The following is a 72,089-nucleotide window of genomic DNA, read 5'->3' as shown; positions in this document are numbered from 1 at the left end:
CTCAAAAGCGACAGAATGATCTGTGTTCGTTTCCAAGGCAAACCATTCGATATTACGGTAATCCAGGCCTATGCTCCAACCAGTAATGCTGAAGAAGCTGAAGTTGAACAGTTCTATGAAGACCTACAAGACCTTTTAGAACTAACACCCAAAACACTTCTATAGAAAAGCAATAAATCTGATCAGTCTCTAACACCTTGGTACATTGATGAAGGGGTAAGGAAGTCATTTTAAATAGACAAGTTCATTTTGAACAGAAGAGGAGGGGCAACGACACCTACTGGTCTGTAGTATGTATTGGGTGTGGCAACCTGCAGATTAAGAGCAGCCAGAATCCCCTGACTGGGTGCTCTGCCATGCTGAGAGATCTCTTTGGCTAACATACCTGTAGACACATCTCACGAGGATTTTGAGCATTTCCGGTATTGTTTGGAGCCAAGACACTGCCTCAGGGATTGAGCAATTACCTGATTCCACGTGACAATGAAATGTAGCCGGACACTATGTTCCTTCCCCCAAGGCCTCCATTTGCCTTTTGTCTGTGGTAAAACCTTGGACCAAGAATGAGTTTAATATAACTACAGAAAAATTAATAAACATAACCAAATAAAACCAATTAATTAAAATAAGTAAGTACAAATGGGCTTCCCTGGTGGCTAAGCCAGTAAAGAATCTGCCCACAATGCGGGAGACTTGGGTTTGATCCCTGGGTTGGGAAGATCCCCTAGAGGAGGGCATGGCAACTCACTCCAGTATTCTTGCTTGAAGAATCCCCATGGACAGAGGAGCCTGGCAGGCCACAGTCCATGGGGTCGCAAAGAGTCGGACATAAAAATAAAACTGTATACAATCTAAATTTTTTAGAAAAGGAGTAAGTTTAATCAGAGAAGTAAGAAAATAAAGGAAAACCACCAAGGGAGACCAGATAATAATAGTTTAGTCATTAAGCAAAGTCAAGGACCTTTATTCCTTCTCAAGGACTGTAGATAAAATTCTGAGCCATATCCTGTGAACTGTCTTGTAGATACTGAAACTCCCGCCAGGTGGAAGAAGTTAACTGCATGATGCCCAGACTGCAGGCATGACATAAAGCTGCCACAACGCCGAGACTTGGCATCAAGAAAATGAAAACAAAAGAGAGCCTGGAACTGAAGATTAGTTGTACTTAAAACAATCAAAATGACTCTGGTCAGACCACCACGTGACCAATTTCAAGAGGACTGTCAGAGCTGACTGTACTGTTTCTACATGTGGCCCCTCCCTCCATCTATAAAAGCTTTTGCCCCCGATTGTCAGTGGGGTGGATTCTGCCTTTGGACAGGCATCTGCCCTCCCCCTCCCTCCATTGCTGGCTTTGCTGGGAAAGACAGCCTGAAATAAAGTAATAATCTGAAATAAAGTAAACTTTCCTTTCCACCAGCCTTACCTCTTTATTGGCTTCTGAATGGTGAGCAATTAAACCCCACTTTCAGTTATACCAGGACTGGGGTTTCTCTCATAGAACTACTCCTTTAAAAGATGTATAAGTTTTCTGGCTATTCGCATTTGAGTAATTCCATGGGTTAATCACCAAGTCAGAAGAATGATGAGGGGCTTTCCTAGTGGTCCAGTGGCTAACACAATGCGTTCCCAATGCAGGGGGCCGGGGTTCGATCCCTGGTCAGGCAACTAGATCTCACATGCCATAACTAAGAGTTTGCAGGCCACAATTAAGATTCTGCATGGCACTATGACCCAGCAAACAGGCAAATAAATAATTTTTTTAAAAGAATGATAAATCATGGCCCCTGAATCTAGACTTTGATCTTGGTATACAGGGTCTTAGCAACAGGACCTCCCAGTCCTCAGCTCAGAGACTTCAGCTTCACTTTTGCCTTGGAGCCATTGTGAACACCCGGCATGGGGCTTGGCACAGCTGGCTGCTCCGATCCCTCGGCTGCATCCCATTGGAAGGCCCTTTACATAGGGAGGCTGTCTTTTTAGTAGGCAGGTAGGAAGGGCTTGGGAGGGGTTGTATTTCCTGCCTCCCTGTCTTTATTCCCACTCACTTTAGCTTTGACATGAATAGATGAGCTTTTTCAGTCTTGCAAAGCATGTGATCATCAGACTCTGCATCAGCTTGGATTGCTGGCTACAGGCTGTCTTTCTCAGCAAAGCTGTAGGCACTTAAGTTCAGAGGTCAGGCTGCCTGGATTCAAGGCAGGGCTCTAGCCCTGTCCAGCTTTATGATCTTGGGCAAATTCTTTTGCACCTCAGTTCCTCAAATGTAAAATGGGAAATAACAATGGTACCCATTTCTTTGTGTTCTTATGAAGATTAAATGAGTTAATGTGTGTGAAGTACTTAGAGCCTGGCACATGATGAATCCTTCAGAAATGTTAGCTTTTATTCTTGATTATTCTTTCTGCAGACTTTTATCTCTTTGGCTCAAGGCTTGGGAAAATAGCCAACACACACAACCTCCTGACATCTCTTTACCAAGTCCCCTGAACTCCTGCCTATGTTAAACACATGGTCTGAGATTCAGGAGCCCTTGGCCTTGCAGCTGCATTACAAGGAATGCTTACCTCTTAGCCTCCTGGGAATGGAAAATCCCAGGTCCCAACAGTCGGAAAATCTGATCTGTACCTCACCTCAGCTTGGTCAGTTCTGTGTGTCAGGGACATCACTAGCAACACTCCACTTCTTATAACAATCAGAACTTCACTTGCAAGTGACGAATCTTGACAGAAGCGGGCTTTGGGTAGGAGGAAGGAATTTGTTGGATTACAGGAGGCCTCGAGCATGGTTAGATCCTGGCATTAAAACAATGTCATCTAGGGAGTTCTCTGCTGGTCTAGTGGTTAGGATTTAGCTTTCACAACTATAGCCCAGGTTCAATCCCTGCCTGGGGAACTGAAATCCTGCAAGCTGCACAGCACAGTCAAACAACAATAACCAAAAAAATCCCAGTGTCTTCTGGTGCCTCTGTCTCTTGTCCTCACTCCGTTTTTCAGCTCTGCCTTCCTCTGTGCTGGTGGCAAGATCAGGCTGTCCCTGTCCATGAAGTGGAAGATCTGTGCTTAGAATTTCCCAGATTTGGAACCTTAGCAGCAAGCATCCTCTATTCCCCTGGAATTCCAGAAAAGCTTGGGATTGACTGCCTTTTTTTTTTTTTTTTTTTGAAAAGAAGCAACATTTTATTCATAGGGATTGACTGCCTTTAACTTCTCCAGCTAGAGGTGTGTTCCTTAACCTTAGTAACATCCCAGAATGACATCATATGTGGCCTCAGAGGACTGAAACTGCACAACCAGGAAAGGGAGGAAAAGCTTGATCTTTACCAGCCATTTATTCGGTGGTGGGTATCTCATATCTTCTCATGGTGAAGATGATCCCTTTTGGGGAAGGAGACTAAATCCCATGGTGGTCTCCAGCTTCCTCCAAGCTGGGAGCAGAGGGGCTCCTTCTCTTGTCCATGGCCAGCCCCTCTGCCTGTGCCCCTGGTCCCATTCTTCTATCTTCCTGAAGACAGAGCATCACCAAATAGCTTCCTCTCTGTTTTCATTTGTTTATTTTATTGCTGCGCTGGGCCTTCGTCACTGCTCAGGCTTTCTCTAGTTGTGGTGAGTGGGGGCTACCCTTCACTGCCGTGCTCAGGCTTCTCAGTGTGGCGGCTTCTCTTGCTGCAGAGAACAGACTATGCATTTGGGCTTCAGTAGCTGTGGTGTGTGGACCCACTCACTGGGGCTCCCAGGCTCCAGAGCACGTGGGCTCAGTGGTTGTGGCATAGGAACTTGGTCGCCCTGCAGCATGTGGAATCTTCCTGGATCGGGGTCAAACCCATATCCCCTGCACTGGCAGGTGGATTCCTGACCGCTGGACCACCAGGGAAGTCTTCTTCTTTCTGATATTGTTACGCTGTCCGTTTCTCCCCTATTTTCTCCTGAGCCTCCAAACATGCTTGAGTCTCTCTTACTTAAAAAAAAAAATTCTCCTCTTTTTAGGAAATCGTTGTTTACCATCTCCACCTCCTCCCCTTTCACTCACACCTCAACTAAATGCAATCAGTTTTCTCTTGCTGCCATCTAGTGAAGTTGCTCTTTCTAAGCTTACCAATTACTTCCCCCAAGACAAATCCAGTCCTCAGCCAGCCTGACCTGTCTCCCAATCAGCCCTGCTCTCCTTCCTGAAATCCTCACCCCACTTGGTTTTCATCATTTTCTTCATTCCCGGTTCTCCTCCTCCCTTTCCTGGTTGCTCCTTTCCTGCACTCACTGGTTAGGTTTTATGAAAAGAGGAGGCCAATCGCCCTTTCATTCCCAGCTATAGTTTCAAGGGCCATTTTTTTTCATCAGTGATTTCCAATCTCCAGGGCCTAGGTGTCTCCGTATGTCAATTTCTGTGCCTTGACACACAGCCTGAACAGAGCAGCCATCCACATAGAGTGGGTTTCCTCAAAGGCTGGTGCCTGAGGAATGACAAGGCAGTACCCAGACCTGGAACTCTGTCCCAAGCCACTCACAAAGGCAAATGCCCAAAAGTAAGAGGAGGAGAAATTCCCTAGTGGTCCAGTGGTGAGGACTCTGAATTTCCAATCCTGGGTGCCCAGGTTCATTCTCTGGTCGGGGAACTAAGATCCCACAAAATGTGTGACATGGCCTCCCAAAAAAAGTAACAGGAGGGGTGGTTATCCCACCCTTGCTGTATCCTGATGACAGTTCAGCCACATAGCACCCGTCTTCTCTCCTTGTCACACTCCACTCATGAAACCCTGTTCCTCATGTCTGCATGTGGGACAGCCACGTTGGAGTGGGAAGAGCATGCTATTTGAAATTCCAGATTTGCGTTTGTGGCTTGCTTCTTTTTCTCTTTTTTGATCAGGCTTCAGTCTCCAGAAAATCATCGGCTGTGGTTGGGTACATTCCTGAACTTCTGTAGGTGCTCAGGTGACTTTCAGGAATGGGAGCTATGGTGCAGATTCAGAGAAAGTAGGGTGTCAGGAGAATTCATCTTAGGGGGCCCCAAAGCAGGTCCCTGGAGAACAGGAATATGACGCTGGGTATGCTCCTAGCACTGAAGCCTCTTACACCAGATGGTCTTTCACGGGTGTGTGGCCACCATCACATCCAAGTGGTTCACAGTAGCATCTGGCTCAGGCCCAGATCCCATGTGCAATCAGCTGCAGTAAGGTTGGCAGGCCTAGCCTCACTGGATTTACGTGACCCACATCCCACTGATTTCATGAAGCAAGATCAGCTGAGGTCTGCCAGCCCTGGGAAATGGCAGACAGAGGTGCAGGCCCTCAGCGTCAAGGTTCTTGTGTCTTCCTCATTGTGTCTCCATTTCCTTCCAGTGTTTGACAAACGAAGGGTTTGGACCAGTCGATCTTCAAAGGTGTTTCCAACTTTGACTTTCCAGGAATATATTATTATTACAGTTTGGCTGCACATCAGCTCTTACAAAATGACATGTCACATCTCTGCTCGAAGGTTTCAAGTTGAGTGATTTATTAACCAGAGAGCAGCTGCAGGAAACAGAAACCTATTTTAAGCAGAAAAGGCTTTGATACAGGGAATCAGATGTTTAAAAAACATAGTTTTGGAGGGCTGGAGGAGTGGGCTCCAGGAATGAGTCCCAGAAAGAGACCCCAGAAGAGCTGCTGATCGGTGCAATCATGAAGTTGGGACAGGAGGCCGCTTCTAGAATTCTTGCGTTAAAGAACACACCAAGTAAAAAGACAACCCATGGAAGGAAAGTATTTGCAAATCATATATCTATCAAGGGACTCATAACCAGAATACATAAAGAAGTCTTTATAAATCAACAATAAAAAAAATCCAAATTAAAAATGAGCAAAGGATTTGAATAGATATTTCTTAAAAAAAACCTTTTTATTTATTTATGCTTATCTTTGGCTGTGCTGGGTCTTCACTGCTTTGTGCAGGCTTTCTCTAGTTGCGATGCGCAGGCTTCTCATTTCGGGGGCTTCTCTTGTTGCAGAGCATAGGTTCTGGGTGCACAGGCTTCAGCAGCTGCAGCACACAGGCTCAGTAGTTGTAGCAAGCAGGCTTAGTCACCCTGAGGCATGTGGAGTCTTTCTGGATCAGGGGTCAAATGGTGTCCACTGCATTGGCAGGTGGAATCTTATCCACTGCACCACCAGGGAAGTCCTGAATAGATATTTCTTCAAAAAAAGATATACAAATAGCCAAGGAGTACATGAAAAGATGTCAACATTATTAGTCATTAGGGAAATGTAAATAAAAATCACAGCGAGGTACCACTTCATACCCAGTAGGATGGTTATGATGAAAAAGACAACAACAAGTATTGACAAGGATGTGGAGAAATTGCTGTATTGCTGGTGGGTAAAATGATATAGCCTCTGTGAAAACAGGATGATGGTTCCTCAAAAAATAAACATAGATTTCCATCTGATCCAGCAAGTCCACTTCTGGGGTACATACCGAAAAGAACCGAGAGCAGGGTTGAACAGATGTCTGTGTACCCATATTCATAGCAGCATTATACACAATAGCCAAAAAGTGGAAACAAACTAAATGTCTATCAACTGGTGAAAGGATAAACAAAATGTGGTGTATCCATACAATACCTTTACGATATCCAATGGAGTATCACTCAGCCAAAAAGACTCAAAAAAGAAATGAAGAAATGATAGGTGCTACAGGTGGATGAGCCTTGAAAACCTATGCCAAGTGAAAGAAGTCATACACAAAAAGCCACCTAATGTGACTATATGAAATGTCCAGAATAGGCAAATTCATAGAGAGAGTAGACTAGCTGTTGCCAGGCCTGGAAAGAGGGGGAAAATGGGACTGACTAACAGCAAGCTTCTTCGGGGGGTGATGGCAATGATCGGGAATTAGTAATGATAGTTGTACAACTTTCTGAACACATTTAAAATCTGAGTTGCACACTTTAAAATGGTGAATTTCAGACCTTCCTTGGCAGTCCAGTTAAGCCTCTGTGCTTATACTGCAGGGGCCTTCGGTCCCATCCCTGGTCAGGGAACTAAGATCCCGCATGCTGTGAAAAAAAAAAAAAAGTAAAGTGGTGAATTTCATGTTAGGTGAGTAATATCTCCATCGAGAAATAGGATGGTTAACAAATACACACGGTACTGTGGCTGCAACCCGAGGGTCAGGGGTCAGAAAGCTACCTATGCTGCTGCCACTGCCGCTTCCCAACCTCCTGAAGCTAGTGCTGGGACCTTAGGATGCTCTGTAGTTACTAAAGGTTGCCACAAACACGAAGCAACAACCACACAGCTGGGAGATGGCCTTCGCCTTACTTTCTCCTCCCAGCTCTTATATAAGTGGATGCAATTTATAGACCCTAATTTGCATGTAAAATGTTAACTGCAAGGGATTCTGGGAAGTGCAGCATTTAACTCTGTGGCTTTGGCAGTATGAGAAAAAGATTGGAATGCATGCTGACAACCAACTCACCACATTTACACAAATTCACCCTTTGACCATTAAGGAGTCTAAACACCCTTTCTAGAAGGAGAGATCCAGAATTCCATTAGTCCTGTATCCAGCTCTGGGTGATAGTCATTCTAGCTCAGTTACAATCCTGCCTCGTCAATCTGTAACCTAGGGCTTCCCTGGTGGTCCAGTGGTTAAGAGTTTGCCTTGTAAAGCAGGGGTAAGAGGTTCGATCCCTGGTCTGGGAAGATCCCACATGCTGCAGGGCAATGAAGCCCATGTGCCACAACTACTGACCCCGTGCTCTAGAGCCCATGCTTTGCAACAAGAGAAGCCTCTGCAATGAGAAGACCCCCACACCACAGTGAAGTGTAACCCCTGCTCACTGCAACTAGAGAAAGCCTGTGTGTAACAACAAAGAGCCAGCACAGCCAGAAATCAACTTGAAAAAAGCTGTAACCTAAAGACTAACTAATCAAGTTACCAACACACTTGATGATACTAGGCAAAATGTGGTGCGAGTTGGGGGGAGAGAAATGGGTGGATATCTATAAATAAATAAATATGTATATATATATGCCAGAGAAAGGTAAAAATGTGAAATGCTAATATAGTCCTCACTTCTCTACCTTTCATGAATTCTTTACATTCATAAATATCTTTACTACTTATGAAGTTCCTTTTCCCACAGTCAGTACCTCAGCTGGATGAGGCTCTTTATCTGGTCTGGTGACCCAAGTCTTCATTTCTAAGGGACTTAAGCCCTCACTGGAATAGCCTTTTAACCCTGAATCCTGAATACAGCAGTACTAGAAGTAGCCCTGGTGGCTCAGTTGGTAAAAAATCTGCCTGCAATGAAGGAGACTGCTTGCAATGCAGGAGATCAGGGTTCAATCTCTAGGTCAGGAAGACCTCCTGGAGAAGGAAATGACAACCCACTCTACTATTCTTGCCTAGGAAATCCCATGGACAGAGGAGCCTGGCAGGCCCCAGTCCATGGGGTAACAAGAGTTGGACATGACTTAGCAACTAAACCATCAGAAGTAGCCCAGAGGGCCCTTTAAATTCTAGACATAATCCTTCCTGCCCTCACTGAGCAACAACAAACCTATCTCTCTTGATAATCAGGATCAATGACTCCATCTAACACAGCTGTCCTTTTTAGACTATTAGTTCAGTGGATGAGGAGCCCAGATTTGCCAAAAAACTTACAGTTCAGTGGACTCTGTTATTAGCCCTGGTGGAAGTATTTCTCCTCTGGGTATTAAGACATCTAAACTAACAAAGACCAAAGTCACAGGGGCAAGAAGCAACTTTCGCGAAGGGGTTATAGGTAGATCACTGCTTCAGAACATATACCTCATTCTATAGGACAGAACTTCCTTCACAAGGTCTTGTCTTTAATAGTGCCATAAATGAGTCTTTAGTAAGCCATTTAACTGTTGTGTGAGGCCAGCTGCTTTGGGATGATCCCACGGGTCTTAGCCCATTGCCTCACTTGATGAGAGGTGGTGTTATGAGGAATACATGATGAATAGACATTCAGTAAGTTCATGGATAGTAAGGATGATGATGATGCTAAGCATGGTAATAATAAGTGTAAAGAATGATACTAGCTAATGTATATAGCCCTTACTACAGGCTGTGCATGCTACGTGCTAAGTTGCTTCAGTCAAGTCCGACTCTTTGCGACCCTGTGGACCATAGCCCAGTGGTTGACTCCTCTGTCCATGGGGATTCTCCAGGCAAGAATACTGGAGTGGGCTGCCATGCCCTCCTCTGGAAGATCTTCCCAACCCGGGACTGAATCCATGTCTTTTCTGTCTTCTGCATTGGCAGGTGGGTTCTTGACCATTAGCGCTGTCTGGGAAACCTACAAGCAAGGCATTGCTATTTGCATTCATTAATCCTCATAGTCCCAAATGAAGAAGTGGAGATAGAAAGAGTTAACAATATGCCCAAGGTCATAAACTACTCTCCTGGAGAAGGAAATGGTAACCCACTCTGATATTCTTACCTGGAAAATCCTATGGTCAGGGGAGCCTGATGGGCTATAGTCCATGGGGCTACAGAGAGTTGGATACAACTGAGTGATTGAACATGCATGAGCGTAAGCTATTTAAGTAAATGGTGGAGTTAGAATTCCAACCCTGGCTCTATCCTCTTAACCACTATGCTTGTCAAAGTTAACAAATAATCAAATTTAGAATAATTGGGGTGGGAGGTCTTTGGTTTGATAATAATTGGTATTTTTCTCATTTAGGATTTTTTCTTTATATTTGAAGCTTGGCATACATGGAAACAATTCATATCTTGAGTGTCTTTTCCAGTGAGGACAAATCCCTGACTACTCTGTGATGGAAGGGAGCTGATCTGATATTAAGTGCCCAGCTGGTCCCTCCAGAGCTTGGAGCAGGGCTCAGTTGTGAGCCAACATCAGCTTCTCAAAAGGAGAATTGCCAAAAATAGCCTGGCTTGACTCCAGAATCTGAAAGCCCTGTGCTGTTTTTCTCTTATGAACGTTTGCCACGGTGTGTATAAAGTAGCCTCATTTGCCAAGGGATGTGCACACTACTGGGTCTGCTAGATCATAAAAATCAAACTGCTTACACAGCACCCTATACCAACTGGCAACCATTCTCATTTTCTGGGCCCACTGAAGTTAGTACCCCTCATGGGTTACTTGGAAATTGGGTCAGTGCAGCATAATCAAATGTGGTAGGTATACTACTTCCAAAATCCAGAAATCCACCAAATGCTTGGGATTTTTCTTAGTGGGAGGCGATGTACAATGCAACAGTTTATCTTTCACTTTAGATAAATTGTGATCACCTAGGATTTCCCTGGTGGTCCAGTGGCTAAGAATCTGCCTTCTAGTGTGGGGGATGTGGGTTTGATCCGATCCCTGGTCTGGGGGGAACGAAGATCCAGCATGCTGTGGGGCAACTAAGCCCATTCGCTGCAACTAGAGATGGCAAGGAAGACCCAGTGCAGCGAAAATAAAAAACAACAACAAACCTAAAAAACCAACAAATAAAAACTGCCCTCCTCCAGATTCCTGTTCTGGATTCCTAAAAATGTCATGGAGGTAGAAGTGCCCTGAAATGTCTCTTATCCCCCAGAACACATGTGTTTTCCCATGGCATTTAGATATCTGCTACTTCTTGCTTATTAGATCCAAAAACACATCAGCACATAACAGAGTGATGTTCTGGGAAATGTAAAATGATTAAAATGCCTGCACATTAGATTTCTGCAGAGCTGGAAGGAAAGTTATGACCAGCCTAGAGAGCATATTAAAAAGCAGAGACATTACTTTGCCAATAAAGGTCCATCTAGTCAAGGCTATGTTTTTTCCAGTAGTCATATATGGGTGCAAGAGTTGGACGATAAAGAAAGCTGAGCGCCAAAGAATTGATGCTTTTGAACTGTGGTGTTGGAGAAGACTCAAGAGTTCCTTGGACTGCAAGGAGATCCACCCAGTCCATCCTAAAGGAAATCTCCTGAATATTCATTGGAAGGACTGACTTCGAAGCTGAAACTCCACTACTTTGGCCCCCTGATGCAAAGAGCTGACTCGTTTGAAAAGACCCTGATCCTGGGAAAGATTGAAGGCGGAAGGCGAAGGGGACAACAGAGGATGAGATGGTTGGATGGCATCACTGACTCAATGGACACGAGTTTGAGTAAGCTCCAGGAGTTGGTGATGGACAGGGAAGCCTGGTGTGCTATAGTCCATGGGGTCACAAAGAGTCGGACACAACTGAGCGACTGAACTGAACTGAACCGGAGAGGTGCTACTACCCAGAGGTATGGCAGTAAGCAGCACTGTTGACTTTGACAGGTAAAAGTAATCTGCTTTTCATGATTTCTGTTCTTTGGGTGAGAGAGAAACATCATATTCCAGCTCAAGAGCTGTGTGGCTTCAGGTGCTGGGGCAGGTGTTGATTTGCTTCAAAGTGATTATATCTGAAATAACAGCTACAAGTCAAGTCTTGCAAATAATTTAAATGTAGATAAGATAGGGATCACCTTTGGAATTTCTCAAGTCTTTGATAGTGGTGGTAGTATTTATCATGCCCTCAGGGATACACCATTGCTTTTGACTTATGGTTCTGGTGGAGGAGAGTTCCAGGGGCTTTCCTTTGCTTTTCTTCCCACAATAACTTGCACTCTATAGGTCAATGTGAAGATTCTGCCTGGTGCCAAATACACGCATTACAACTGTGCTTATAGGAACTGGGAAATAACCAGGGTGGACATGTGAGATAGATCCAGGCTAAGATTCCTTATAAATTACACGATCCCTGTGTATTACTTTGCTAAAGTGAAGTCCTTCAGTTGTGTCCGACTCTTCGCGACCCCAAGGACTGTAGCCTACCAGGCTGCTCCCTCTATGGGATTCTCCAGGCAAGAGTACTGGAGTGGGTTGCCATTTCCATCTCCAGGGGATCTTCCTGACCCAGGGATCAAATCCGGGTCTCCAGCACTCCAGGCAGACGCTTTAACTTCTGAGCCACCAGGGAAGCCCTATTACTTTGCTAGGTATGCAACAAAGGACTACAAATTGACTGACTTAAGCAAGAGGAATTTATTGTCTCAGAGATCTGGAGACTAGAAGTCCAAGATCAAGCTGTCGACAGGGTTGGTTCCTGCCGAGGGCTGTTAGGAGGAATCTGTTCCATGCCTCTCCGCCAGCTTCTGGTGGTTTGCAGGCAATCTTTGACATTTGCTGGCTGGTTCCACCACATCATCCCTATCTCTGCCTTCATCTTCACATGGCATTCCCCTGGTGTGAGTGACTCTTTGTCCAAAGTTCCCCTTTGGCCCAATCATATTGGATTAGGGGCCCACTCTACTCCAGTATAATCTCATCTTAATTATATCTGCTGCTGCTGCTGCTAAGTCGCTTCAGTCGTGTCTGACTCTGTGCGATCCCATAGACGGAAGCCCACCAGTCTCCCCCGTTCCTGGACTGGAGTGGGTTGCCATTTCCTTCTCCAAGGCAGGAAAGTGAAAAGTGAAAGTGAAGTCACTCAGTCATGTCCGACTCTATGTGACCCCGTGGACCGCAGCCCATCTGGCTCCTTGGTCCATGGGATTTCCCAGGCAAGAGTACTGGAGTGGGGTGCCATTGCCTTTTCCTACAACAACCCAATTTTCAAATAGGGTAACATTCTGAGGTTAGACAAGGCTGTGGTCCTAGTGTGGTTAGATTGACTAGTTTTCTGTGATTATGGTTTCAGTGTGTCTGCCCTCTGATGCCCTCTTGCAACACCTACCATCTTACTTGGGTTTCTCTTACCTTGGACGTGGGGTATCTCTTCACAGCTGCTCCAGCAAAGCATAGCCGCTGCTCCTTAGCTTGGACGAGGGGTATCTCCTCACCGTGGCCCCTCCTGACCTTGAACGTGGAATAGCTTCTCTAGGCCTTCCTGCAGCCAGGCACCCACGCAGCCACCGCTCCTTAGATGTGGGGTAGCTCCTCTCTGCTGCTCCTGCGCTGTCATAGCCTGGCACTCTTGGCCGCTGCCCCTAACTTCGGATATGGGGTAACTCCTCTCGGCTGCCACCCACCCCTGACCTCGGACGTGGGGCCGCCCATCTTGGGTGGTCCACTGGAGAAGGGAATGGCAAACCACTTCAGTGTTCTTGCCTTGAGAACCCCATGAACACTATGAAAAGGCAAAATGATAGGATACTGAAAAAGGAACTCCCCAGGTCAGTAGGTGCCCAATATGCTACTGGAGATCAGTGGAGAAATAACTCCAGAAAGAATGAAGGGATGGAGCCAAAGCAAAAACAATACCCAGTTGCAGATGTGACTGGTGATAGAAGCAAGGTCTGATGCTGTAAAGAGCAATACTGCATAGGAACCTCGAATGTCAGGCCCATGAATCAAGGCAAATTGGCAGTGGTCAAACAAGAGATGGCAAGAGTGAACGTTGACATTCTAGGAATCAGCGAACTAAAATGGACTGGAATGGGTGAATTTAACTCAGATGACCATTATATCTACTACTGTGGGCAGGAATCCCTCAGAAGAAGTGGAGTAACCATCATGGTCAACAGAAGAGTCTGAAATGCAGTACTTGGATGCAGTCTCAAAAACGACAGAATGATCTCTGTTCATTTCTAAAGCAAACCATTCAATATCACAGTAATCCAAGTCTATGCCCCAACCAGTAACGCTGAAAAAGCTGAAGTTGAACGGTTCTATGAAGACCTACAAGACCTTTTAGAACTAACACCCAAAAAAGATGTCCTTTTCATTATAGGGGACTGGAATGCAAAAGTAGGAAGTCAAGAAACACCTGGAGTAACAGGCAAATTTGCCCTTGGAACGCAGAATGAAGCAGGGCAAAGACTAATAGAGTTTTGCCAAGAAAATGCACTGGTCATAGCAAACACCCTCTTCCAACAACACAAGAGAAGACTCTACACATGGACATCACCAGATGGTCAACACTGAAATCAGATTGATTATATTCTTTGCAGCCAAAGATGGAGAAGCTCTACACAGTCAGCAAAAACAAGACCAGGAGCTGACTGTGGCTCAGAGATGAACTCCTTATTGCCAAATTCAGACTTAAATTGAAGAAAGTAGGGAAAACCACTAGACCACTCAGGTATGACCTCAATCAAATCCCTTATGATTATACAGTGGAAGTGAGAAATAGATTTAAGGGACTAGATCTGATAGATAGAGTGCCTGATGAACTATGGACTGAGGTTCGTGACATTGTACAGGAGACAGGGATCAAGACCATCCCCATGGAAAAGAAATGCAAAAAAGCAAAATGGCTGTCTGGGGAGGCCTTACAAATAGCTGTGAAAAGAAGAGAAGCGAAAAGCAAAGGAGAAAAGGAAAGATATAAGCATCTGAATGCAGAGTTCCAAAGAATAGCAAGGAGAGATAAGAAAGCCTTCCTCAGCAATCAATGCAAAGCAATAGAGGAAAAGAATAGAATGGGAAAGACTAGAGATCTCTTCAAGAAAATTAGAGATACCAAGGGAACATGTCATGCAAAGATGGGCTTGATAAAGGACAGAAATGGTATGGACCTAACAGAAGCAGAAGATATTAAGAAGAGGTGGCAAGAATACATAGAAGAACTGTACAAAAAAGATCTTCATGACCCAGATAATCACGATGGTGTGATCACTCACCTAGAGCCAGACATCCTGGAATGTGAAGTCAAGTGGGCCTTAGAAAGCATCACTACGAACAAAGCCTGTGGAGGTGATGGAATTCCAGTTGAGTTATTTCAAATCCTGAAAGATGATGCTGTGAAAGTCCTGCACTCAATATGCAAGCAAATTTGGAAAACTCAGCAGTGGCCACAGGACCAGAAAAGGTCGGTTTTCATTCCAATCCCAAAGAAAGGCAATGCCAAAGAATGCTCAAACTACTGCACAGTTGCACTTATCTCACACGCTAGTAAAGTAATGCTCAAAATTCTGCAAGCCAAGCTTCAGCAGTATGTGAACCATGAACTTCCAGATGTTCAAGCTGGCTTTAGAAAAGGCAGACGAACCAGAGATCAAATTGCCCACATCTGCTGGATCATCAAAAAAAGCAAGAGAGTTCCAGGAAAACATCTATTTCTGCTTTATTGACTATGCCAAAGCCTTTGACTGTGTGGATCACAATAAACTGTGGAAAATCCTGAAAGAGAAGGGAATACAAGACCACCTGACCTGCCTCTTGAGAAACCTATATGCAGGTCAGGAAGCGACAGTTAGAACTGGACGTGGAACAACAGACTGGTTCGAAATAGGAAAGGGAGTACATCAAGGCTGTATATTGTCACCCTGCTTATTTAACTATATGCAGAGTACATCATGAGAAACGCTGGGCTGGAAGAAGCACAAGCTGGAATCAAGATTTCCGGGAGAAATATCAATAACCTCAGATATGCAGAGGACACCACCCTTATGGTAGTAAGTGAAGAGGAACTAAAAAACCTCTTGATGCAAGTGAAAGAGGAGAGTGAAAAGTTGGCTTAAAGCTCAACATTCAGAAAACGAAGATCATGGCATCAGGTCCCATCACTTCATGGGAAATATATGGGGAAAAGTGGAAACAGTGTCAGACTTTATCTTTGGGGGCTCCAAGATCACTGCAGATGGTGACTGCAGCCATGAAATTAAAAGACACTTAATCCTTGGAAGAAAAGTTATGACCAACCTAGATAGCATATTGAAAAGCAGAGACATTACTTTGCCAACAAAGGTCCATCTAGTCAAGGCTATAGTTTTTCCAGTGGTCATGTATGGATTTGAAAGTTGGACTGTGAAGAAAGCTAAGCGCTGAATAATTGATGCTTTTAAACTGTGGTGTTGGAGAAGACTCTTGAGAGTCCCTTGGACTGCAAGGAGATCCGACCAGTCCATTCTGAAGGAGATCAGCCCTGGGATTTCTTTGGAAGGAATGATGCTGAAGCTGAAACTCCAGTACTTTGGCCACCTCATGCGAAGAGTTGACTCATTGGAAAAGACTCTGATGCTGGCAGGGATTGGGTGCAGGAGGAGAAGGGGATGACAGAGGATGAGATGGCTGGATGGCATCACCTACTTGATGGACGTGAGTCTGAGTGAACTCTGGGAGTTGGTGGTGGACAGGGAGGCCTGGCGTGCTGTGATGGGGTCACAGAGAGTCGGACACGACTGAGCAACTGAACTGAACTGAACATTCTGAGGTATTGGAGATTAGGACTCCTACATATGAATTTTCAACCCATAACACCTCATAAGGATATATATATGTATTTGGTTGCACCGTACAACTTGCGGGATCTTAGTTCCCAGACCAGGGATTAAACCCGTGCCCCTGCAGTTGGCTTAGCTCATAGCTCAGTTGGTAAAGAATCCGCTGACAATGCAGGAGACCCTGGTTCGTTCGATTCCTAAGGTCTAGTCTACCCACTCCAATATTCTTTGGCTTCCCTTATGGCTTAGCTGGTGAAGAATCCGCTTGCAATGCAGGAGACATGGGTTTGATTCCTGGGTTGAGAAGATCCCCTGGAGAAGGGAAAGGCTACCCACTCCAGTATTCTGGTCTGAAGAATTCCATGGACTATACAGTCTATGGGGTTGCAGAGTTGGACATGGCTGAGCAACTTTCACTTCCCCTGCAGTGGAAACCCAGAGTCTTAACCACTGGAACACCAGGAAGTCCCAAGCCTCTATTTTAAACTAGTGTTCCACAAAGACTTTTTAGTTTCTTTGAGATTAGTATTGGTTTAGGGTTTATAGTTTCCAAGTATTTCCTAAAGGCTTGGGTATTTCCATTTCCCTAAGCACAGGACATAGTGAATTGACTTAAGATTCCTTTGGGGAAGACTAGATTAACGGAGAAGGCAATGGCACCCCACTCCAGTACTCTTGCCTGGAAGATCCCATGGGCAGAGGAGCCTGGGAGGCTGCAGTCCATGGGGTCGCTAAGAGTCGGACACGACTGAGCGACTTCAGTTTCACTTTTCATTTGCATGCGTTGGAGGAGGAAATGGCAACCCACTCCAGTGTTCTTGCCTGGGAATCCCAGGGACAGGGGAGCCTGATGGGCTGCCATTTATGGGGTCACACAGGGTCGGACACGACTGAAGTGACTTAGCAGCAGCAGCAGCAGCAGATTCACAGTTTAGTTACGGTAATAGTGCTGGGTGCTTCCCTCGGAGCTTTGGTCTGAGAATTGAGTGAGTGTCCGTGACCCTCCATTTTGGTGACCAGACTTTTGCTTTGTGTTCAGCAAACCAAGTAGGGCCTTAGCAGGTTATATTTCCTCACTCCTGCTCTGTTGCCTTTGCACTGCTTCTTGGCCCCTGCCACTCTAGGATCCTGTCATCTCTACTGATGTCAAGGATTCCATTTCAATGGCAACATGTCTAAGCTTCATCCCCAGCCTATAGGAGATATACACTATAGCACTTTCAAGGTGAGGTGTCCCCTTATCTATGTACTTTCCTTTTGTGTGTGTGTGTGTGAAAGAAATGTCCTCTGAGCAATTCTGGAGGCAAAATCAGGAGATGAGTAGGCTCACATATGATAAATCTACACCAACTCCACTATCTCTATGTTTTTGCATTCATCTTCTAATACTATAGTAAGAAATTTTTAGTACGTGTTCAGTTCAGTTCACTCCGTCGTGTCCGACTCTGTGACCCCATGAACTGCAGCACTCCAGGCCTCCCTGTCTATCACCAATCCCCGAAGTCTACCCAAACCCATGTCCATCGAGTCAGTGATGCCATCCAACCATCTCATCCTCTGTTGTCTCCTTCGCCTCCTGCCTTCAATCTTTCCCAGCATCAGGGTCTTTTCAAATGAGTCAGCTCTTGGCAAGTGTTTAGACCCTTCTTAAGTCCAGGTTTCATCCAACCAATCAGCTAAGAGCTACTCTTAGCTGCTAACGCCAATATACTGATTCCAGAAGCTCTAGAATGCCCATATTAATAAACTCAACCAAATGAAAATAAAATTATGTTTGTTTCTTCCTGGTCTAATACCTTTAGAATCCAGTCCACACATGTTCATTCCCCAGGTTTCTACTGATTCAAATGAGCAAAATCTTATAATTCTGTAACCTTTCCTTCTCTAAGGTCAGATTTTGTGGTTACCCACTCCAGTATTCCCGCCTGGAGAATTCCATGGACTGTATAGTCCATGGGGTCGCAGAGTTGGACATGACTGAGCAACTTTCACTTCAATATGCTTCAGAAGCATATTGGGATCTGACTCTAGCCACAGATGTGATAGCAATAAGGGGCAGCAATAAGCATTTCCTTTCAACGCAACTAGCCAAGGTCTCCAAGTAAGACAGCACCAGCCCTATCAACAGGGGGAAGAAGGGCTGCTTCTGCTGGTAAGAGAAGCGAAGTGTAGAGTTTTGGGGTTGAGAACACTAGGATTTATCCAAATCTACTCAAATGTCCCCATTTTCACTTTACTCTTTCCCAAACAGCATCCTAATTTTCACCTAAGAGACCTGGTAAGCTAAGAATTTAACTTATGTTGTAATTCAATAACCCAGAGTCTCTCATTGATTTTTCATGTACATCAGCCTTGTGGCTACAAGACAGCCCTGAGCTGAAAATTTAAAAGCACTTGAGACTTTCATTTTCTCTTTTTAACCTCTCTAGCAAAAGCCCCACCATTTAAGTCTTCATTTCACAATGGTCCATTCTGGCAGCCACTTGGTCTATCAAAGTCTTTTATCCAAAAGACAGTTCATTTAACATGACCACAAGTGTAACTAATCTTGGCTTACCAGTTTACCATTTTCCAATAACAACTAAATTCTCACTTCCTTCAAATCCAACTTAGTCATAACTAAGCAAGAATCCCATTTTTAAGGGCCTGTTATCTGTAACCAGTTTTGGAACCAAATACTGTATCAGTTAGGGTTCTGAAACTTCAGGAAACAAAACTGTTCCACCTATTTTAAGTAGAAGAGAATTCGATACAGGTAAATTAAGCGCTCACAAAAGAACTGGAAAGCTGGGCAAGTGGGCTCTAGGCTGGGCATCCAGGAAAGACTCCCAGATTGGTCCACTACGAGAACTGCCACCTCTGCCACCACCAGGAAGAGGAGGAACCAGGAGGCGAGCACTGGCTGACTGTGAGAACATACATCACGAATGGTTGTTTATGGATCAGGAAGCCCATTGACATCCACACAGATACTGATGGATACTGATATACCGCTGGAGGGAAACCTAAGTCTTCTGTATCTTTGCAGGAGCAATAAGGTTGCTAAAAATGACCCCTGAATCACTTCCTCCTTCAACATCCTTGTTTGTGCATCTAACTGGCAAAACATTCAGAACCTTGGTTTCAAGGAAGTGCAAGACATGCAGTTTTAACTTTTCAATCTCTAGAGTACAAGAAAGTACATTAGAAAGTGGTCAGAGTGAATAAGTACCCATTTATCATTTCCATAAATTTCTTTCACTGGCCCATCCAAGTAGGGCTGGTGACCAGACATGCCCTCTCCCAGTTTTAGCCTTTTAAAGTTGACAAGCACCCCATCTGTCTGGTTTTGAAGATGACTTCTCCTCCTGGCCTCAGAGGAACCTAAAATGTCCTTGTCTACACACTCTTGTCCTCAGCCACCTTTTCAGCCTTTTACTGCCCTCCTCCTTGGTCCACTCTGTTCTAGTCACTCAGGCCACTATGCTGTAGGTGTGTGTATGTGTTTAAACAGACTAAGGATGTTCTATCAAATGGTGTTTGTACTTTACTCTTCATGTCCGGTATATTCTTGCCTAGACACATGGTTCTTTCTCATTCAAGACTCTAACAAAATGTACCTTTATCAAAGAGGCCCACAGTACCTACCTAACGCAGCACCATCTACTCCTCTTTTTGCTTTCCCTGCTTTCTTTTCTTCACTGCATTTATCCTCATCCAGACTATATATCTTGATTGCCCTTTCCCACTACAGCATGAGTTTCACAAGGTCAGGCATTTTTGTGTTTTCCTTATTGCTGCACCCTGGACCTGAAACAGTAGGTATTTCAGAATGAGTGAACACTGCTGTACAAAGAAATTCAGCTTTCCCCATTTTCTAAGCCGAGCATCAACTTTTCCCACGCATTACTCAAGTTCTCCTCCAGGTGGTGCTGAAGGGTCTTTTTGTCTGCTAATGTCTAGGAGATACAACAATGTTGCAAAGGATTAGAATAAGCTTGGTTTTTCATGACCTCTGGTCTACAGTTGTGAGCTTTTTTTAGATGGCACCCATAATCTCCCTTAATTTATTTCTTCTTATTCTTACAGGAGAAAAATATATATGGGCCTTTAACAAAAGCATTTTTGGTACTCCATGTAACAATCTTTACAACTCCGTGATTAGGACCATGATCCCCACGTTTGCTAAGTGAAAACACACTCACACAATTCTCACAGCAGTAAGAACTGGAATCTAGATAAGAATACAGCTCTAGCTGCAAACTCCTGCCCCTTCAGAAGACTTCTTTGATCTTATCCTGTTAATTGCTCCCTTGATGAGGCTTCCAGAGAAATACAAGTCTTTGAGTTGATAATTTGCATTTCAGAGATTCCCATACTGTCTGCCCCTTTTCCCAACAAGTTCCCTTTTTCACACAAAGACACCCTCCCGGGCATTCTTTCAGAGATCCCAAGTCCACTAACAGCACTTCCTGTCCCAGGTGCAGGGCAATGTGCTAAGTCTGGATGCCCAAGAGATAAGAATCTTCCAAGCTGGCTGTTGTCCAGACTCACCATCCTCATCGTAGTAAAGCACAGGCCAGGAAGACAAAGAGCAGGTGCATCTGTGAAAGGAAACAGAAAGCCATCTGGTCCTCAGGGAAAGGATGTTCTCAATTCTTCCTCTGGGCCCAGGGTTAAAGTGACAGAGAAGTTTGGCACTGGAAGCTCCTTAAATACTTACTGTCTGAGAGTCAGTAAATTAGGGGCATGAGAGAGTAACTGATTCAAACAGTCACAAAGTAAATTACTGCCAGATTTGGAAACTCACATCAGGTCTCATGAATCTTTTAATTTTTCTGCTATACTATGTATGAACATTCATTTCTAAGACCATTATTCTAGACAGCCAAAACCAAGGAGTAGCTCAATTCTGACAAATTTATAAGAGGAGATAAAATTAAATATGCTGTGATTTTGATGGCATGTCTCCTCTCTCCTTTCATTACAAGTTCTAGTCAGATTCCTTTGTCCTTTACTTAAAACTAGATTGGCAAAACTAGAAAGTTGTTTTTTTGCAACCGGGACTGTGTACCGGAAAGCATAACAAACACCTAGGTATTGCTTGGTGGTTAAGCAGAATAGGTACATTTCTTCATCTAGAAGAATCCTCTGTTCCCCAACTTACAACCATGCAACATTTACTGGTATTTCTGAAGAGCCAGTGGAACTGACACCCCTTCCCTCCTTGGAAGCACAATCCAGAAAGGGGTATAATCCAGAAAGGGGTAAATAAAGCTTTGACAGGAAAACTGCACAGCTGCATCTAGAGGGCATCTGACTGACTCCAGCTAATTCTTCAGTCTGACTGCACAGTCCAAAACAATCTTGGCTTTGCTTTCTGTCATGCTAGGAGTCGTGGGTTTATAGATGAATGGCAACCCACTCCAGTACTCTTGCCTGGAAAATCCCATGGACGGAGGAGCCTGGGAGGCTGCAGTCCGTGGGGTCGCAAAGAGTCGGACACAACTGAGCGACTCCACTTCCTTCCAGTCTGGTTAGAATACCATCTTTCTTCCCTGGGATTAGGAAAGCTCAGATTTATAGACTGTTAAAGATGTAGTGGTCTATTTCAATCAAACACTTGGCTCTGGAGGACTATCCAAGCCAAGGAAAATGAGAGGAGCTGAATTACGACAGAAACTTTTATTTATTAAAATGTGTCCTTCAGTAATATGTTAGCATACATACAATATACACACATACATCTGTACACCCTTTGACACACCTCACGGATTGCCACCGTAAGTTTAACCAATAAATTAAAACTAAAAAAGGGTCGGGGGGGGGGCGAAGGAGATGTGGGGATGCGTGGAACTAAGGGCAAAATTTCCATGTTTCATCTGGTAAGAAACTGCAAATGTCTCAGAATTTCCCTGGGGAAAACCTGTGACCAGAGAATCTCTGAAATAAAAGTACAGAAATCCCTGCCCCCCCAAAAGATTCCAAAAGATGCAGTTACAAGTGTGCTTCTCAGAACAGGAGCATTCATTCCACTTCATACTCTGGCTTCTGCATCTTCTGGCCTCAAGATAGTCTTGCCCTCAGGTGGGGCAGAGAGGTTCATATGGGCACTTGGGCTTGGTGCACCGGGGGCTCTGGGTGTTGAGGGGCAGGCTGCGGCTTGGGAGCGAGGGGAGCCACACTCATCTGAGGTGATGTCTGGCACGTCATCTGACTGTGTATCAGAGCTCTCAAGGTCACTGCGGATGCTCTCGGGCTGGGCCAGGCTGATGTCCCAAGGCTTGCTGGCCAGGCAGTCTTTCTGTTCACAGCTTTGGTGTTTGCAGGGGGGGTCCTCTTCACCGTGGCCACTGCTGCCAGCACCGCCACCACTGCCTTCTTCTTCGTTCTCCACCATCTGTGCATGAACATGGAGTGAGTCCTCTGTGCTGCTGCCACTCACTAGCTGATAGTGACTTGGTTTGGCTTCAATGTCCACTTGGATTTCCATATTGTTGCATTCTCTGTGGAGACAAAATCCACTTTGCTGAATCATGCATGGGTCATGCTACACCTGTTGGTAAAAGCAGTTTGTGGGTTCAGGATTAGAAAGTCCAAAGAAATAGGTAAATAGTAGACTAGAGAGCTCACTTTTAGAGATAATAAAATTTAATCTAGTAATCAAATAAGGTGGAGAAGAACAATGAGATCTCCTTGCTGATTTAAAATATGCATGCAAACATCTCTGACAACTTATTTTTTTAATTTTTACTGGAGTATAGCTGATTTACAATGCTGCATTAGTTTCTGCTGTACTGCAAAGTGAATCAGTCATCCCTATACACACAGCCACTCTTTTTAAAGATTCTTTCCCCACATAGGTCATTATAGAATATTGAGAAGAGTTTCCTGTGCTATATATCCTTATTAGTTATTCTGCCAATTTCTTTAAACAACTAAAAATGAGCTTCCAAAATTCAACTAAGGATCAGAACCTCACACTATCTTCCTCAAAATATTAAAGTGAAAGAGTCACAGCTTTTTACTTCTCTGCTACAATGAGAAGAAACCAGAATCTCTCCAGTAGGGAGTGCTGTAATCACACCATACCAGATACACTAGCTTCTCAAAAATAGAGAAATAGGCTACAGGAGCCACATCAAGCAAGGATCAAGGTAAGAACAGAAACCACAGAGCCATAAACATCAGTGAATACCCATCTAGCTTGTTAAGTTCCATGTGAATAATTACACTGTTGCAACAGCCAAAAAAAAAAGGAAGAAAAAACCTCTAAAAATCAAGTGCTAACAGAAGAATCAATCAAGAGATGCCAAACACTCCCATACCAAGAATGTGCTCAATGAATCCACAGGGTATACACACCATGTATCCCACTATATGGTACATAGAGCCCTAACATGAGGCATTGAGCTTCGAAGGCCAAAACTCAACCAAAAATGCAACTTCTCCTAGGCATCTGACTGTTCACATACCTGTCCTGTGGGTTGTAGGAACTGATTATGGAACCGGCCATAGCACGAGTGCTTGCGTTGTCACTAATTGCACCAAGACTGGCTGTGTCTTTGGGGAAAATTTCCTTTTGGACATCGGCTTGGACTTCTAACCTGTGTAAAGAGGGGACATTTAAGTTAATATGAGACCTGGGTATTTCAAGACAGTCTGCTTCCTGGCACATGCCACTTACATTATTCTCTTGCAAATTGAGTTGATCTGATCGTCTCCAAATGCCAAATAGCTCAAAGAGATGCCCACACATTTTCTCTCTTTAAGTTATCTTTTGAAATCGTCCCCTCCTTTCCATCCCCACTGCTACTGCTTAACTTCAGGCTCTCAACAGCTCCCACGTGGGTAACTGCAATTGTGCTGTCTCCAGTAGCCGTAAGTTCAAGTCAAACAACTTTCAGATCAGTGCCAAAGTGGATAATAACCTAATTACTCTAACAGCCCCTCTCTCGGCTCCCCCTTGCCATTAGGCATTTAAGGTCTACCTGATCTGCCTCCAAGCTGTCTCCAGTTCCACCTCTTACCACAGATCCTAAATCCTAATCACATTGGATTTTTTCCCCTTACACACCTATACACATTTTATACCTCTCTGACTTTGCATATGCTAGTCCCTCTCTTTGAAGTTTTCTTTCTCTATGTGACAAATTCATACTCAGTTCTTAACAACAAGGAAGCATTATCTCCCTTCCTTCTTCCGTCAAACCACTTTCTGCAAAGTGCTCCACAGCAACTACCTACTTATTAAATCAATTTACACATCTCTTTCACCCTCAGTTGTGAGCTCCAAAAGAGGAGAGGCCACGTCTCTTTTACACTTTACCCTCCATGTCTTGCAGGTACTAGGAACTTAAACATTCAGCAATCAAATCACCCCCAGGCTATGAGCTTAAAGGACACATAAGTCAACCTCCAACGGCAGCAAACTTTCCCAATGGTGTCTCAGAGGACCCATAGCTTTTCCTATCTTGGCTCCAATATCATTTGGTTGCACATTTAAGTATTTCCTCATAATGGGTTTCACAGTCAAACCCATCTGACTCATTCACTTCCTATAAAAGGCTTTCACAGAACTGGAACAGCTGGCCTGGCTAAGCTGCAGTTTCAGCAAGTCAGTCCCCAATTATGTCTGCTTATTTACAGGGGTGTTGGTTTTAAGAAAGCACAGCAGTGAATTCTCCAGCATGTGGAGGCGGGATCCCCTAACAAGAGAGAACCAGAGTCAGAAGACACCAACAGGTCAGCAGCAGCCTACAGCCGCACATTCAGTCAACCTCCATCCTGCTGTCTGAGTCTCTGCTCTGCTCCTCCAGCCTTAGATGCCCTTCAGGAATGTGCCACAGTCCAGGAAAATGAGGCAGTGCGATGGAAAGTGCACTGAGTCAGAGACCTGGGTCCTAGTCTCAGCTCTGCCATAGATCACTCTCAGAACTGGAAGAGGCCTTTCACAAAGGCCATCTCCTTCAGTGGTTCCTAGAAGCTGGTCTGTGCAATGGCTATGCTAGAATCAGCTGGGGAGAATTTTCAAAACAGAGATTCCTAGGTCCCACTCTGGGAGATTCTAATTTATTAATTCTGGGATAGAGCACTGCAATCTATTTTTAAAAGGCTCCCAAGTGAGTGACACGCATTCAGGTGTGGGATCCAGCCCATCTGCCAACTGTTGCTTGACCTCCTAATAGCCAACTGGCCCTCTGGTCTCACTTCAAATACTTTCAGAGGTACAGAGCTCAATCATCTACTGATATAATCCATTCTTTCTCTGGACTTTATACAGATTTTTCCTACAGTCTCTATAATGAAACAAAATTTGTTTCCCTCTAGCCGCTGCTGAATTATCTTAATCTATCTCCTGGCATGAGGCAGAAGTCTTAATCCTTTTCCGCTTCAAGGCCCTGCAGGTAACTGAAGGCAGCGTCTCCTCTACCTCTGTACCTTGTTTTGTATCACCTCTACCCCTCCTCAGGCCTCTCTTCTCCAGGGCATTCAAGTAACTGCTTCTCACGTAACGTCTGCTATGCTCCTCTGAATGTGCTCTGTTTTATCTACCTGGTGAAACAACCAACCAAATCACAACCATTTCAGTCATAAAGACTTACATATTCTGAACACGTTTATAGAATTGATTTTTCTTATCAAATGGGAATCAGAACAGGAAGGTTATAAGGATCACAGTACCAATAAGCCAACAAGATACAGCATAAATGCTGTTCAACTAAAAGCCAGTGACAATCCTAATGGAGGGCATAGTCTTGGGAATTCTACAAAAAGGCATGCTTCCCCTTTCTAAAAGAGGCAGCCTAACGCAGTAGAGGGAGGATCTGAAGTCAAGATTATTCTTTATATGGAGTTACTATGGTACAGTGGGAAGAAACACAGAACTTTTATGTTGTGTCACTCAACCTTTTTAGCCTGTTTTCTAATTGCAAAAGTTAAAAAAAAAAACCACAAAAACACCATTGATGATTATATTAAAACGAGATGCTATATGAGACATGCCTGGTACAAAGAAATGGCTCAACATGATATGTTACTTCTCATAAGTCCAACTAGTTCTGTCAGAAATCGCTTACCTGCTGTATTTTCCCTTGCCACTAGAAAGAATGCCACCACTCAGTGTGCCCCCCGAGAGGGCTGCAAAGCTGGCTGTTTCGCTGTATGGACCTTGCATAACGCTGAGTCCGTCTGTAGGGCTTCCACTGGTGCTCAGCACACTAGTTAGGCCTTCGATGCTACTTTCCCCAATGCTGGGATTCTTGAGGGCTCGCCAGGCATCTGCCACTGGGGATGGAACCAAACATCACAACTGAAGATGGCACAATATCAAAACAGGGTCTGGGATCTTCTTGCAATGACTCTTCAGAGGAGAGAATAGTCATGTAGAAAAATACTCATTTATTCACTTAATGAATAGCATCTACATGCAGCCACCATGTATCAGGTATTTTCACATATGCTCACATTTAATTTTCCCAAGAAATAGGGACTAGTAACCCCAATTTTAGATGAGGAAATGAAAGCTTAGAACTAAATACCTTATCTATGGTCAGTCACACAATACTGCCATGTGATTCTGAGTCCACTATTCTTTCCATTATGCTATAGATGCCACCTAATCAAACATAAATATTTCCAAATACATTTAGGTCATGTGCTGATTCTAGCAGGAAGTCTGAAAAAATCTCTGGGGATGTCTGTGTCTCAGGCTAGTTAATATGGTAAAGTGGAAACAACATCAAAGCATAAGTCAGAAGACCTGCTACAGTTCCAGGTCTTCAGAAGTTCTTAAACCCATTTAACAGATGTTGAGACAAAGGCTTAAAGAAGTTCCAATTAATCAGGGATAATAACAGCCCTGGTCCTCTCTCTTCAGAGCTGTTATAAAAACCAAGTGAAATAATAACTGTGTAAAGTCTTCTGAAAATTATGAAGTATTGTGCAGATATAAGACTTTATTATACTTATATAATTTACTATTACCAGCATACTTAAGAGTTACTTGGAGTACCTGCCACACAGAGGCAAGTACCAGAGGAATTAACCTAATAACTCTGGAACAAAGAAATGAAAAGCTAAAAATACTTTGCCTCCTATAAAGCTCATTATCCAAAGTAATCCAATGTCAATCTCTCTGTAAAATGTGCTGAATTTTACTGACTTTTATCTTGTATCCCATAAATTCAAAGGGAAATGAAAATTCTTTCACCTGTGATTGGACCATCATCTTCATCAAACTCAATTTTCACTCCCTTCCCATTGGCTGTACTAACTCCACAGCCACCTCCTCGACAGAGAGAAATAGGCACAACCCCATAGACATAAGCCAGCATGATAGGGACGCCAATACCTGGGGAAGAGAAGGAAACACGTCAGCAGGCCATCGGGTTGCAGCTGTCCTGAATTCTCCTTCCCATAGCTGAAGACAGACAAACTACTTTATAAAGGGTTGAAGAAAGACAGAATATGACTGTGCTAAAGAAGCAGCCTCGTCTAACAGAATGATGACTGGACGTGGAATCAGAAAGGCCTGGGTTAGCATCCTGGCTTCAATTTACCAGCCATTACAACCTTGGACATGTCTTCCTCAGGCTACTAACGATCAATGCATGCATAGGGCCCAGCACAGCAAATTTGTATGTTGCTTTCATTTCCCCACTTCCATTCATTGCTGAGATGCTAATCCCAGAACGAATTAATAATCAAACATGAAACAAGTGACTCTGAGGGTTCAGGATCCCTGCCCCACCCCTGAGTGTTAATTCTAAAATCTTACTGCTGTGAAAGGCAGAAAGGCTTAGTTGTTAAGAGCCCAGACTCTTCAGTCAGACTGCCCTGATTCATGTCCCAGCTAACGGGACAACTTACTATACCTTCTGTCACAACTATGCTGTTGTGAGGATTAAATGAATTAATATAGGCAAAACCCTCAGACCTGCTCCTGGCAAATGGAGTTATCTTATTATTATTCTAAAACAAACCCTCATGCCTCCCAAAACACTATGAGGCATTAAGTAAATCAAAATTTTGTTTTGTGGGCATTATAGCAGTGGAGAGGGAAGAGAAAAGGTGAAAAACTAGGCCTTAAAGTAATATCCTTTAATTCAACCTTTTTTTATGTGCCAGATGGAGTTCTAGGTACTAACTTAAGAATAAAAGATCTCAAACTCTGATACTTTGGTGTGGCTGATAATAATAATGAAAGTGAAGTGTTATTTGCTCAGTCATGTCTGACTCTTTGAGACCCCTTGGACGGTAGCCTTCTAGGCCCCTCTATCCATGGAATTCTCTAGGCAAACATACTGGCGTGGGTTGCCATTCTCTTCTCCAGGAGATCTTCCCGATGCGAGGATCAAACCCAGGACTCTCACATTGTGGGCAGGTTCTGTACCATCTGAGCCACCAAGGAAGCTTGATAATAACAACAATAACAGCGCCTACAAGAGTTAACTCCCAAGGTGGGTCTGACATAAAAATGTAGGAGCCTCCAGAGGTGAAACATCTGGCCAGCTGGCTAAACTGTGAAGCCAGAAAGCTGATGGGAGTAGGTGGGGTGGGGTGAGGTCAGGTGGGGGAGGGAGTCGTAGTCTTGGCTAGCTTCTTACCAACGCTAACCGCAGCAATGACAGGGGATGCAATGACCGACAAAGTCACTCCTCCTGTGATCGCCAAATTCCTCTTGTGTTTGGAGGTTTTCCTTCCCTCATACCTGCTATGAATCTAAGAAGAAAGAAAATACCGGTCAGCGAGTTAGGACATCAATCTTTTCGCTGGGGAGAAAAAGGATAAGTAAATATTCCCTTATATGTTATCTATATTAAAACATAGTCCCTCATCTCAAAGAGACATCTTTCTCACATTTTAATCTAACTCAGACCAGGAAGGTATAAACTAATATGAAAAAGTTAATACAAGAAGAGACAACGTAGGGGAGTGAAGTAAGCATTTCACCTTTAAGTCACTGAGACCAAACCAGGCCCAGGATGTTAATAAGAACTTTTAGATCTCTTAGGGGTTTATGAAAATCCATTTAGGAAATTAATGTTATTATTATTCAAGAACCAGTTTGGCTTTCCGGCAGCTCTGAAATATAAGCTCCTCCCCATTTGCTTCAAAACTCTACCAACAGACCTGAAGATGGAACAGGGACAGAACACAACATCTTACCTTCCTACCAACATAAACAGGAATGCCAATGACCATGGCAGGAATGGCAATGCCAGCAATGAGGGAAATCCCCACTGGAGCACCAATCAATGTGCCCAGCTGCCAAAGAATTTTCTTCTTACGGCTCCACGGCTTCTTGCCCCAGAAGGTACAGCCAGAGGGGCTGCAGAGGAAATATGCCAAAGTTAATGTCAATATTACAAATGCTGTGATTGTTACCAGAGAGTTTGATAAGAGCAAGAGCCTTCTTTTCTATAAGAGTGATTAATAGTTATAGGAGGTTATAAGAAATGAATATATTGCATGAGGAGAAACTATTAAGAGTTCTGGCTCTTTAATTTTTTTGTAAACTAAACTTGAAACCTCTTTTCCATTCTTTTCTGCTGAACTCTATCCTCTCTCACCCACCAAAATGAACCTACTTCTTTGTGTGATACTACACAGGAACCTGTCTAGTCTATACACTTGACATCCCATCCAAACATTTTGTATTCTGCAGTGAAGGAACTCTCTTTGATTTGCATAGTTTTCTTGGCATATATAGATACTGCAAATCATTTTCCTAGGATAGGATTTAAAAATATTTCATCACACCCTTTACAACAGTTTCATAGTCTGAGTTTGCTCACTTTTACATTTAGTTGTTCTGAGTCCAGCCATTTTTGTTTACTCCCTGTGTGCTGTCTTTTCTACTAGACAGGGTAAGCAACTTTGAAAGTTAGGGGTCATATCTTATGTACTCCTAGGTCCGTAATAACTGGTATACTGTAAGTACTCAAATGTTTGCTAAATTGGAAATGAAAGTGTTTCATCCACACAATGAATGTTAAATTTGTAAATATTACCTCCTTCAGGACAATATTTCAATGACTACTACATCCAAGGAATTGTAAAAAGGTTAACATCGGCCTTAAGATTCATAATATAGCTTAACAAAATTAGACATGTAAACGAAGTAAAAGTCATAATGTTTATAAAGGAACATGTAAAGAATGTCAGTAAAGAAGAATGAGGCAGAAAAAGCTGGGGGAAGGCATCACAGATGGAATGGCATTTAAAGTGGCTCTTGAAGACTGGATAAGAACTGAACAAGTTGAGATAAAATGAGGTTGCTGGGAGGTGAGGTGATTAGAAGGCATTCCAGGCAAAGGAAAGAACATGAACGGTCAGGGAGCTAACACCACAGAAGAGACACAGATAATCTGGGATATAGTATTTATGAAAGCAAAATGGAAAAAGGTAGAAAGTATACTGGGGCCAGACTGTTAAAAAAAAACCTTAAAAGCCATCCTAAGGAAGTTGAACTCTATCTGGAAGGTAAGGAATACAGTCACTGGAAGTTGCTGAGCTGGAGAAAAACATGATTGGAAGGGTGTTTCAGAGGAAGTTTTTATAGCTTCCTTATGCTGTAATGAGAGGACAGATGATGTCTCTTTGACATCCTTTCCCCTCAGTCAGTAAGAGACGAAGACTACAGATAAAAACAATGGACCTACTGCTTTTATGGTCTTGCTCTCTTACTGATGTCAGAGGGAAGGGTGAGGTGAACTGGGAGAGCAGGACCGACATACATGCACCACTGTGTGTGACACAGATACTAATGAGAAGCGGCAGGACAGCACGGGGAGCTCAGCTTGGTGCCCTGTGACGACCTAGGGGGCTGGGATGGCAGAGGCAGAAGGGACGTTCGAGAGGGAGGGGATGTAAGTGTACATTTTAGCTGACTTATTTACTTCATTGCACAGCAGAGACTAATACAACACTGTAAAGCAATTATACTCCAAAAAAAAAGAGGACACTTTCTCATCTCACCTGAGGTAATGCAAGTCTGAGATCTCTTTCATACAAAGCCAACAGAATTCACAGCCACACACCGCGCAGGTCATATGATTACAGCTTCCATCATTCATCTTGATAATGTAAGCACTGCATCGTGGGCATGGCTTAATGTCGTCTGCTGAGGGGAGGGAGAAAGAATGTGTAGAAAAATACCCTTACTTAAACCTAGTTTGGTTTTATTATTCCCAGGAGTATGCATAAGAAATAAGACAGTCAAGAATTCCTGACTGAGAACTCCAGATTGCGCAACCCACTTCGCTGGAAGGCTGGCTACGTCTAGACCTCAGGAAATTTCATAAAACGGATCCTGTCTCCTATTGAGCTGCCTATCCCCCAAACTGGCATCGTCAACAGCACGTGAGCCATACTCTGAGCAAAGAGACTTCCCTAGAGAGAAAGATGGTTCCAAGAAAAATGGAATTTCAGCAGTCAATAGGCTGGCAGAATGAAAAGCACAGTTCCACAGGAAGAACAGTCTATAGCCTGGATTTGGCTTTAAGTCTTGAAAAATCTTAGTTCAGGAAACTCCTTTCACAGGTTCAACAAGTATTACTGCGGTTTGTTGTTAATACAATCCACAGCCTCTTGCCATGATACTTTAAAATTCAAAACCTAAAAACAACTATCTGTGCTAAGTAGCATACACCTGGTAATTTTCACAGCAAGCTAGGAACTAACCTATTAAAAACAAAAAGGAGATTAGGTTGTGCCAGGAAAAAGTGAATGGTAAATCTTTCCTTCCAGCTTCTCTCAAATGACAACAGTGAAATAAAGCACATTTATAAAAGGTAGTAAGCCCACTGACATTTTAAAATAGGTTTCCTTTGACATGTCAAGATTGAAACTGAATGTGTGATATTCCTTCTTTTAAGGTTAATCATTAATCCATACCAACTTCGCTTGCTTTCCTCAAATCTGTACCCTACTTGCAAAAACAGTGATGTACTTAAAGCTAGTAGGAAAACAGTATAGGTTTAATACTAAATGTCTTTCTGCTCACGATGAAAGGACTGAAAAAGCCCCTAGCAAAAGTACCTAACTGCTCTCCAATCTGAGACATATTACTAAGAAGGTAGAAACTACAGAATTCAGTTTTACTTTATTCCAATTCACCTGGGTTGGACAGCCTATAAACGGCTAGAGAGAGAAGCTACATATTAAATATACTATTGAGAGTATTACCAAATAGTTTCTGCTTTCTAATCCTTGAGTCATACATTAAGGTAATCTCTCCCAACCTTGGGCTCACATTATGAAATATCAAATAAAGAGACAAATGAGACTATGCCAACTTATACCTGGTCCAGATTCTTGTCCATAACTAAGACCTGAAGTGTGCTTGGTGCGGACTCGCAACGTCTGTGCCCTCTGCTGACGGGCCATATCGCATGTCTGATTTGGATGCCATATTTGCTTGCAGTGGTAACAGAACTCAGTCTGGCAGCCTTCCCTCTCACAGGTCAGCTTTGGGCAGCTGGCACAGCCATAAGCAATGACTGCATACCTGGGTAAGGAAATAGGACAAGATATAAATAAGCTAAGACATTATGCATTGGTTCCAGTGGGGTAACACTGTTTGGTGTCCCCCACCAGTTCATATGGTATAGAGGAAAGAACACACATATGTGTAACACGCATGCATATTCTGTGTGAGAAAGTTCCAACCAGAATTTGAACCCATGTCCCCTGCAGTGGAAGCACAGAGTCTTAACCATTGGACTTTCAGCCTGAATTCCTAGCATGTATTCAGTCATAGTTTAAGCTGCTTTGGGAACAGTTTGTCATAGCAAGTTTCATAAATAAGGGTACAAAACTATTTCCTTTTGATGGTTTGCTATATTTAGAGAAATCAGGATTTGTTTAAAGGACAGAACATTTGTATAATAAAGAACAACAGAAAAAACTAAAGCAAGTATACTTTTTAAAAAACTGTGGTATAGTTCATGTGCAATATTATATGTTTCAGGTGTACAACAATGATTCACAACTTTTAAGCTATATTCCATTTATAGTTATAAAATTTTGGCTATATTCCCTGTGTTGTACTATGTATCCCTGTAACATTTTTATATATAGTAGTTTGTACCTCTTAACGCCCTACCCCTATCTTGTCTGTCCCATAACCCTCCCCTCTCCCCCACAGGTAACCGCTAGTTTGTTCTCTATATCTGTGTGTCTGTTTTTTTAGTAGTCACTAGTTTATTTTTTAGATTGCACATATAAGTAATATCATCTATATTTTTCTTTCTCTGGCTTATTTCATTTAGCATAATATCTTCTGGGTCCATCCATGTTGTTGAAAATGGCAAAATTTAATTTTTTTATGGCTGAGTAGCATTCTAATGTATACGTACACCATATTTTTAAAATCATTCATCTGTTGATGGACACTTACGTTGTTTCCATATCTTGAAAGTGAAAGTGAAAGTCACTCATTTGTGTCTGACTCTTTGTGACCCCATGGACTATACAGTTCACAGAATTATCCAGGCCAGAATACCAGAGTGGGTAGCCTTTTCCTTCTCCAGGGATCTTCCTAACCCAGGGGTTGAATCCAGGTCTCCTGCATTGCAGGCAAATTCTTTACCAGCTGAGCCACAAGGGAAACCCAAGAATACTAGAGTGGGTAGCCCATCCCTTCTCCAGCGGATCTTTCCAACCCAGGAATTGAACTGGGGTCTCCTGCATTGCAGGCAGATTCTTTACCAACGGGGCTATCAGGGAAGTCTTATATCTTGGCAACTGCATATCTTGGCAACTTTCATATTTTGGCAACAGCAAATAATGCCGTTATAAATGCTGCTATTAAGGTGCATGTATCTTTTTCAATTAGTGTTGGGTGTTTTTATGTTTTTGTTTTTTCAGATAAATACCCAGGAATGGAATTGCTGGATTCCAGGGGCTTTGCAGGTGGCACTAGTGGTAAAGAACCTGCCTGCCAATGCAGGAAACAAGAGACACAGGCTCCATCCCTGGATCGGGACGATCCCCTGGAGGAGGGCATGACAACCCACTCCAGTATTCTTGCCTGGAGAATCCCATAGACAGAGGAGCCTGGCGGGCTACAGTACATAGGGTCACACAGAGTTGAACATGACTGAAGCAATTTAGTATGCACGCACACATGGTAATTCTATTTTTAATTTTTGGAGAAATCTCCATACTCTTTTTCATAATGGCGACACCAATTTACATTGCCACCAATGGTATATGAGGGTTCCCTTTTCTCTGCATCTTTGCCAGCATTTGTTATTTGTGGCCATGCTGATGATAGCCATTCTGATAGGTGTGAGATAACATCTCACTGATTTTAATTTGCATTTCTCTGATGATTAATGAATGATGCTGAGCATCTCTTCATGTGACTTGGTCATTTGTATGTCTTCTTTGGAAAAATGTCTATTCAAGTCTGCCCATTTTTCAACTGGACTGTTTGTTTTTGTTTTTTTGATGTTGATTTGTATGAGCTGCTTATATATTTTGGATATTAACTCCTTATCACTCATATCATTAGAAAATATCTTCTCTCATTCAGTAGGTTGTCTTTTTGTTTTGTCAATGGTTTCCTTTGTGGTACAGAAGCTTTTAAGTTTAATTAGGTCCCTTATTTTTTTTGGCTGTGCTGAGTCTTTGTTGCTGTGCACAAGCTTTCTCTAGTTGCGGTGAGTAGAGGCTCCTCTTCACGGCGGTTCAGGGGCTTCTCATTGTGGTGGCTTCTTTTACTGCAGAGTACACTCTCCAGGGCATGGGCTTCAGGAGTTGTGGTATGTGGGCTCAATAGTTGCAGCTCACAGGCTCAAGAGCTTGGGCTCAGCAGTTGTAGCAAGTGGGCTTAGTTGCTCCTGGGCATGTGGAATTTTCCGGAACCAGGGATCAAACCCATGTCCCCCGCATTGGCAGCTAGATTCTTATCCACTGTACCACCAGGGAAGTCCAAGGATCATTAATTTTTGCTATTGCCTCTGCTTTAGGAGATAGATCAAAAAAAATATTGCTACAATTTATGTCAAACAGTGTTCTACCTATATTTTCTTCTGGGAGTTTTATGATTTCAATACTTTTTCAGGTTTCACAGTGAAGTTGACCTCATGACAGACTGAGAGACAATTGAAAGCTCATTTTATCTTTCCATAATTTTTTCCAACTTGAATGTACACCTTGAAATATCTTCTTTCTTGACAGGTTCCAGAATCCAAGAATACCACTCATCAGTCTTATTAATCAACATGGAATATGGCAATTATTTCCTCCTAATCCCTTGTGATACATATTCTTAGTTATGAAACACAATTCAGAATCTATCAGCACCAACCAGCATTAACTAAGTTTCTTACAATTCATGTTTATTTACCAAGAATTATTTTCCTACAAATAATCCAATGTATTTATAACTATTAGCCTTTCTAACTCTAAAAATCTCGACTAAATGCACAGGCTACCCTAGTAAGTGGATGCATTTAAAATAAGAATTTTTTAAAAAAGTAATTTAAACAAACAAAGAAGGGAAGACAGCAGTAGTGAAAGTTCAAACAATTTTTAAACAAGTCAATGATTGCAGGCTTGGTGTTGTCATTCCCTATTCCATGCTCTCCTCCAATAGCCAAAGACCTCAAACAACTTAAAAGAATAACAGCATTTTCTTAGATCTATTTTACAGTTTGCTTATTTGATTGTACACTAGATATTTATGACAGCAACTTAAGTTCCAGGCTTATCATAGATTCTGCAAATTGATTTGAGAATGACACTGAAAATATCAATGATAAGGTTTCATCTATGTTATATAATACAGGCTGTATTAAAATGCTTTTCAGAAAGAGCAAAGTGAATTCAATGTATAAATGCAAATGATTCATATCCTGTAGGAGTTCTGAGCAAATTTATCCCACCTAGTTGCAAAATAACTACTAAAGATAAACAACATTTTTCCTGAAGAAAGTGATTTGCTTGCTATTTTGTGTTAAATAAGAAAGGTACTAGGTGATCTCAGAAAAAAGTATTAAGTCAACTTCAGACAAGACAATACAAATTAAACAGATTGCCAGTCAGGAAGCCTTTGAACATTTCATGATACATTTCTACCTCCAATAGTGGGAGTAATATTTATTAACAGATTTTTCTCTTTTTTTAAAAATAAAGAACATGTGATAGGACTGACAATATCAATTTTGGGTGTGGAATTTTGAAGGAAGTAAAATAACCTCAAATACTCATGAACCTACAGCAACCTACTATTGTGACACAGAATTACTCAGGGCACGAGACCTGGCATTCCGGTTTGGGGTGCCTGGTCTAGGCTCTTTGCCCCTGACTCATACTGCATGACACTGAGCTAATTAAAATCTCCAAACTTTAGATTCTATCCCTAAAATGGAAGTATTGGTGCTTGCCACTTTCAAGTGTAACCAAACATGTTTTAAAATTGCATTTGAGATCTTGCCCTGAAAGTTATGGTATAAATATATAGCACATGTTGTCATACTTCCTGGCCTTTGCATATTCTATTCTTTTCTGCCTTGAAATGCCCTTTGCTTACTTCTTGCCCTGGCAAATACTAATCAGTTTAAGAACCAGCTCAAATGTCATCCTTTCTATAAAATCCACTTAACCTTTCCAGGCAGTTGGTTGCCCACTTCCTGTCTGTGCATAATTACTTCACAATACTTAACAGTACTTCGCAATACTTATACAGTAAATATCTGTTTATATGTATGCTTCTCCCAGCCAGACTAGGCAAGGAAAAATACCAACCATTTTTTAATCTCCAGGGTCTAACACACTGATTCATGCTTAAAACACCTGTTTTGAAGGAATGATATAGAGACCCTCTCCTCTTTGGGTTTTTTATTTTACCCAGGTCATCTAGCTCTTCTCTTGGGCCATTACATTTCCCTAAAGCAATCTTTTAAACTTATCTATGTATCTATTGGTTTTCTATATGCCAATTACTATAATTTAATCATAAAATTCTGTATAAGCCCTTTTGAGGAGTAAATTCCTAAATTCTGAATAGGGCAATCTCCTACCCTAGGTAGTCAAAAAAAGAAAAGAGAGGAAAAAAAAAAAACTATTTTGTTCTTTCTCTTCTCTGGCCTACATTGGAATCTCTCTCCTACTCTGCTTTCTTAGCTCAACAGAGCATTCAGGTTTGCTAATTAGAAGCTAAAAGTAAGGTCTAGGAAATTACATGATGCTAAGAAAACAGAAGCATCCTTTCTCCCTCTTAAGTTCATACAACTTATTAATTTTGTCAATTTGCTATCTTCAGAAACATTATAATGTGACAGGCTAGAACACAACAATACCTTACTCTGGCCTAGGGGGTGGAAATCCCATTAGCATAAATTTGATTAAGTGCCAACAAATCCTGGTAGTTAAAGAAATGTGTTCCTATATTATGTCTATACTTCACTGTTCCAGGCCAAGTAACTTCATTTACAAACAGACTCTGAACATATATAAGGGTGGATGACACAGGCCAAGTGAGCCACACTATCACTATCTTCCTTTTTACTGCCCTAGTTCAAAACCATGTCATCTCTTGAACAGACAACTGCAAGACTATCTGGTCTGCTTATTCCCTACTCCAATCCAAATTCCAGTACCAAAAGTTTATCTATCATGATGTTACTCTTTTGCTTAAAATCCTTCAAAAAACAAAAAGAAAGAAAAAAGTCCTTCAAATCTATACTTCTTTGCATGGCACACTTAGACCTACCAATTTGAATCCAGTCTACCTTTACAGATCAAGCTCAAGTCACTTCCCAGATCATGCTCCCCATATTGCACATCCAGAGGCAAACCAAACTAGACTGCAGACTTAGTCCTGAATTTACATACCTCCAAGCATTTGCTTATAACATTCTGGTTTAAGACACCTAATTTTCTCTACCCTCATCTTTGTTTGAAGTGAAGTCGCTCAGCTGTGTCCGACTTTTTGCGACCCCTTGGATTGTAGCCTACCAGGGTCTTCCATCCATGGGATTCTCCAGGCAAGAGTACTGGAGTGGGTTGCCATTTCCTTCTCCAGGGGATCTTCCTGACCCAGGGATCGAACCCGGGTCTCCCACATTGTAGACAGATACTTTTACTGTCTGAGCCACCATAAATTTCTACTCATATTCTTCAAGCCCTGATTAGGTATCACCTCCTCCATGAAGTCTTTAGTGACACAATCATGCAAAACCTTTCATCTGTCTTCTAAGAACACCTGTATTTTCTTCAATACCTATTACACTGCATTTATAACTATCTATCTGTCTCCTCCACCAGGCCAAACACCCTGTCAAGAGGACCATGTCTAAGTCCTTTTGGCAATACTCAGAACTCACCTAAGGTTCAACACCATATGATTCTGAAAAGGACCACTGATTACCTGTCTGTCCTCTTCTTGCCCACCCTCCTCTAATCTGTTTCTCTTCTCAAAACTGTGGTGTTTGTATTCTTTACCTCCCTTATCAAAAATTTAACTACTCATCCCATTCTTCCGGGACCTAATTGAAAGACTTTGTTCAGAGTTGTAGAAAAAGTTGGAACACAGATATCTTAGTCTAGAGGAGCTCTCAATTTACTCAGAGCAGAAGATTTAGTGTTAAATAAGGACACTAACAGAAGATACTAACAGGCCAGAATAACTGTTAAAGGAGCTTAGAAAACTACAAACAACGAAAGTTTCAGGTCTGCTTTAAAGATGTCATCAAAAAACAAACAAAAACAAACATGTTTCCTGGTGATCTAAGTTTAGGGACATTATATTAGATTGAAGATTTACCCTGTGTATTAGCATTAACAAGATTTACAGTGTATATTAGAATTGTTTAAAGGGTCTAAGGAGCTCAGAAATAAGAGTTGCTTTATTTTGTTCAATCCAACATTTCCCAAGCTTATTCAATGCCAACACATTTTTCTTTTCAATAATGCCTATACCTTGAGAAATACTGATGTAAGTGAAAAATAGAAAATAAGATCAAAAGATGGTTGAAAACCATAAAGGCTCTTAAATCATAAGGATAGATCATATAAATAATATGTTCTTAAAGACATAAGAAGTCATCTTATAGGTCAGGTATGAGCAGTTTTAAGCAGGGGACTGATATAAAATGTTCTATTTTAGAATGAATACTTTGGCAAATATGAGAAAGATACGTTGGGCTGGAAGACGATCTAAATGGTGGAGGGTGGCGTTGTAGGAGATACAGAGGTGCGAAAATGGAGATACAGAATTAAATTAAGAGAAAAGATTCAGGAAAGCTTCAGAAAGGATAAATCCTCCCTCACTGACTGAGAAATCTGCCTTGCTCAGGGAGCTTATTCTTCTCTCCTAAATGTATTAGGGACAAACAGAAGCTTCCTGTTTTTAGGATAATTCAGTTCAGTTGTCTAGGAAGGCCAATAGACAATACTACCTTCTGGGAACAGGTATGGACGGGGACTCCGCAGGAGACAAAGGCAGCAATGAGAGGCTGAAGTGGTGGACTGCACAAAGAATTTAGGTCAAGACAGTCTTATCTGCTATTCATCTGTACAGAAGATCTGCCTGCTGTATGCCAGGAAATATTCTGTTTTCTCCTTTGCCAAACCCTGAAGTCTTCTAGGACAAACCTAGACAGCGTATAGTTGAAAAATGTGCATATAGTCAAAGCTGTGGTTTTTCTAGTAGTCATGTTTGGATGTGAGAGCCGGACCATAAAGAAACCCGATTTGATGCTTTCCAACTGTGGTGCTGGAGAAGACTCTTGAGAGTCCCTTGGACAGTTAGGAGATCAAACCAATCAATCCCGAAGGAAATCAACCCTGAATATTCATTGGAAGGACTGGTGCTGAAGCTGAAGCTCCAATATTTTGGTCACCTGATGCAAAGAGTTGACTGAATGGAGAAGACTCTGATGCTGGGAAAGACTGAGAGCAAGAGAAAAAGGCAGGTGACAGAGGATGAGAAGGTTGGATAGCATCACTGACTCCATGGACTTGAGTCTGAGCAAACTCAGGGAGCTAGTGAAGGACAGGGAAGCCTGGTGTGGTGCAGTTCATGGAGTCACAAAGAGCTGGACATGACTAAAGTGACTGAACAACAACAATCTAGAGCTTCTGAAAGGGTTTAAAGACAGGGCACTTGAGAGGAAAACATTATATGTTTACATGATTTGGAGGTTTCTGAAAAGACCCTGTGCTTAAGTAGAGACTCAAAAGGGAAGCAGATCAGTTGTACTATTTCTCAACGGTGAGACACTGGGTCCCACACTTAAACTTCTCTGAACTGCCTTCTCCTTTATCAAATGAGTTTACCACCATCTACCTGCATGAAAATAAATTGAAATTATTTGAATGAAGTTATAGTCTGAAGATTATAAAGGACTATAAAAATGTCAGTTATCTGTATTCTGAACGAATTTTATCTCATTTGAAAGCATTTTTTAAAGGTTATATTTGGTGGGAATTGCCTGGTGGTCCAGTGGTTAAGACTCAGCAGCTTTCACTGCCATGGCCTAGGGTTCGATCCCTGGTCTGGGAACTAAGATCCCACAAACTGTGCATGCACAGCAAAAAAAAGAAAAGAAAGATCACATTTGGTAATATTGTACTCAATAATATTAATGTGAAAGTTTTCCCTCAGAAATTGGTTTCCTTATTTATGAATATAATAAAATTGTATTCAAGTATAGGAAAAGAAAAATTCAAGACTCTATGTTCTAAAAATATTCGTAACAAATAATCTTTTAACATATAGTGCTTTTATCATGAGTAATCACAGTGAAACTAGTGATCACAACTCTGTAAGATCACTCATATTCTCCCCTCACCCCACCAAATAGACACACACACACACACACACACACACACACACACACAGTCAAGAACTTGATAAATTTGGCTGACAGGAACTTGATCTGTGGTCAGTAAGATGATCAGGTATGAGAAGAAACAACTGGAGTCTTAGGCTTCTTCTAGTTCTCATCCATGACTTTTACCTGACCCAAAAGAACAACAGTTTGATTAAAACAAAACAACTATTTTTCTCATGACATTAGCAAGAGATGGCAAAACCACTGGCCATATCTCCACCTATTTGAGAAGTGACAGAAATACAAAGTTACTCCCTGTTTATCTAATATCTTCATCTGAATTCTCAAAACACTCTGAAAATATCAATTAGGCCTCTCAAGTAATGAAAAGATTAGGCCTATTTCAGATAAGAAAACTAAAAGTAGGTAAGAGGCAGTTAACAAGAAGAATCAGAAAAGAAACCAGATTCTAGCCTTTTTGGCTCTCTCAATGTTGTAGGCCACACTTGATGAAATGACCCAAACAGCAGCATCCCCAATAATGCAGATAAGCTTGTGCTTTCTAAAGCTTTGAGAGAAAAGAATACTAGCCTTGGTTGGAATTAACACCAGTGTTCCAAGCCTGGTTCCACCACCCACTAGTTGTATGATCCTAAATAAGTCACTCAATTCATTTAAACTTCAGTTTCCTTATCTGTAAAACTAGATCAAATGTATCTTACAATGTTGCAAGGATCAAATTAAATTACGTATGCCTGACACATGGATACTCAGATGCTAGTTTGCTTGCTCTCCCTACATTTCACCTTCTTTAATTCCCAGATTTAAAAGTTATATTAAAATTGTTATAATTTTTTAACTAATTAAAAAAAACTCTGGATGATAATATGATAGTAATTTAATACTTGATTAATATAAAAATGGCCTAATACTTTAATAACTTCCCAGTCAGGAATGGTGCAGAGTTATCATCAAGATTGTAAGTTAATTCCTGTCCATTTTAATTGATGTGAGCAAAGACAGAGATTGACACAGAGAAATAAAGAAGAAGAGAACTTTCCCAGAAATAAAATGTCAGTGATGCCACATTTCTCAGTTAAAATTCAAGGAAATTCACATCTCAAAGAGGAGATAATATACTATTCCAAAATGAACCAAACAGTGTTCTCTTAGGTAAATATTCCTTTAGTTCAGAAAATAGATCAATACTGTCTGTAAAACTTCAATACCACATAAATTAACCTCTTAAGGCTAGGAAGACTACCAGATCTCCAGATAAAAGCAAACTTTTCCAAGGGCCTACAAGGTTTTTTTCTGATACTTATTATTAATAACTGAAAGTGAAAGTGACCTACCATAGACAAACACCTCAACCTTTGACCACAACATTTCAAAGTAATTTAGAAACCTCATCTCAGTGAGCTTAAATAACACATACATTCTAAACAAGTTTGGCAGAATAGAAAAATAATAAGAAATTAACTCATCTTACCCTCCTAGACACTCTATGACAGCTTCTTTTGAATGAGACAAATAGCAGCATCATGGAAATCATAAAAGAGCCTTGATATATAGGTTATGATTAAAAGCCCTTAGTTCTTTTGAAAGAAAAGAACATACAGCTTTTTACTAGGAGTCCCTAGCCTCTTTTTGTCCTCAAAACATGACACACAAGAATAAAATGATCCCGCGAAGGTCACAGAGCAGGTAATGGCACACTCTGATGTACCTCTTTCCTGCATGCAGTCATTTATGGGATGCTATTATTAACTTATTATTACTGACAGTAACACACAATCAGATTTTAAAAACTAAAGGTTGGGGGCTGGAGGCGCCGGGGGTGGGGTGGGGGGCTTTCCACTGAATTCTCTAGATGGCAAAATCTGGTGGTATTAAGTCTCTGCATTTACACAGTGCAACATCAAGAACTCAAGATTGGAGGAGCTGGGAACCACATTTTCTCTTAATCATATCAACCTCTGGGCATCCTTCTCAGTGCCCCCATTGCCTCTCTGGACAAAGAAAGGGTCTGTCCACTCTACACCCTGCCCAACGCAGCAGTGTAAGGACCACAGGGGTGGCCACACAATAGCCGGGCACAGAAGACACACCACAATGCCCAGGTTGCCCCCCGAGCGCTGCCAGTGAGCTCTCCTTTCCCGCTAGAGCCATTTCAGTCACCTGCATCCCAACTTTCAGCAGTGGTGGTCTCAGCAAAAGTACACCTTCTCCTGCAACGCTGCGAAGTTTGCCCCTAGTCAACTGGACACACCCCTCCAAAGCGCTGCCCTTTCAGAATGATGTCTTATTCCGTCCTTTGCCAGATATCAGCTCCCCATCCTCATTCAGAGATACCCCCTTCCTCTGGAGAGGGGTGTTCGCCGGACCAAAAACAGCCTCTCGCTGCCTCCTGACTTGATGGACAGCTCCCTTCTTACCCAGTGCTCGGCACCTCAAGTCCTCAGGCAGGGGTTGGGCACTGGGTGCGTTCACCTCAAGGGGCTGGGCTTGCCGATGGTTACCGGTTACCAGCCCGCCGTAACTGCCGCCTGGCCTCCCTTCCACTGGTCATCCCTCACCTCTCCCTCCACGCTGGGTGACGGACGGACACACACACACACACACACACGGTGCGTGGAGGACCGCCCCTCGCGGCCGGCCACACGCAGGGTCCAGCCTTCGGCCCCAGGTCCCCTCCACCGCGGCCACCGCCCCAGGGCCACGCCCCCGCGCTCACCCGCAGTCCGGGGCTGGGCACCAGCGGCAGTCGGGGTCCGAGGCCAGGTAGCGGCGCAGCATGAACTCCTCGTACTTGTGCATGAGCGGCGGGTCGGCGAGCAGCAGGCGGATGTCGTGCGGGTTGAGTCGCTCGCTGCACTCGGGGCAGCTGATGGGGACCCGGCTCTCGCTGATCTCCAGGCGCAGGTAGTGGCGGAGGCAGTCCCGGCACGAGCGGTGCGGACAGCTGAGGAGGCGCGGGGCCCGCTCCGGCGGCAGCCGCACCAGGCACAGCGGGCACTCCACCTCCTCCGGGCCCGAGCCACCGCCCTCCGCCGCCTCCTCATCGTTTAACCCGGGCCCCACTGTCGCCGCGGCCTCCGCCTCGGCCTCGGCGGCCGGCTCGGCGGGCAGCGCCTCGGGCGGCGAGGCTTGGGCCGGGGCGGGCGGCGGCGGCGCGGCCGGGGGCGGTGGCTCGGCCTGCGGCTTGGCTCGGGCGCGGCGGCCGCGGGCCGAAGAGGAGAAGACGCTGTGGAAGGTGAGGCGCCGGCGCCGGCCGCCGCTGCGGCACTTGGGGTCGGGCGCAGCCGCGTGTAGAGATGTAGAGCGCGGCGATTCGGAGTCTTTCTCGGAGCCCATGGTCCCCAGAGGCCGAGGGGCGAGGGGCGCCCAGCGCCACCACAGCTCCCGCCTCAGCGCCCCCTCAGCCGGCGCCCGGGCGGCCGCCGCCTCAGCCTCCCTCCCAGAGATAGAAACCAAGCGGTAGCGACGAAGTGGTTATAAAGCCTCCGCCCCGCGCGCCGATGCCCACTGCGCAGGCGCTTCGCGGAGACACCTCACAACCCGCATCGCCCATGCCGGAGGGTGGGGGGGCGCTGGGCGGGGCCGAGCGGGGTGGGGCGCGCTGGGCGTGCTGGGGCGGAGCCCCGCCTCCTCAGAGGGCAGGTGATTCCAGGGCCGCCATCTTGAGAAGAAGGTAACTCAACTAGTTTACTTGGCCTCTTCCGTCAATATCATCGCCCCTAGCCACATCGAACCTGCGGCGGAGTTTTCGGTTTGCCTTTCCTCGTGGTTGGGCCGATTGCTGCTTCCAGCAAATGATATTTTAGTTACTCCATCTGTAAAAAGCCGATGAGGGTAAATCAGATAGTGATTCCCAACTGGTCTACCTTCCAACACATCTTTTGTTGTTTTTTTATTAACCAGTAATTAATAAAGAATATATTCATTGAGCTTCTATTAAATGGAGGCATTACTAGGTGAAACAGACAGGGTCTCCCTATCTGCGAGAGGTTTACAAAATAAAATCCAAATCCCTCAATCTAGCATTCAGTACTTTCTGTGACCTACTAAACTATTCCTAGGTCCACCGCCCATTCTAACCTTCTGGTAGTTTGGTTACTTACAAATTGTGGACGGATGTCCAGCATTTTGGGGGTGCCTGGAAGTGCCTTTCTGCTGATCCCCCACTGCTCTGACAGGGGGAAGACACGGAGTCAGCCTTACAAATGGGAGACAAGCAAGCCGCTTTAACAGCAATGGGAAGGTATCAGGCAGGATTAGACTCAGTTGCAAATAACAAAAGAAAAAAAAAAGGCTTATGATAGAAATTTATTTCTCTCTTCATGAGAAATAATTCATAAAAGTTCAAGGCTGCTCTGCCTTTCTTAGCAATTGGTTTCTAATCTTAAGGTCAACTCATTATTGTCCACATTCCAGACAGTGGGGAGGGAAAAGAGAAGAGAAAGGTACACTCTTTTCCTTTTAAGAAGACTGCCTTTAAAAAAAAAAAAAGGAAGACTGCCTTGAAAGCCTGGCACATTTCTGCTTACATCTCATTAGCCAAAGCGTAGTCACATGGCCATACTGGGATATGTAGCTTTTTAACTGGGCACAATGTGTCCCTAAAAATAGGTGCTCTGTTATTAATAACGATTGGTAGAAACTGTACTAAAAGATAACCGTTTGTCTTTTATGGGTGGTATTAAAACCTTGAGAAAGGTCCTTAGGAATAAACCCTGGGAAACTTCAAACTTTTGAGGTAAAACAGAGGAAGAAGAGCCAGCGAAAGAAACCGAAAAGCAGGGGCTGTGACACAGAGGAAAACTCAAGCTAGTATGATGTCACAGACACCTAGATAAAATGTTTCCAGGGGGAGTGGTCAGTTATGACAAATTCCACTGAGAAGTCAACGCCAATAAGAACAGAGAAGTGATCATTGGATTTAGCAATACCAAAGAGGTCCATAAGGAGGCGAAATGTTCCTCCTCAAGGAGGAAGGAGATTTGGTGCTAGATGGCTAAAACAATTGATTTTTGTATACTGGTCAAAGTATGCTGGGCTCTGCTGCGGTTACAACCTGAATATCTCAATGCTTTAACACATTGGTATATTTCTCCCACTCATACAAAGCCTTCCTATGGGGCAAGGCACTCTCCTGGTCACTCAGAGAGGTCCATGGTACTTTCTTCCTGGGCTCTACCACCTCAACCCAAGGTGTTAAGGATGGCCTCAATAGGGGAAAGAGAGCTGGAGGGGGTGTGTGTGTGTGTGTGTGTGTGTGTACACACGTGTGTTCAGCCATGTCCAACACTTTGCAACCCCATGGACTGTAGCCCACCTGGCTCTTCTGTCCATGAGCTTTTCCAGGCAAGAATACTGGAGTGGGTTGCCATTTCCTACTCCAGGGGATCTTCCCAACCCAGGGATCGAATCTGCATCTCTTGTGTCTCTGGCATTGGCAGGCGGATTCTTTACCACTGTGCCACCTGGGAAGCAGGAGGGTTGTGCAGCAGCAATTAAATACTTCAGCCTGGAAATGACATATGTTACTTCCACTCATAGACTATTAGAACTTGTGACACAGGCTCAATTTAATTGCAAAGGAGGCTGAAAAATGTAGTGGGGAGGCATGTACTATTTATAATAGTAAGTGACATTATCTCAGCCACAGTTCCCTATAATCATCATTGACTCTGTTCTTGGCGACCAATGTCCTGAGCTGTTGGTTGGAGGAGATGTGTGCCTGTTTGTAGGGATGAAAGATGGGGGAGAAGGCTGCTTTGTTCCTTGGGTTAGAGTGTGCTGAAGGACCTGGGGACCTCTGATTCCAGACAGACCCAGCTGGCTTTGAGATGCTTCCTCCTGTGCAGCTGACAGAAACAACTGGCAGAATTGTTGAATAGCTTGCTGAAAAGCTCAACACACCAAATGCTTGCTTATCTTGGCTCTGGTTCTCAAACAAACCCTGCCTCAGCTCAAAGCTGCCACTACCAGTGCTTTGGCAGAAAAGTGACCTCTCATAAATACCACTGGACTTTGCTATGACCCCATTTCTTCTGGGTTTTGTCTCCTGAATCCATCACTCTTGAAGCAAGGGACTAAAGCAATTCCTGTCACTTTTTCCTCTGTGTCTCCACTTGATACAAGCAGAGCAGTGACTCAGGAAGATGACAGGAAAGAGAAGGACTCTCATCTGTTCATTCAGCAAACATGTATTATACTTACTTTGTGGAAGGCTGTTTGCCAACTACTAGGGTCATGGAGATGAACAGTCTAATGGAGTTGTGGACAAGAAAGCTTGTGTCAACACTTCCTCAAAACTTTCTACAGTTCCCACAACCAGCTGCATCTCCTTCCATGCATCTTGCTTCTTTGCAAATGCTAATCCCTCTGCTTGTAATCAGGTTCATTTTCATGGGCATCACCCTCCTTTCTACTTTCAGACTCACCTCCTCTCATGTTCCCAGGATATGATGTAAATAACCCCAGTGTCAATCAAACCTATTATTAGGATGACCACGTGATTTACTGTCCAAACCCAGGACACTTTTGAGAATGAAAAGTGAAAAGTGAAAGTGAAAGTGGCTCAGTCATGTTCAACTCTTTGTGACCCCATGGACTATAGTCCATGGAATTCTCCAGGCCAGAATACTGGAGTTGGTAGCCTTTCCCTTCCCCAGGGGATCTTCCCAACCAACACAGGGATTGAACCCAGGTCTCTAGCATTGCAGGCAGATTCTTTACCAGCTGAGCTATGAGGGGAAAAGCCCCATTTGAGAATGAAAGGGAATGCTATCATCAATTGCTTTGGCTCAACAGGTGTCAATCAATCTGTTCCAGGCAAACTAAAAATTATGGTCGCCCACCTACACCCAACATTGTCATAAAACCTGACACTTAATGCTTTCGTGTCTCAGCCCTTTGAGATGATATTGCTATCCATATATTTTTAAAGTTTTTTTTTAATGTGGACCATTTTTAAGGTCTTTATCAAATTTGTTACAGTATTGTTTCTGTTTTATGTTTTGATTTTTGGCCGTGAGATATGTGGGATCTTAGCTCCCAAGACCCTGGGTTGAACCCACATCCCCTGGATTGGATGAAGTCTTACCCACTGGACTGACAGGGATGTCCCATTGTTATCCCCATTTTTAAGATGAGGAGATAGAGCCTGAGAGAGAGAAGAGACTTGTGGTCTCACACCCAGAAGGCAGCAAAACTGGCCTGGGAAGTTAGAACACCAGATTTCAAATCCTGGGCTCTTCTGACTCTAGAGATCAGGAGGTACCACCACCCCTGACTCCCTAGTACCACAAAATCTTACGAAGTTAGTCATGTGTGGTTCTCCGCCAGACCCAAGATGTAGGGGGAAGGTAGAAATGCAGTCTTACTTATCTTGTGCACCAGTTCCCCCCAGCCCTTGGTGTAGAAAAGGTCTTAGGGCATGTTTGTTGGATAGATGACTTCTTGAGGTTAGAGCTTTATGTTTCATCTTTTAGAAAATATTTATTTGACTATGCTGGGTTTTAGTTGCAGCATGCGGAATCTTCCTTGTGGCACGAGGGATCTTGAGTTGCAGCATGTGGGATCTAGTTCCCTGGCCAGGGATCAAACCCGGGCTCTCTGCATTGGGAGCTTGGATTCTTAGCCACTGGATCACCAGGGAACTCTCTGAGTAGTTTCACCTTAAAATCTGAGACCCTTTTTCACACCAAGTACCTAGCACAGTGCTTGCTATGCATCTGTTCATTCCATTAACACTTATTAATCACCTACCACGTGCCTGGTACTGTGCTGGTGATGCAGCAATGAACAAAATAGACAAGGTCCCGGTTCTCATGGAGCTTACACAGCCCAGTGGGGGAAAACGTACAATCACAAATAAACACAGTTACAAATCAAGATGAATGCTAAGGAAAAATACGAGATACTGATTTTTAAGAGCTATTTTGGAGGTACATTTAGTAGGTTTTTATCATAGATTGGATGGCTGAAACAGATGAAGACAAAAAGAAGGCGTAGTTTGGAAAGAGAAAAATGTGGGTTTGGATGTGTGGGGCTGGACGTGCCTGTGGGGTTTCTGTTTTAATCTCCCCACGTCTAGCCAGGTTAACTGATTTGCTCCAAACTGAAAAATTGTGGCAAGGGAAAGAAACCCGCCTCAGCCAGCCCAAAGAGAGCTGGCCTCCAGCTAGCATGGTGGTTCTAAGAGGGGCAGAAGGCAGAAGATAAGCAGAGAAAGGATGTGCTCACGGAAACAATAATCAGACCTCCCAAGCTGCAGTGAAGACCGCGGCAAGCAGCCAAGGAGCGGGCTGCCTTACATCCAACGGAGAGAGCAGGATCGCCGCGCCACCCTCCTCCGCGAGGGGCCAGCGCACCCCCGGGCGCTCTAACGAGGGGAGGGGGCTGCTCCGCGCCTGGAAACCCGAGCCGGGCGGCTGGCTCCGCGGCAGGATCCGCCAATCGGGCTGTGCCTGGTGGCGGCACCACGTGACTTGCCTCCCCATCTCCTCCCCTCCTCGCCTTCCGGGGAACACGGGCATCCCCGCCATGGTGCCACCCCGGCCATCCCGCCCCCACTCCTCGCGTGCTGCAGCCGCGCGGGCGTGAGCTTCCGCGAGCCGCCGGGATTCCGCCGCAGTCCGCGGCGCGGGGGAGGGGCGGGGAGTAGAGCAAGCTGCAGCCGCAGCGCATGCAATTTTTTCCGTCAAGGTCAAGCGTACCCACTCCCCGGCAAGGCTGTCTCCGGAATCCCTCCCAGCCATCACCGCCACTGCAGCCACGCAGGCCGGCCGCAGCATCCCTGGACCATCTGGACCACTGCCCCAGGCTCTCGCTGGGCTTCCTGCAGAAACAGCGGGGAACAGGAGGGTCTCAATCTACCCGGCCCCACTAGCTTCCCAGTCACACACCTCATGTTGTGTAGCCCAGCTTTAAACCCTACCTGGCTCCCAATAACCCTATAGAGGAGCCTTAAGGCCCCTCATAGCCAAGCCCAGGTTAACCCTTTCCAGTCCCACGGCCCCCTTGCATTAGAGACCCAGTCCCTCTGGATCTCCTACCCTTTCAGGTACAGCCATCACGTACATACTCAGGTGACTACTCTTGCTGTACCTTGTGCCTAGGGTACCCTTTGCGAACATAGCACATTTACAAGACCTAACTTTATTATGTTGGAGAAGACTCTTGAGAGGCCCTTGGACTGCCAGGAGATCCAACCAGTCCATCCTAAAGGAAATCAGTCTTGAATATTCATTGGAAGGACTGATGCTGAAGCTGAAATTCCCAATACTCTGACCACCTGATGTAAAGAACTGACTCATTAGAAAAGACCCTGATGCTGGGAAAGATTCAAGGCAGGAGGAGAAGAGGACGACAGAGGATGAGATGGTTGGATGGCATCACTGATGCGATAGACATGAGTTTGAGTAGGTTCTGGGAGTTGGTGATGGACAGGGAGGCCTGGCATGCTGCAGTCCATGGGGTCGCAAAGAGTCAGATACGACTGAGGGACTGAACTGAACTGAACTTTATTATAATTCGATGGAGGGTGGGAACTGGTGCTGAAATGTCTCAACAAAAATCACAAAGTTGAAAGACTACAGGGTTAAGCAGGAGAAATAAACAGGGCCAGTGGGTAGAGGCATAAGAAAATCTTATGCCTAGAGGGCAGGGACCTAACTCTCCACTGAGGCCAACACGTTCCTTGGGGGGACTGTGGATCCTATGATGCCAGATATTATGAGTGTGCAGGAAAAACCACAAACCCAGATTTTTATGTGTAATTGCTCACTTTAAAAATATTGATTTAATATTTTTTAAACATCCCATGGACCAGATGCAGCTCGTAGACCTCAGTGTGTGACCTCTTCTCTTTAGGAAAGAGGATGCCTTTTGCTGGGAAAATACTTCGAAAAACTCTAAGAAGGTATGATCTTGAAGCTCTCAGCGGCAGCTGTTGTGGAGGCAATAAGGGAGAGGACTTGGATTTGAATTTGTTCCTAAAATGATTCTAGATGTTTTAAGCTGCTGAGGACTCAGAGAATCTATCAGAAACTGGAGGACTGAGTTTGGGAAATGGGCAGAAACCAAGAGTAAGGGTAAGGATTGTGGGAGGTAGAAGTGAGACAGCAGGAAGCCAGCCTGGGGCACCGACCCACCAGCATCAACCGCTATGAATGATAGCAAACATTTCCTCCCATCCTCATGGAGGCCCGCATGAGGGCCAGGGAGGGGCTTGGACTTGCAAAGGGTGGGGTGAGGGGGTGACCTGAAGACAGGAGGGGAAGCCAACTCCCCAACTCCTAAGGCTTCACACAGTGGGGTAATGCCTGGAAGGGAAATTGGAGCTTTCTTCGGAGCTCCATACGGCATATACCCATGACCAGGAGATAGGAGTTGGCCACAGCTGAGGAATAGTGTGGAGGGAAGCAGAAGAGCTGTTAAGGCTGTCTTGGGAACCAGTGTATTACTAGTTCACCCCGAGATCTTATTTTTTTTTAAATAATTTCTTAGAAACCATTTATTTGGGCACTAGTGATGGTCCAGTGATTAAGAATCCACCTTGCAGTGCAAGGGACACTGGTTCAATCCCTGGTCTGAGAAGATCCCACAGGCCATGGAGCAGCTAAGCCTGTGTGCCACAATTACTGAGTCTGTGTTCTAGAGCCTGTGAGCTGGAACTGCTGAGCCCCCGTGCTGCAACTACTGAAGCCTGTGCACCTGAGCCTGTGCTCCACAACCGGAGCAGCCACTGCTATGAGAAGCCCACACACTGCAGTGAAGAGTAGCCTCTCTCACTGCAACTAGAGAAACCCCAAGTGATGCAATGAGGACCCATCACAGCCTTGGCTGTGCTGGGTTTTAGTTTCGGCATGGAGGATTTAGTTTCCTGACCAGGGATTGAACCCAGGCCCCCTGCATTGTGATTGTGGAGTATTAGCTACCAGACCACCAGGGAATTCCACTATGAGGTCTTTTGTTGATATAACTATGATGTGGTCTCTTCCTCTGTCTCCCATTCCTGGAGATCTTCAAAAAATCTCCTGTGTTCGCTGAGGCTGCCTCAACTGGAGTGTTTGTGAAAATGGCTGAAGGGGCCAAGTTTTCCATCTATTTTGGTATAGTGCTGACCAAAGACAGTACAGGCTGGATCAGTAGCTGGAACACAAGACATAAAGCCTCCCAGGAATTTTCAGTAATCTTGGAGAGGGTTTTGGAATAGGCACTTGGATTCATCCCATGATCTCAAGGGGTCAGGAGATCCCTGACATCTAGGTTACAGTAATAAAGAACCAGCTATAATTTACTAAGTGGTTACTTGTGCCGGACATTGTGCACGTACATACATTATCTCTACAATCCTCACAGTGACTGTATGAGATATTATCATAATCTTCATTTTACTGATGAAGAACTTGCTCTCCAGCTAATTGCCCTGAGCAGAAGAAATAATCATCTTCTTTGGGTTTTTTCTGGACAGCACTTACCATGCAGAGTTATAATTATTGTTTTAATTTGTGTGTCTGTCCTTCTCATTCATCTATAAGGGGACAGGAGCCAAGCCGGTAATTTCAAGTGCCTGACACACAGAGGGGGTGTTGAGTACACGTTACATCAATTAGTTTAAGGAAGACCAAAAGCAGCGCCCTGAAGTCTAAGATATTCATGCTCTTAAGGAAGTGATTCACCCTTTCTAGGCCTCAGTTTTCTTGCCTGTGGAGTGGGGATTCTAGATCTCACAGGTTTATTGTGAGATTTAAATGAGACCAGGTCATGGAATTTCCATACAACTAGCAGCTGATGATAATGATAATATGATGATGATGATGGAAAAAGGAGCAGGGAAACTATCCAGAAATAGTTTTGATAGATAAAGAAACTATTCAGAAAAAAAAAATCCAGAAATTCCAGAACTGTATCAGTTCAAAGAGGAATTCTTAGGAGGCCCAGCCACTGTGCAGTTTCCAAGACTACAGTGTCTTCATTCATTCATCATTGCTAGAACATGTACTATGTGCCACTGTTTGATTTCATTTCATTTGAAACTCGCAGAACAGATGCTCAAATTATTCTCATTGTACAAGTGAAAAAAAATGAGGTAAGAGATATCATGTGACTTCCCCAAAGAGAACACAGCTACGGAGTGGTAGAGGCAGGATTTGAACTTAGATCTGTGTGGGTCTAAAACCCTTGCTCATTCTGCTTTCGATGCCACAGCTTCTTCAGTCTTCTCCTGATTCACCAGCACATTTATCAAACATCAACTAAGTGCTAGGGGATACAAGGCCTAGACATCTGAAAGTCTTTTCCAGGACAAGCTGCAAGGCAGACAACTCAGTGGATATTTAAAAATTCAGCCTGATAAGCTCTGTGTTGGGTGAAGTGTGAGTGATAGAGTTGCAAGTGGGACCCCTTCCAGGGTCTGAAAGTGGGTTCTTTTCTAATACTCAGAAATGAATTGTCCAAAGAAACACATGTGCTGACAGTCCAAGAGACTTTATTAGAAAGGGGTGCCCAGGCGGAGAGCAGGAGGGCAAGGGAACCCAGGAGGACTACTCTACCACATGGCTTGAAGTCTCGAGTTTCATGGTAATTAGGTTAGTGCCTGGGTTGCCTCTGGCTGATCACTCTGATTGAGGGTCCTTCCTAGTGGAATACCCATCACTCAGCCAAGATGGATCCCAGTGAGAAGGGTTCTGGGAAGTTGGTAGGAGATATGAACCTTCTTCTCTCCTTTTGACCTTTCCTGAATTCTCCCAGTTGGTGGTAGCTTGTTAGTTCCACATTCCTTACCAGGACCTCCTATTTAAGATTGCTCATGCAAGCGGTTACTCTGGTGTCTGGCCAAGGTGGGCAGTTTCAGTCAGTAGTTCCTCTAACAATAGAAGAGAGTGCCATTGCTTTATACTTGCCATTCTCTTTGGTCTGCAGACCCCAGGTACATCTCAGACTCACTAGGTTGTTCCCTTCAAGTCTACCACCTCTCTCGGGTGGAGGGGGTTTTACAGTGGGGACAAAAGAATAAGCAACAATCCTCTCCAAAAGAAATCCCTCCTAACCAGCCTCTCCTCTCCCTTCATCTCTCTCTCTCTCTCTCTCTCTCTCTCTCTCACACACACACACACACACACACACACACACACACACACACACACACAGACAGACGCAACCTCTCATAAGGTGGGTGATGGGATACTGCTGGTAGAAATGGTTTCTCCATCCTTCAGGCATGCCCTGCCTGGGTGGTCCATGGTTCGTGGTATTTGTTACCTCTGCCAAAATGACAGGAAACTTGCATTTAACATCCTGTTACACATTCATTAAAAAGAAATCAGGAAGGAAAGTCACCCAATCGATAGTGATTATCTCTCGGTGGTGAAGTTATGTATAATCTCTATTTTCTTCTTCTTATTTATTTGCTTAAATTTTTTTCTAGCATGGATTTACTACTTTTGTAATCAGTAAAGCTATTTTCACAATTATCTGTGGCCTCATAGGTGTGGGGGAAGGTCTATGAGAAGCAGTCTCAGAAGGGGATTTGTCCTGAGTACAAAAGGGACTGGACAGGTAACACATGGGAGAGGTGAGGAAGTGAGAGGTCATCGAGGATTAAAAACAAGGGCCACCCTTCTTGAGGGCTTGTTCTGTGCCCAGGTCTCTCCTAGCCTTGACGTGCGCTTCTCAGTTAACCCTCAAAACCAGTTTAGGAGATAAGCTATTATTTCACAGCTGAGCAAACCAAAAGCCGATTTCATAGAAAAAGAAACCAAGACTCAGAGAGGTTCCATTATGTCCAGGAACACGCAGCTAGAAAGTGACGGAGGCAGGATTTGAATCCAGATCAGGGTATTTTAACTTCTGGACTCGGGGGCCATTTCAAGACCTTCCAGTTGCACAAATGTTTACATATTCTCAGCTCTTCACACACACTAACTGATACTAGTGCAACGCAGAGGGGTGGGTGAGATAAAGACCACTCTCCTGTTTTCCAAATGAGAAAAGGCCAGAGAGGAGACTTGCTCAGCATAGAGTCACAAAGTGGTGGGACTCCTAGAATCCTCCTTTCTCTATTTGGGCAGGCTTCCACCTTCCGCTACCTTCTGCGAACTGCAGGCGCTTCCTTCTTGAAACAAGTGATTCAAGGTAAATTGCTGGACTTCCCCTTTCTCAAAACACAGGAAGTCTGTGTTGTTTGCCGCAGTGAGAGAGCAATTCAGGTCAGTTACAATATAGGCGGGGCCACATAGAGGATTGGGTCTTGTGGGGGTGGGGTTTGGGGGTTTGGGGAGTGGGGGTCTGAAGGGGGAGGCAGGGCTTCCTGCCACCAGGGCTGCTCAGAAGGACCTGTATTTTTCTTTCCTGAGGGTCATGTCAGTGTGTCTGCCCAGGCTTGAAGTCATACACCAGATTGCTGGATGAACTATTATGGAGTTTAGAAAAATGAGCCCACGAGGAGAGAAGAGGGGGCCCCTGTCAATAATAATGATGGTAATAATGATGATGATGATGATGGCGATGATAATGATGGCCCATGTTTATGGTACAAAAACCTGTATACCAGGCACTAAGTGACGAATTTGAGTCTCATAACAGCCCTAGGAAGAAGATTCTATAGCTTTGGGGTCAAATAAAATCAGATTCTAACCACAGTCATGCTGCTCCCCAGCTGTGTGACCTCAGGGACCTTACTGACATTCATTCAATAAATATTTTTGAACACCTACTATGTGCCATACTTTGTTTAGTGAACAAAACAAAGATCTGTGCTCTCACAGTGCTTACAAGGGAAAGCAGATAACTTGTAACCATAGTCAGTAAAATGATAAGGGCTAAGCAGGATGAGGGGGTCGGGGAATGCTGAGGAGGAAGGAGGGTGCAGTGTTAAACAGGGGTGTCAGGGAAGTGAGCCTGAAGAGCATCCCCCCAGCGCACGCTGCCCACACTGCACCATGTGCTTACATTCTGGGGGTGTCGTTTCTTAGCCATGTAGCCTCCCAGCCTAATTCTCTGGCCCTTTTCTGCTAGATAACCTAGAGCAGACTTGTTTAAAATTAATAAAGCTAACTGATCCAGGTATCATACTAAGTACCCACTTCCAGGCCTGGTACTTTAACATTCATTGTTTCATTTGCTCCTTATCCAGATGTGAGAGATAGATATGATGAACTCCATTTTACAGATGAAGGAACCAACTCAGAGAGGTGGAGTGACCTGACTACGGTCACTTAGCCAATGAGGCACTCTCCTAAGGTGCCTCCCAGTGGTGATGGAAAGGCCTCGGCTGGCTTTTCCTCTCCATCACTTGCTGCTGTGTGTGCTGACAGCCCACAGCTCAGCTCTGCCTAGAGGGAAGGCATCGTGGGAGTCTGTCCCTGAGCTGGAAAGACAGACAAGTCTGCGATGCCTGGGAGGACCCCTAGAACCCGGAAGGGAACTGCCTGTGCCTTGCCCTGGTCAGTGCATCAGAAAGAGAAACCTTCTTGCCAGCTGTCCCGTAAGCTAGAGACTTCTCTCTGAGGTCTGAGCCCAGTCACTGGGTGGCCTGATTCCCATGAAAGTGTGGAGATAGAAAACATGTGGGACTGCTGCAGTTGCCAGGCAACTACCAGCTACACACTCACTTGACCGAGTCAAGAAGGCTGCCTGATGCAGTCAGAGATTCTTGGATCTGAAACCGAGAGATGTCAATTCTAGTTCTGATTTGCTGTGTGATCTTGGGCAAGTCCCTGTTCTTTTCCGGGACTCAGTTTCCTATCTCTTGTATAAAGCACAGTCAGACTGTCTAAGCTGCAATATGAATAGACACCAGATGGTCAGAATCAGAGTGGGGTGGGACCAGAGGCTCAGGAGCTGGTCATCGTCGAGTGAAGACTCAGTCCTCCTCCTGCCCATTCTGTCCCAGCTGTCCTGGCCCTGGTTACCAGCTGAGGGCAAGAGACATTTCCTTTCCCACCCTGAGCTATTTCAGGCCACCCAGACTCCATCCCAGGCCCACTCCTACAGCTCCGTCTGGGAATCATCTTTGTACTCACAAGTTAGTGCAGCCACCGCCCACCCATCATAACTTTCCCCGTTGGGGAGTTTCCTCTGTTCCTGCCAAATGCAGCTACCCAGTTCTGGGTGTTTCCCTGAATATCCATCAGAGGACTTTCTGACGCTGTTTGCCGAGATTGCACTGGTGGTAAACCCTGAGGGTGGTGCATTCTGCAGAAATCAGCAGAGTTAACTCATTCCATTTCACAACCATAACAAAAAATGACTGCAGCTGCAAGGGCAACAAATGCTTTATGTCCCTGATCTCACTTAATCCTCGTACAATCCAGAGGGATGAGAACAAAGGCCCCTGTTTTTCAGATGAGGAAATGGAGCCTCAGAGAGGTAAAATGACTTGCCCCAGGTCCCAATAAATAGTGGAGTCAGGACTCCCATTCAGAGCTAGTGCCATAGCCTGGGGTTTCAAACCACTGTAGGGTGCTATTTCTCCACAGTCCCAGAGGAGGGCTCAACCCGCTTTACAGATGGACAAATCAAGGTTCAGAGAGAAGTGACTGGCCCAAGATCACTCAGCGAGTTAATGTCAGGACAGATTCTAGGACCACTCTCTGCAGAGCCTCACCACACGGTTCCAGAAAACAAACAGTTCCCCATGCGTGAGCAAGAAATCCCTAGTGTTAAGAAGTCCCCAGCAGTTCCTACAAAGTGGAACATTGCCTAGGGTTCACAGACAAGGATCCCTAAAAGTCTCAGTGTTAGGACAGCGAGTCCCAGAGTTTCTTTGGGCAGCAAAAGTGTGTGGGTGTCACTGTCTTGGGTCTACAGAGGAGGTCTCAATTCTAGCCACATCTGAGGTACTTTGGTGTGTCTGGAATATTCTCCCAGTTAGTGGTATTGCCTGGTTAATGTTCACCTGTCCACCTGACCTGTAGGTATCAGTTCAGTGTCACTTCCTCTAGGAAGACCTATGTGGGACCCCATGCTTCCCCAACCATAGATTCTCATGGGTTCAGCTCTTTTCTATAATAATGCTGACCACAGTTTGCCCTGTAGATTCATATCCAAAGCACATTTAAAACATCAACTTACCCTCCCTCCATCAGGCTTCCCTGGTGGCTCAGACGATAAAGAATTTTCCTGCAGTGCAGTGCGGAAGACCAGGATTTGATCCCTAGGGTCAGGAAGATCCCCTGGAGAAGGGAATGGCAAACCCACTCCAGTATTCTTGCCTGGAGAATCCCATGGACAGAGGAGCCTGGCGGGCTACAGTCCATGGGGTTGCAAAGAGTTGGACACAACTGAGCAACTAACACTTTCACTTCAGTTTCATCCTCCAACTGACCCCCAAAGACGCAACTCCAGAGTTTGTATTATCCTCAAAAAAAAAAACTAATCTTTGAACATTCACTAAGATGATAGATGCTTAATATAAAGACAGATTGGAATCACCCTGCAGCTGCCAGGAGCACTCCCAAATTCTTAGCCCAATCTCAATTCACCCCTAGAGATAGGGTCTTTTTCTTAAAGGCAGAGTGGCTTCAATGTGCAGATATCTTAAGACAGCCTTTCCTTTAGTCACTCGCTTTGGCTGAGTTCTCAGATCTAAGCATACAAAAGAACTATTGTGTGGAGTTCTTTGGTGGCCTAGTGGTTAGTTTATGGCGCTTTCATGGTGGATGCCTGAGTGAGATTCTTAGTCAGGGAACCATCCTGGATGCTGCATTGCACAGTCAAAAATAAATAAATAAATAAAGCTGTCATTTCTGGGGGAAAAAAGAACAATCAGGCAATCAACTTCATTAGTTTTAAAAAAATTATTGTGCATTATAGGTAATTTAAGGGTTTTCAAGTGTAATTGTGAATGATATGTGCTTTCCACCTGGGTGCTGACTTTTGAATTGAGCCTCATTCTGAGACACCCACACTATAATTATGAACGTGAAAGAGTATTGCATTTCTGTGCCCCACCCCTGGACTGGAAGCCCACGAGGATTTGATTGCCTCATCTCTCATACCCATATCCAGCATGAAACCGGGCACAGAGCAGGTACTCAGTAAATGTTTATTGAGGGAATGAATCACCTTTGCTTTCTTACTTACTGGAAGACAGACCAGAAGTGGTCTGTGTGGGTCCAGATGGCTACGGGTACTCTCACTCTTTGAGGCCAGAAGCCACTGAGGCACCCGCCTGCACCTGCTCCTTTATATGCACAAGGCAGAAGCCATGTGAGTTTGAGTTTGGATGTGTGCATATTTATTGGCTTACACATTTCTGTGACAACCAGAGGCAGTTTTCTATTTGGAGCACTTAATTTCATAACAGTTTCCTGTAGCTTCTGTAACACATTACCATAAATTTAATGGTTTAAGACAATATTTTTATCTTATAGTTGGAGGTCAGAGATCCAAAAAGGGTCTCGCAGGGGCTAAAATCAAGGTATTGACAGGGCTTGCATTTCTTCTGGAGGCTTTGGGGAAGAATCTGTTTCCTTGCTTTTTCAATCAAGCTAGAGCTGCATTCCTTGGCTTGTGGCCTTTCCTCCATCTTCAAAACTAGCAGCATTGCATCTTCCAGTCTCTTTCTCTGTGCGTGCCTTCTCTCCTGTGGGGATCCTTGCGACTGTATAGGCCCACTGTGATAACCCAGGATGATTTCCCCATTTTAATTTTCTTTTACAGAATTTATTTTTAATTTGAGGATAATTGCTTTACAATGTTGTGTTGGTTTCTGCCATACAACAACATGAATTAGCCATCAGTATGCATGTGTCCCTTCCCTCTTGAACCTCCCTCCCACCTCCCAGCCCTCTAGGTTGTCACAGAGCACCAGGCTGAGCTCTCTGTGTCATACAGTGGCTTCCCATTTTGCACATGGTAATGCATATATTTCAATGCTGCTCTCTCAATTCATCCCACCCTCTCCTTCTCCCGCTGTGTTCACAAATCTATTCTCTATGTCTGTGTCTCTGTTCCTGCCCTGCAAATAGGTTCATGGGTACCACCTTCCTAGATTCCATACATATGTGTTAATACACGATATTTGTTTTTTTCTTCCTGATTTGCCTCACTCTGTATATAACAGGCTCTAGGTTCATCTACCTCACTACTCATCCACTGACTCAAATTCATTCCTTTTTATGGCAGATTAGTATTCTGTTGTATACATGTATCACAACTTCTTTACCCATTCATCTGTTGATGGACAGCTAGGTTGTTTCCATGTCCTGACTGTGGTAAATGGTGTGGCAATGAACATTGGGGTACAAGTGTCTTTTTAAAAAACATTTATTTATTTATTTTAATTGGAGGCTAATTACTTTACAATACCGTGGTGGTTTTTTTGCCATACATCGACATGAAGCAGCTACGGGTGGACATGTCTCCCCCATCGCAAACCCCACTCCCACCTCCCTCCCCACCCCCACCTCCCTCCCCACCCCATCCCTCTGAGTTGTCCCAGCGCACTGGCTTTGAGTGCCCTGTTTCATGCATCGAACTTGGACTGGTCATCTATTTCATGTAGGGTAATACACATGTTTCAATGCTATTTCCTCAAATCATCCCACAGAGTCCAAAAGTCTGTTCTTTATATCTGTGTCTTTTTTGCTGTCTCATGTATAGGGTTGTCATTCCCATCTTTCTAAATTCCATATATATGTGTTAATATACTGTATTGGTGTTTTCCTTTCTGACCTACTTCACTCTGTATAATAGGCTCCAGTTTCATCCACCTCATTAGAACTGATTCCAATGCATTCTTTTTAATAGCTGAGTAATATTCCACTGTGTATATGTACCACAGCTTTCTTATGCATTCGTCTGCCAATGGACATCTAGGTTGCTTCCATGTCCTAGCTATCGTAAACAGTGCTGCAATGGACATTGGGGTACACGTGTCTCTTTCAATTCTGGTTTCCTCGGTGTGTATGCCCAGCAGTGGGATTGCTGGGTCATATGGCAGTTCTATTTCCAGTTTTTTTAAGGAATCTCCACACTGTTCTCCATAGTGGCTGTACACTGTACCACCAACAGTGTAAGAGGGTTCCCTTTTCTCCACACTCTCTCATTGTTTGTAGAGTTTTTGATAGCAGCCATTCTGACTGGCATGAGGTGGTACCTCAATGTAGTTTTGATTTGCATTTCTCTGACAATGAGTGATGTTGAGCATCTTTTCATGTGTTTGTTAGCCATCTATATGTTTTCTTTGGAGAAATGTCTGTTTAGTTCTTTGGCGCATTTTTTGATTGGGTCATTTATTTTTCTGGTATTGATCTGCATGAGCTGCTTATATATTTTTGAGATTAATTCTTTGTCAGTTGCTTCATTTGCTATTATTTTCTCTCATTCTGAAAGCTGTCCTTTCACCTTGCTTATAGTTTCCTTTGTTGTGCAAAAGCTTTTAAGTTTAATTAGGTGCCGTTTGTTTAGTTTTGCTTTTATTTCCATTACTCTGGGAGGTGGGTCATAGAGGATCTTGCTGTGATTTATGTCAAAGTGTTTTGCCTATGTTTTCCTACAGGAGTTTTATAGTTTCTGGTCTTACATTTAGATCTCTAATCCATTTTGAGTTTATTTTTGTGTGTGGTGTTAGAAAGTGTTTTAGTTTTATTTTTTTACAGGTGGTTGACCAGTTTTCCCAGCACCACTTGTTAAAGGGACTGTCTTTTCTCCATTATATATTTTTGCCTCCTTTGTCAAAGATAAGTTGTCTGTAGGTGAGTGGACTTATCTCTGGGCTTTCTATTTTGTTCCATTGATCTATATTTCTGTCTTTGTGCCAGTACCATACTGTCTTGATGACTGTAGCTTTGTAGTATAGTCTGAAGTCAGGCAGGTTGATTCCTCCATTCTTCTTTCTCAAGATTGCTTTGGCTATTTGAGGTTTTTTATATTTTATATTTCCATACAAATTGTGACATTATTTGTTCTAGTTCTGTGAAAAATACCTTTGGTAACTTGATAGGGATTGCATTGAATCTGTAGATTGCTTTGGGTAGTATACCCATTTTCACTATATTGATTCTTCCAATCCATGAACGCGGTATACTTCTCCATCTATTTGTGTCATCTTTGATTTCTTTCATCAGTGTTTTATAGTTTTCTATATATAGGTTTTTTGTTTCTTTAGGTAGATTTATTCCTAAGTATTAAATGTGTCTTTTTGAATTACAATTTTCTTAGGTTAAATGCCCAGTAGTGGGATTGCTGAATCATATAGTAGTTTTATTCCTAGTTTTTTTTAAAGAATCACCATATTGTTCTCCACAGTGGCTGTATCAGTTTACATTCCCACCAACAGGGCAAGAGGGTTCCCTTTTTTCCCCATCCTCTCCAGCATTTATTGTTTGTAGATTTTTTTTTTTTTTTTTTTGGATGATGGCCATTCTGAACAGTGTGAGGTGATACCTCATTGTAGTTTTGATTTGCATTTCTCTAATAGTGAGTGATGTTGAACATTTTTTTCATGTGTTTATTGGCCATCTGTATGTCTTCTTTGGAAAAATGTCTGTTTAGGTCTAAGATTCTTGATATAAACACACCTGTAAAGTTCCTTTTGCCATATAAGGTAACATTCATAGCTTCTGGGGCTTAGGACCTGATATCATTGGTGGCCATCATTCAGCCTACCCTGCTCAATTGAACAAGATGATCAATGCACATTTGGTATATTGCATCCTAAGAAAAGGAAGAACAACTGCTCTAGCAGAGAACCCACAGCACAAGATCCTGAAACTGTAAGAGAACTGAGAAAACTTGGACAAGGTATATCCAAAGTCCCTCTTCCTCCCTCAAGGCATTGCTCTTTCTGTACCTCTGAAACATTGGTAACTCCTGTCCAGCTTCTTCTGGGGATCAAAATTTTGACATTTTTTTGATAACTCCAAGGAACAATTTACAAGTTTGTTACCAAACCATAGAATCTTTTTAAAAATTTTATTGAAGTATAGTTGATTTACAATGTTGTATTAATTTCAAACAATGCAATCTTGTTTTCTACTTATCAATTAACTGAAAAAAAAAGAACTGATTGTTTTTGTTAAGCATGAACTTTGGCATCAGAAAAGCCTAGATTCAAATCTAGGTTCTGCCACTTACTAGCTGTAAACAGTAATTTTGCCTCTGTGAGGAACCTCAGATGATGTGTTTTGTTTGTTTGTTGATCTGTAAAATGGGGATAATAACAGAATCTCTACAGCAAGGTGGTTGTGACAAATAATAAGGTAAAGTATATTGTGGTTCTCAAAGTATGATTCCCAGACCAGCCACATTTAATCACCTATGAATTAGCCCCGCTTCTGACATACTGAATCTGTGACTCTTGGAATGGGACCCAGCAGTCTGTGTTGCAAGAGGCCTTCCGGAGGAGTCTAGTATAGATTGAATTTGAAAGCCACTGATATATATATATCAACCAGGCTCTTTATGCCTAACTATACACACACACAAACATACACACACACACAGACACACACTTGTGTATGTGCTAAGTTGCTTCAGTCATGTCTGACTCTGTGTGACCCTCTGCACTGTAGCCTGCCAGGCTCCTCTGTCCATGGGATTTCCCAGGCAAGAATACTGGAGTGGATTGCCATTTCCTTCTCCAGGGGATATTTCCCATCCAGGGATCAAACCTGCATCTCCTATGTTACAGGAGGATTCTTTTACCACTGAGCTACCTGGGAAGTTCCAATTATATAACATACCATGTATTATATATAATAATCAACATAATTAGTATTATATATTGTATATAATTACATATATTAAATAATGTATTACCTATAATGTGCTAGGCATACAGAGTCTGGCACACACCAATTCTCATTATTGTTATCACTATTATGATAACTATTGTTATCACTATTGTTAATAGTTCCAGCACATTCTGTCTGAGATATTGAGTTGGGGATGTATCTCTTCCTATTCCTATTCTACAAACATTAGGGAGGTCTTCTAATGTGATCAATTAGTGAGATGGGCTTCTAGCCTCTCCTTGCTCACTATTTCTCCAGACAAGTTAAGCCCCCTTGGTCACCCTGCCCATACCTGCATGCCAACTGTACGTGTATTGTGAAGACCTCTCCCCGGATGCCTCTTTTCCAAGGTCCTTCAACTGCACTTAGGTTCTCCTCAGCTGCAGGGCAGCTCTCCAGCCCACCTAAAGTCTGACAGCCCTGAGGCGCAAGGGAGGATTCCTTCTCCAGTTTGGGACCCACGATTCTACTTGTCTGCCCAGTGTTTGGCAGCTACTTCACTGGGATGACTCACTCTGGTCTGAGGTCAACCAAAACCCCCAAGCCTTTTTCTCAGGAACTGTCTGAGCTCTAGTTGTTCGGATCACTCAGTCCTTGATGTGTGCAATTCATTTCTTAAAAATAGCATTTGCTTTTGAATTACAAAAGTAAAAATGCTTGATGCAGTAAGTTAGGAAAACACAGAGGGAAACTAATCACTGGAAATGATTATTTTTAAATGGGCTGATTTTAAAAAATGACCCTATATTTTTGTAACCAAGGGAAAAACACCACTGTCAAGCAATTTCCATTTTGAGAGAAAAAAAAAAATAATTGGAGAAAGCAAAACTAATCTACCATAGGGAAATTGTGAATTCTAACATATATAGATATCTCATCTCATACATAATTCAAATGTATAATAATATAAACTCATCTCCCAGAGACTACCATTGCTAATATTTTTGATATAGCCTCCAGGCCTTTATGTTTAACATTCTGTATTTTTAAACTTAAATCTAGGTCTAAACTCAGAAATGGACCTGGCTCAGATTCTGGGTTTTGTATTTATTGGTTGTATCACTTTGGACAATTGATTTAAACTCTTTTTTTTTTTTTTTTGGTAGTTTGATTTTTTTTATTTTTAATTTTTTAAAAAGTTTATTTATTTTAATTGGAGGCTAATTACTTTACAATATTGTATTGGTTTTGCCATACATCAACTTGAATCCGCCAGGAGTGTAAAACAGTGGTTAGATGCCACGAAGTAGGTGGCAATGCCTTAACCGTATGCTGTTGTCAGGCCGGAGAGCCTCTTCCATCCTTGTCAAGGGAAGTGCTAACCTTCTCTCCTTTCTTACAACACTGATTTAAACTCTTGAAGCCTCAATTTTCTCATCTGTAAAATGAAGGTGATAATCTCTACTTCCCAGGATTGTGATAAAGATGAAAATTAATGGAAATAAAGCACATAGTTGTTGTTTTAGTTGCTAAGTTGTGTCCCACTCTTTTGCGACCCCACGGACAGCATCCCGCCAGGATCCTCTGTCTATTGGATCTCCCAGACAAAAATACTAGAGTGGGTGGCCATTTCCTTCTTCAGGGGATCTTCCCCACCCAGGGATCAAACTCGCGTCTTCTGTGTTGGCAGGCGTATTCTTTACCGCTGAGCCGCCAGGGAAGCCAAAGTGCACAGTAACAGACTGCAAAGAGCTTATATTTGGGTTGTTACTATTGCTAACCCCACCTGGCCAGTTGTTGCTCCCTTCCTGATCCGGGTGGGACACCACTCCTCTCTGTAGCCTTGCCTGGATGCTCTTACACATGACGCTTCTTCACTGTTTCCTTGCTGCCTTGAGCCCATCCTTTACAGTACCAGACACACGCTGCCGTGCCCCTTGCACTACTAAATTCCTCCAGGTCAGAGATTGTGTCCACCTTGTGCATTTCTATGTCCCCAGGGTTCAGAAAAAGGCGTGATCCAGTTTGGCTGTCCGGAAGAGTCTAGTGAGAGAATTAGAAGGGGGTTAAGAATTTGCCGAGGAAGTGCATGAATTAACATCAGGGAGGTTGAATGAAAGAATGGATGAGTGTATGAATCAGTAACTGCTGGCGACACCTACCAGCCAGACCTTCTTTCTTCTAGGGGGAGAGAACCTTTCGTCACCCAAGGTGGGCCTCCGCAGGTAAAGGGGCAGAGCTTCGGCCTGGCCCCGCCCCTTACACCTGTCGCACCGCTGGGGGTGGAGCCTTTCAAGTCTCAGGTGCTTGGCGTATAGGGGGCGGGGCGGGGGCAGGGCTGGAAGGCTCAGGGAGGCCAGCGGGGGCTGGAGGAGCTACCGGCGCCCAAAGAGGGTGGGGTCGGAATTTTTCCACCCACAGAGGTCAACGGATTTCAGCACACCCGGCTCCCACAGTCTGCGGCCCCACCGGAGGCGTGAGCTCCAGAAGGGCCGAGAAGCTGAGGCCTTAGGGATGGGAGGCGGCAGGCGGCAGCCCGGGTATCAGGGTACAAGCCTGGCAGGTGCTTCCTGCCGCCAAGTACGACCCCAGCCAGTTAGTTCACTTGTGTGTGAACTTCGCTAAGTCAAGTCTCCTTTCCTGCTCCTGTTTCCCCAATCCCGGGGGCTTCCGCTTTGGAAACGACGGGTGAGGCTTCGCTCTTTCACAGGCAACTTCCAAAAAAGTCTGCGAAAGCTAAACAAAACTCAGAACCTGATGCTCTGCTGATACACTACTGAGCAGAGCCTTAGGAGGAACAACCTGCTCAGTCAGACGGAAAAGTCGTTATTACTCAGAGCTCCTTCCTGCTTTCACTTTCCTTACCTGGAAAAGGGCCATTGGTGATAATTGTTCCACGACGCGGGCTGGCTGTGAGGATCAAGTGAGCTCTTTGTGTGAGGGCTTTGCAACAGTGGGAGTGTGTGACTCTTCCTATCAGAGAGTGGCTAGCTTCAGGCCGGGCCCAGCCTGGGGCCAACCTGGCACACACCCTCTGTGGCCGTGGGAGAGGTAAGAGGGCCTCCTGGGACATTCCTGAGCCCAGCGTGGCCTAGTCCCTCTGTGTTGAGAAGAGCCTGGCTGGCCTCAGGGCCTGTGGGGAAGGGAGTTTTTAGAGAAGGAAATGGTTGTGGTGAGACAGGATGATGGAGCAACTTCTCTCGGGGATCTGAGTGGAAAGCCCCTCGCTCCTGGTGCGCTCTCATGGTGGGATGTGGGGTGAGTGCGGGGGCCAGGCCCATCCTCCTCACCGCCAGAAAGTACCTGGTGTTCACCAAGTGCTGAGGTAGGGCAACAGCAGGTCTCAGCTGACAGAACTTGGGGCCAGCCCCTTGCCGTCTCTGGGCCTCAGAATCTTCGTTTCCCCAGAGACGTTTCCCATGGTCACCCAGAGGCTGCTCCCACCACCCTTCGAGCCTCTATCCTGCCACTCTATGGGACAGCCCAGGGAAATAGCCGTTGACCTTAGACTCTGATTTTCTGGGTGACGGGAGGTTGTTTCCCCCTCCCTGGGTCTCAGTCTGCAGAGTCAAGTTGCATCTGGTTCCGCAGTGGCATCATCTTGAACCAAAGATACAGTGGCCAAGACAAGTATTTTGGAAACTCTGGGCTTGAGGACCGTAGAAAGGCTCAGTTCTGTGGAGAGATGAAAAAACACTTAGGATGTTTGGAGGGCTTGATCACTATTTACTGAATAGCTTGGAAAAGACCCAACCTTCCTGTGTTTCTACTTCCTCATGGGCAAAATGGGGACCTTCCCCTCTGGGCCTCTTATTCTTTCTCTGTAAGGTAGGAGGCAGATGGGCTCCAAGTGATTCTCTTCCCAGCTGTGACCCCAGGCACACACTTCACTTCCCTGTGTCTTAGTTTCTTCATCGGCCCAATGGGCATTAACCCCACCCCTCAGAGTGGGGAGGGGTAAATATGGTGAACAGGGAAGAAAGTGGACTCTGATGTGGGTAGAGTCTGGCTTCATCTCCCCTACTCCCTGGGGAATCTGGCAGTGCTGTTTCCATGGTGCTTGCTGGGAGTGACCTTTTTTTTTTTTAAGAATTAAAAAAAATTATATATTTGGCTGTACCGGTTCTTAGTTGCAGCATGTATAATCTTTTTTAATCTTTGTTGTGGCATGCAAATGCTTTCTTAGTTGCAGCATGTGGGATCTAGTTTCCTGACCAGGGATTGAACCCAAGCACCCTGCATTGGGAGCTGGAGTCTTAGCCACTGGACCACCAGGAAAGGTCCTTGAAGTGACTTCTGGAATCATCTCTCTGAGGTTCTGTTACAGACCTGCAGTGGCTCTCCACTGCCAGAAAGGAATCAAGGACCAATCTCAGCCTCCATTCCAAACCTCCTACCACTCATACCTAATTCTTCCTGCTCTCCAAGACATACCAACAGCCTTCCCCAAACAAACCTTTTACTTTTCCTTCTCCAGACCTTTACTCATAATTTCAGGGTCCCTGCTGTGTTTGTCATCTTCCCTTTAGATTTGCACTTCTTCCAGCTGTCCTTCAAATTAGGAAAGGATACCCCCATGTACCCAGGAGCTGAAGCCTGGAATCTGTCATGTTTTATCCTCAGCTTCTTTTCTCTCACCACCCCCCTTTATACTAGCCCCAGCCCATGAAGATTCGGTTCTCTGTGTCTCTCATAGGTACTCCAGGACATTACTGAGTAGCCAGCATACAAACCTTTTCTATGCTAGGCCCTGTGCTCACTTTGGAGGCACAGAGGTGGGTCCATCTTTATTCCTTAGGGGTTCCAGGCTGGTGGGGAGAGAGTCACGTAACCACTCTCTTGGACTTGCCTCTGCTATTCCTTTACCATCTGAGCCCCTACACGGTAGAACACAGTGAGACCTATAAACATGGGTTGACAAGAACTGAATTGGCTCAGTGGGGAATCCCGTTGGATCTCTGTTTTGCCATCTGCATAATGGTGTGGAACTGATTTGAAGAAGGGGAGATTGGGGGCTTTTCCAGTTCCAACAATCTTGAAAGCAATGACTCTCTAGGTCAGGGAGCAGAGGGTGGGAAGGGAGACAGAAGCACAGCTGTTTAGACATCTGATGCGAGCAGAGAAGGTCCTGCTCCTGCTGGCCAGTTCCTTTGGAGCCCTAGCCCCCTTGCCCTCTCCTGGTCGCCCAAGAGGGCATAGAACCCTGTGTAAAGCCTTGCCTAAAACAGAGAAGCTGTTGTTTAGTCCTTCCCCAAGCCCCGCTTGGTTATCTCTGGCTGGCCCATGGCCTGACCTGGCTGGTAACTGGCTGCTTCTTTCCAGCTGGCATGAGGCTGGAGATCAGGCTGGGAAAGGAGAGCCCTGGATCTCTGCCCAGAGGCTGCTGCAACAATGGGTTCTCAAGTCAGATAGTCCTGGGATCGAACCTGAGCCCTACCACTATTTAGCTGTGAGGCTGTGATAATTTTATGTGGCAATTTGACTGGATCACAGGGTGTCCAGATAGCTCCAGACTTGGACTAGAACTAAGCCATTAGCTGCCCTGGGCCTCCAGTTTGCTGGTTCACCCTGCAGATCCTGGGACTTGCTGGCCTCCATAACTGCACAAGCCAATTCTTTATAAAAAACAGTCTTCTATATATGCGTGTGTGTGCTAAGTCACTTCAGTCGTGTCTGACTCTTTGTGACCCCATGGACTGTAGCCCACCAGGCTCCTCTGTCCATGAGATTCTCCAGGTAAGAATTCTGGAGTGGGTTGCTATGCTCTGCTCCAGGGGATCTTCCCTACCCAGGGATTGAACTTGCATCTCTTTATATCTCCTGCATTGGCAGGTGGGTTCTTTACAACTAGTACCACCCAGGAAGCCCCATATATGTGTGTGTGTGTATATATATATAATAAATCTTTTATAGATTTAAGTATAAATATTTACATATAAAAATATAAGTGTGGCAATATACATATCTTCTATTAGTTCTGTTTTCCTGGCTTTGAGCAATTTGCTTCCTCACTCTAAGTCTCTATTTTGAAACTTGTGAAGAATCGAAATAATCATTTCTTGCTTAAGTACCACTTCCCTACTTTAGAAGTTTTGTTATTTACTGAAAAGAACTCCAAATCTTCTTGGTAAGCCTTTCAGCACTCTTTGCCCTGCTGTGACTCCCTTGGACTGCAAGCAGATCCAACCAGGCCATCCTAAAGGAGATCAGTCCTGGGTGTTCATTGGAAGGACTGATGCTGAAGCTGAAACTCCAGTACTTTGGCCACCTCATGCGAAGAGTTGACTCATTGGAAAAGACCCTGATGCTGGGAGGGATTGGGGGCAGGAGGAGAAGGGGACGACCGAGGATGAGATGGCTGGATGGCATCACCTACTTGATGGACATGAGTTTGAGTGAACTCCGGGAGTTGATGATGGACAGGGAGGCCTGGTGTGCTGCAGTTCATGGGGTCGCAAAGAGTCGGACAAGACTGAGCAACTGAACTGAACTGAACTGAACTGAACTGACTGCCTTGCCAAGACTCATTTGCCCATCCTTGACTGGACTCTCTGGCTCTAGCTGGATGCCATTTCCTCTCCAGGCCCCCGGCCTTTGCACCAGCTGTTCCTGCCTTTGAAATGCACATCTTCTCTTGTCTACTTGGTAAACTCTCACACCTCCCTCAGGGCCCATCTCCAAGGTGTCTTCCTCTCAAGACCTTCTCTTTCTCCCTTAGGAGTTATCTGTACCCTCACAGCGCCCAGCACACCCTGTGGCTGTCACACTAACCATGTCATATTGATCTGTGTGTCTGTCTACCCAGACTGTGAGCCCCTCAGAGGCATGATGTTAAACCGCTCGTCTCTGTACCAAACAGAGTGGTGTTTTCCCCTTGTTTATGTCAGTTCAACGTTTTTCAGTTTACCAAGTACTTTCAGATCCATGATTTTACTTATTTATTTGGCTGTGTTGGGTCTTCATTGCAGCATGCAGAATCTTTAGTTGTGGCATGTGGGATCTAGTTCCCTGACCAGGGATTGGACCCAGGCCCCCTGCATCTGCAATGCAGCTTCTTAGCCACTGGACTACCAGGGAGGTCCCAGGCCCACGATTTCACTTATACTCCTAGCAAAGCAGGGAAGGAGGCAGAGTCAGGACGAAGGTCTCCAGTTCATCCACCTCCCCAGACAAGGCTTTTTCAGAAAGGAGTAGGCAGTAGGGGCTGGTTATATGGCTTCTAAGTCCTGCTGCTCAGCAGGAGCTGGAAAGGCAGGGCCAGCTGGGTGGTGGCGGGGGGGTGGGGCGGGGGGGGGTGTGGGGGATGGGGGGGGTGCAAGGGCAGATGGAGGCCCCAGAACAGGATAAGTTCTGATTCCAGACGTGTCCTTCTCTAAGGGAATTTGGATTTAATTTCTCCATCTTCATTCTCTTTGGCACCATAAGATGAAGCTTTGAGGGCCAGTGTGGAGCATAAGACCATCAAGGAGTGCATGCTCTGGGGATGAAAAGAACTGAAGAAACTCCATAGATACACAGCAAATACATGCGAACACTTCAGCTGTTACCATGATTCTGACAAGTGATCTGTTATTGTTTGAACCCTGTCACCAGGGTCCACAGTATTCAAAGACTCCTCATTAAAACCCCCAAAAGATCCATCTGTAATGGTCTAGAGGTCTTCCCACTGGGACCCAGAGGCCCCTGAATGGGGATGATATCCCCTTGGGATCCAAAGATACTCATCCCTCTTCAGGGCTTGAGGGCCCTGTGCTCCAGGGCTTAGAGCTTCCTATAGTTTACAGGTCTTTCTGAAGGTGGTGCCTGCATGCCCTAGAGGCCTGTCCAGCCCTTGCTTATACTCCATTTCATTCAGCAGCAGTTCCGTTTGAAACATCAAGGGCAGAAAGAATCATGGTCCAAGTGTTTGCTCTGAGCTCAGGGCTACCAGTGAGGGAGGTTCCTGGGCACACTAAGCCCAGGAACATGGGCTTAGCACGGGGCTGCCCCAGAGTTCAAAATATGTCTTAGCAGCTCTCATGTCCCTCAAGGAAGTTGTTTTCCAGGAAAGCCCCTTGGGTGTCTGTCATTCCAGGGATTGTCTGGTGCAAGGCAAAGCTGGGAAAGACAGCGTTGAATTTCCTCTATGATCTCATCGGGTATCTCAGAGCCCAGACATGTGGGTTCTTGCCCTAGATCTGACTCGCTGTGTGGACTTGAGTGAGTCACTTGGACTTCCTAGGTTTCAGCTTGCCTCTAAATGGGCAGGTGGGCCCTACCTCAGGGAGGATCCAGCAAGATCAAAGATATGGAAATTCTTTACTGGTGACATCTGAATAATTTGAGAAAAATCCTGATGGGAGGAGGACTGTGAGAAGTGGACCTGGAGTCAAACCCCCTTTGTGAACAGAGGACCTGGGACAAGTCATCTGGGACTTGGTAACATTCTCCCCACTCCTGCTTCAATGAGTAAGCCAGCAACTCTGCATCCTCAGGCTCAGATG

At 44.3% G+C, this 72,089-nt stretch overlaps 1 protein-coding gene and 1 non-coding gene across 4 annotated transcripts; both read right to left on the bottom strand.

The window, feature by feature from the left end:
* Positions 1–21,808: 21,808 nt before the first annotated feature.
* On the bottom strand, positions 21,809–44,364 carry RNF19B (ring finger protein 19B). 3 transcript variants are annotated; one of them, XM_052635629.1, is made up of 9 exons: positions 43,650–44,364; positions 32,429–32,634; positions 31,104–31,248; positions 29,292–29,454; positions 28,730–28,844; positions 27,334–27,474; positions 26,201–26,408; positions 23,597–23,728; positions 21,809–22,627 (listed from the first exon to the last, which is right to left on the bottom strand). In XM_052635629.1, the coding sequence occupies exons 1-9, from the start codon at positions 44,267–44,269 to the stop codon at positions 22,159–22,161; spliced, it is 2,199 nt and encodes a 732-aa protein (XP_052491589.1). In that variant the 5' UTR covers positions 44,270–44,364; the 3' UTR covers positions 21,809–22,158. The 3 variants fall into 3 exon arrangements, with proteins under 3 accessions (XP_052491589.1, XP_052491590.1, XP_052491591.1); XM_052635630.1 differs by having other exon boundaries at positions 31,104–31,245; XM_052635631.1 differs by having other exon boundaries at positions 22,495–22,677; positions 31,104–31,245.
* Positions 44,365–64,886: 20,522 nt separating this feature from the next.
* LOC128044078 (U6atac minor spliceosomal RNA) lies at positions 64,887–65,011 on the bottom strand. Its single transcript, XR_008199056.1, has one exon. It is a non-coding gene; the product is annotated as a U6atac minor spliceosomal RNA (small nuclear RNA).
* Between the last annotated feature and the right edge of the window lie 7,078 nt (positions 65,012–72,089).

This window comes from Budorcas taxicolor, chromosome 2, assembly GCF_023091745.1.
Source record: "Budorcas taxicolor isolate Tak-1 chromosome 2, Takin1.1, whole genome shotgun sequence".
Lineage (NCBI taxonomy): Eukaryota > Metazoa > Chordata > Mammalia > Artiodactyla > Bovidae > Budorcas > Budorcas taxicolor.
This window is presented reverse-complemented; position numbering and strand designations above follow the sequence as displayed.

Bases quoted from the DNA above. Each gene is read 5' to 3' on its own strand.
- RNF19B (XM_052635629.1), bottom strand. From the start codon at position 44,269: ATGGGCTCCGAGAAAGACTCCGAATCGCCGCGCTCTACATCTCTACAC. The intron at 28,845-29,291 runs GTAAGATGTTGT...CTTTCTTCTTAG, and splicing joins CTGTTTATGTTGGTAGGAAG to ATTCATAGCAGGTATGAGGG. The intron at 27,475-28,729 runs GTAAGAAGCTAG...TCTCTTCCCCAG, and splicing joins CATTGCTGCGGTTAGCGTTG to GTATTGGCGTCCCTATCATG.